This window comes from Plectropomus leopardus, chromosome 22 (assembly GCF_008729295.1).
Source record: "Plectropomus leopardus isolate mb chromosome 22, YSFRI_Pleo_2.0, whole genome shotgun sequence".
NCBI classification, from domain to species: domain Eukaryota; kingdom Metazoa; phylum Chordata; class Actinopteri; order Perciformes; family Serranidae; genus Plectropomus; species Plectropomus leopardus.
This window is the reverse complement of record NC_056484.1, coordinates 7,415,487-7,487,575: the sequence shown is the minus strand read 5'-3', so window position 1 is coordinate 7,487,575 and position 72,089 is coordinate 7,415,487. Positions and strand designations below refer to the sequence as shown.

The 72,089-nt window shown below is 39.2% G+C and overlaps 1 protein-coding gene across 1 annotated transcript; it reads left to right on the top strand.

Moving 5' to 3' along the window:
* The first annotated feature begins 35,615 nt into the window (after positions 1 to 35,615).
* dcn (decorin) lies at positions 35,616 to 70,705 on the top strand. The gene is made up of 9 exons (XM_042511406.1): positions 35,616 to 35,661; positions 45,426 to 45,747; positions 54,083 to 54,315; positions 60,617 to 60,729; positions 62,584 to 62,797; positions 64,740 to 64,853; positions 65,246 to 65,339; positions 67,176 to 67,314; positions 69,305 to 70,705. Exons 1-9 carry the CDS (start codon positions 35,631 to 35,633, stop codon positions 69,503 to 69,505), a joined length of 1,461 nt encoding a protein of 486 aa, XP_042367340.1. The 5' UTR covers positions 35,616 to 35,630; the 3' UTR covers positions 69,506 to 70,705.
* The last annotated feature ends 1,384 nt before the right edge of the window (positions 70,706 to 72,089 follow it).

Here is a 72,089-nt window from a genome sequence, read left to right as displayed (position 1 = left end):
TATTGATCCTTCAGATTCCTCTGACATTGAGGGTAAGTGTGAGAATCCTCTTCCAGATAAAGGCATTTGTGGAGTCATTACCTGCAGCTAACCCACAGTGTGTGTTTGTGTGTGTGTGAAACATCTCCATACAGAGAGGGGCACTGAAACATTAGTCATTTGTGTGGTTCAAAGGTTGCGGCCATTTGTTCTGGACTCTTTCGGTCCACACAAAGAGGCAGGTGTTGGGTCAACTGGATAGATGCAGGAACTCAGCTTTGACATATGAGGAGGCTGCATACATGGCAGGTAAGAAACACTCATAAATCAGTCTGAATAATGTATGTGGAACTTTTTTTTTATCCCGGGGTATAGCTTATGCTTTTGTTGGACATTGAATCTACTTTCCACAGATTCCACTGCTGTATGTTTAAAGATAATAATTGCAAATCAGTCTTTTTTTCCCCTTTAGAAAACCTTTGCCCTTGAAACAAATTGAGCTTTGAAGGTGACAAAATACAGATATAGAAATATAAACCAACAAAGCGCTGACATTACATCAAATTAGGATATTTCATGTTGTGTTTTTTGGGGTGAGTATGAACAAATACTCATTTTGTTTGCTAAGAAGTCATTCACAGAAAAAATAACTTTATTTGGTGTGAAGGGCATAGGTTTCATTTCAACACTTCCATATTTTGTCAAAATAAAGTATTTTGCTACTTAAATGTATCAAGTGGTGGGGACAAATGGACATATGCTAGATATTGAGGGTACTTCAGAATTCTGTACACAAAACACATGCATTTATGCTAAAACCTTATCATTTACACTAAACTAAAATTGAAACGTAACTAATGTTCTCTTCAAAGTCAGACTTTTTCTTCTTTTTTTTTTTGGCAAAAATGCATTGATAGTTGGCTGTTAAACACCATACCCTATCAAAACTCAGTGTTTACCGTTTTCCATGAAGGCATTCAAGAAAAAAACATTTCCTTCACAAATTCATTACTTATTCATCACAAATTCATCATTACTAACTGATACACATATGGCCATTTTGTAGTTATGTATTAATTTACATCGCCCTCTGATTTTTTCTTCATGTCTTTTAACAGATAAAATGGAAGTGCTCACTCTGCTGCTTGTGTTCCTCACAGTTTCTGGATATTCATATGTATTGCAACCCAGTAAGTATAACATTAGGCCTATTTAACATGTCAAACACCCAACAAAATGTGCTTTAGTGACAGTTTAGACTTAGAATGAAGATACAATCTCTTACTAATTATCACAGTGCTACAAACAACAGGTCATAACACTTCCCTGCTAATTATTTCATGAGCCTTTCAAAAGGAGTGCTAACTGTTGTCAGGCCATTATGTTACTCAAATGCAACTTGATTTGGGTTTTAGCATTGCAATTCTGCATTTTTGACCAATACTTAAATGAACTGTAAGTGTTTGCTCTTTGTTTGTACTGTAGGACTGACAGTTACCGAGGTAGCGGAACTGGACAGAGACCAATCTGATCAGCTGAAAGATCTTTCTATATCAGTAAAGGATAAAGAAAATGCTGGCAAGTCCACTGAAACAAGAAAAACAGAGGATGAGGAACACTGGAGTGAAGGACTGACTCCAGAGGCAAACCTGGAGAATGAGGAAAGGATGCGTCTTGAGACATTGTCTAAGATTTTAAGTAAAGAAACAAAAGGAGAAGAATTCCCTGAAGCTGTGATTAATTCGGATACCGATAAAGAAGTGGAGAGGAGAGAAGACGGACTCAATCTCTTCACAAAATCAGAGCCAGTAAGGGCAATCCTAGCTGGTAACACAAAAACACGGGAAAAAGGTCATCAACTAGATAAACTGGAACAAGAAATAATGGAAGAGGAAAGACAAAGCAAGCTGGTTGCAGGGATTCATCTTCACGAGGAGATTAGAGGAGAAACTGTAAATCCAGAAAATGTGGCAGAGGAAGGGGGACATGGAGAAAAGGAAGCTCACGTGGTAGTTAGCGATCTCACACCTTTAAGCACATCCTCTACTCAACTGAGAGAAGAATCAGTGATTCCTGCCATAACTCAAATTATCACTCAGCCTCAGAAACCTCCCAGTTCTCCTCCTCCTGTTCATTATCATAATGCCCCTTTATCATCCACACAAGTTCCCCTGGTCTCCTCTATGACTTCTTACCACAAAGTTAGTCCTCACCTTCTCCTCCCATCTGTCACTCCTCCTAGTCCCACAACAATCAATTTCATGTCAACAGTACTTCCTGGTGAGGTGAGGTCAATATTTCTGCTTGAAGGCCTCCTCACTGAGGTGTTACAGAATCCTATTCTCAAGCAGAATGATCTGGAAGTAAAGGCTAGCCCAAATTTAGAGGATGTGATGGTCAAAAATATATTTAAACCTGCACGAAAGGAGCCTCAAACCATTGTCGTTCAACCAAAAGAGGCTGAATTTATCACCGAGGTGCAAGTAGCAACGCCAAAAGCCAAAGCAGCAAAGTTTATAAGCAAAGTTGTAAAAGAATTTCAAGCCAAATCCTCTAAACCAAACATGACTCAGCCCACAGGAGAAACCAGAACAGTTAATTTGATGGAAAATGACACCAAACCTACAGAGACGCAAAATAAATCACCTCCTCCTCACCCACAAATGACCAAACCTGCAGCCAGGCCGCGACTGACAACTGCCAAAACACCTTCAACACGGCCAATGAAAAACAACAGAAGTAGTAAAAATAAGACAATTAAGAAGTCCAAAGAAAAGAAAAGGAAAAAGGACAATAAAACGCAAAAGCCATCAGAGAAGAAGAAGGTCATCACACCAACGCACTTTCCTTACTTTAAGGATAACTACTGTCCTCCTGAGTGTGCCTGCTATGGAAGGTAAGGTATTAATAGCACTGAATAATGTAATGTAAAACTTAATACTTCCAGACATAATAATCAACCTGTTCCTCTTCCTAGGGCATCGCAAAATGTCACTCAATTTAATACGAATCACCAAGAAAGACAAATTACTACAAAAAGACACGGAACGACAAAACTACTACAAGACAACAAAGAATTACCAAAAAAAGATGCATAAGTACAGCAAAGAGATGTAAAATCACCACTAAGTCTGTATGTCTTGCTCTCATGTAAAACATATCAGAGGCGAGGTGGTGAGGTTCTTTACATATTTGTGCCCAGGAGCTCATTGTCTCATAATACGCCCATTTCAGTGGCAACGACATAGTACAAAGAGTGAGAAAGTCCAAGTTTGGTTGCATGAAGGGGTGGTGGATGGATTAAACAAACATAGGACTTTCACCCAGGAGACCTGTGTTTGTGTCCTATGTGAAACATAAAGCTTTTTTAAACTACATTTGGCAATTAATGTCACTTTAGTTACGTCACATGACAGTCAATAACCTTCATGAATTACGAAACAAACATAGTAATTTTAATCCAAATCATGATCGTTTTTCTAAACTTAATAAAGTACAGTAGTTTTGTTACCTAAATCTTGTATAGTTTTGGTGTTGAAACCTATGTGTCTCTGTGAACGTGGAAGTTTATTTTGAAAACAGATGCATGTTACAAGAACGAATAGACATGCCATCCCTTAACGTCCAAAACTGACACTAGAGAGGTACCTATAGCATCTTACTTTGAAGTGTGGGGCTACCAACGAGTTGGGAGAGAGAATGTGTTTTAATAATAATTTAAACCTAATAAATTCCAATGTTTATATAATCAGCTATATTATTAAGTTTACTATGTTTTCCAGTTCTGAAATGAACAGTCAAATCATTACTCCGTCTAGACATCCACTGGTTTATATTTTCCCATCTGAGAATTTGCTACTGTTCTGATTTATATATTTTAAATGGAATATTTTGAGATTTAAGCTTGTTGGTCAGAGAAAACTAGCAACTTTCAGACTGCACCATAAGCTCTGGGATCTTACGAAGTGCATTTTTCACCACCTTCTGACATTTTAGAGACTAAACCATTCACCAATAATGAAAGAATCATTAATGGAGTAGTGCGCACTTAATTTTTTTTTTTTTTGCAAGTGTTAGATAAGAGACATTTGCAAAGTAAATATGAAGCTTGGTCAGCTGCTAGCTTTCTTAGCTAAGCACAAAAGACAGAAAACAGTAGTAAAAAAAAAAACAATCTGCCTGTCAGCAGTTCTGCAGCTCACTAAATACAATGTATGTGTTGTTTGTTGAGTCCATAAAATGATCAAAATGTGATGATTATTCATGGAGGCTTTCCAAAACTATTTGCTGGTGTGTGATTGGCATCATTTTAAAGATCAATGTACATGCTGACTCTCACTGTGTCTTGTTTTCCCAGAGTGGTCCAGTGCTCAGACAAAGGTGTGGACAAGGTTCCTTACGGTATTCCCTATAATGCTCGCTACATTCTTCTCATGAATAACCACATCGACATGATCCAGCTGGACCTGCTCAGTGAATATGTCTCCATGGAGTTCCTGGTGTTGAGCAACAATCTGCTCACAGATGGCACCATAGAGGGGGCCTTTGAGGGGATCCCAGCTCTAAAGCGCCTCTACCTGGACAGGAACCTCCTCAACAGCGTGCCAACTGATCTTCCACATTCTCTTGAGGAGCTTCGTTTGGACAATAACGGTGTGAGTGTGATGTCTGAGGCAGCCTGGGCCCGCTGCCCCGGCCTCTTGGTTTTAAGCCTGAGCAACAACAGCCTGGGAAACGGATCTGAATCTCTGCCTGATGCAGTTCTCACTCCACTGTCCAACCTGCGCACTCTGAACCTGGATCACAACCAGTTAACATCAGTTCCTCTGGGGTTACCACTGTCCATCAAGGAGCTCTACCTCAAAGGGAACCTCATTGAGCAATTTCGTAGCGGAGCCTTCAATGGCATATCAGAGCTTGTGGTGTTAGATCTGAGTGCAAACCGAATAACAAACAAAGGTCTTCTCAAGGAGTCTCTTCTTAACACAACCCACTTGGAAAGCCTCAACTTAGAGGGAAACCGACTAAAACAAGTGCCACGACATCTCCCCCGCTCACTTAAAACTCTAAATCTGGAGTCCAACCTCATATCTTCTATAAAGAAAGCAGCTTTCGGCACCTTGAAAAACCTGGAACACCTAGGTTTAGCAAGGAACAAAATCTTCAAAGTGGCACCAGGGGCATTCAAGACAATGCCTGTTCTGCACCAGTTAGACCTGTGCCACAACATCTTACGTCAGGTTCCCAGACAGCTGCCGGAGGCTCTGCACTTGGTCGCGCTCACCCACAACAAGATTCAATCAGTTCCTCGTGATTCTTTCTGCTGGGGCAATAAAAGCACACACCTCAGCGGGCTTGTACGAGTGCAGTTGGAGCAAAATTTAATCGATATGGGGAGGTTGGATGCACAGGCTTTCAGATGCTTACGGGGATTCCAGGTGGTACACTTCTACTGAAACTTCATGATACACTCATGGTGCTTGGACTATTTATGCACAAAATATATGCATTTTAAAGGTACTTACTCCCTTAGTTTGTGAGAACTGCCCATTTCAAATTTTGTGGACATTAGCATTATGATATTTTAACACGTTCTCATGCTAAGTTGTCACATATTGCCACTCTCTCATGGGACTTCCATGTCTATTTACTACACTATAGGCATCCTTCTGCATCAGCTGTTGCTGCTACCAGTGTTGGGATGTCAACAAAAGCACATAGCTGGATTAGTTTAGTTTTAGAAAGCACAAAAATCCCCCTCAATCAGAATAACAAAAGATAGCATTAAACTACCAGAAGAATGCCCTGAGTGTGCATGCAGAGGGAATGCACCAAGCTGCTCTCACTTCCTAATTAGGAGTCAGTTCTCACACCATGTTCAACAGGTGAGCTGAATAAACCTCCAATCAACTCCAGGAATTGTGAGATCCAGCTAAAATAAACTGAAAAAAGAGAAATGACAACAAGTACCAAATAATGGGGAACTGCTACAATCATTCAAGATGATGCTGGCTTGAGATGTTTGGAAGACATTCGACTTTGGTTGCATAACAACACAACTGCTGCACTTGCTGTGCTCATAATGTGTACAAACATCTAGTATGTGATGGAAGTGACAGTAACCCCAAGAGACAGGTGTTCTTAGTTTGAAAAAAAAAACATATAAAATACTAATATATCTTGCAACACAAGATATATTAGTATTTTATATGTTTTTTTAATCCTCCCCAAAATGTTTGCATTGTAGCCTATGCTTCTGTGAACCACTGATATGTTACATGTGTTCATTTTGTAGAAGATACATTGATTTTTTTTCTCATCAACACTGTGGTGAATGTGGGTGTAGTTAGGTTAAAGCATAAACAGGTCATAGGGTTTGGAAAAAGCAGGTTGGTGAAAATTTCCGTTGTGAAAAGCACCTGGTTTTCATGGCACTATCCCAGCAGGAAAATTTAGTGAATAAAAAACAACCATGTTCGATGGATAGAGTGCCATGGGAAAATGCTGCCAAGGGTTGATTAAAAACAAACAAAAAGGATGAGTGTGGGACACTGCTGGAAAACTAAAACGTATTGCATGGGCTGTGCATTTTTGGAGACACTGTACTTCAGAGCAAAGTACAGTGTTTGTTTTGAGGATAACAGGCTGACTTCAGTAAAAAAGGGCTTTCACTCCAATGGGATATTTTTCTGAGTAATGGGGCAACTGAACTATAGGATTTGGGAACAATGGCACGGCACCCATTTTGTAACCCTTTATCCAAGACCTGTGGTAAATGCAATTGCTATGCCAGAAACCAATAATGAAGCTGACCAACTGATTAAAAATTGTATTTATTATGTGTGAAATCCAATTTATTGTGTGTAACCCACCCAAGTTATTGTTTGGCTCATTTTACGACGTTCATTCTCTTCCCACAAACTGTTTTTTCGCCAAATGGAGAACAATGGATCATTGCACAATCCAACAGGAATAATCTAACCAAGATATCAGTCACGAAATGAATGTGTCCACCAAGCGTCATCTATTATGGACTTAACGGTTGGTTTTCTCATGACCTTTTTCCAAAGCAGGATCTTTAAAAATTTCCATGCAACATTCAATTTCCATTCATTGCACTGACATCTGTAGAGACCAGGATATCACAGACACATTTGTCATCCTTATTTTAGGTCTTTTATCCGTACCTAATGCCCAATAGAGTAGTCAGCTGCTGAAAAGCATTTGACAGAAAATTCAATCTTTCAATCAAATCTTTTTTTTCTTAAAATAGACATGGATTATGTGAAAAGGATGCAGGTTTGGTCTTTATGTTTTTCATGATGAGAATTTCAGATGGTTCAAGAGTTTTCTCTATAGTTCACACTAACAAAATATACAGTACAGGTTGATTGTGATGGATTGTCTCTTTTAAGCACATCTAAAGTGTCTGCAAGATGATTTTCAGGCCACAATAGATTAAATAACTCCCTGAAGAAGTTAGGAAAACCGAAAGCGTCCTATTATTGCATTCTTTGGAAAATTGTTTGCAGTTATATCAGTGAGCCACATTTATATTATTTTTTGGCTATTAAAGACACTTTCTCCTTTTTCATATTATTTCCCTGTGAGCTCATTGATCGTAATCACCCCATATATGTGACTTGACATTTGATTATTGGTGTAAATATATGAAAATATACATGCTGACTGTTATGGATCATCGCTTTCGGGCACATTTCAAATGGATGCAATATGATTTTCATGGAAGGATGGAAATCAATCTGAAAATTGCTTACAGTTATATAAATAGGTTTGCTTCTATGTGTGGTTTAACTTGTAGTTAATGATGTTAAGATTCTAAATTTGATGGGAATCAATGCAGGTTCCATATAACATACAGACATTTGCAAACAAACTCAGCTGTTTGTTGCAAAGTTGGACACTGTTGCTTGAAAAATACACTGTACTTTATTGCTTCTTATTTTGTCAAAGTTTCTAGGATGTGGGCTTGTGGATGTTGGGGCTTTTGGTGCTATTAAAGACCTTTTTATTGACAATATCTTCGTTTTTATTATTTTTCTGTGATCGCATTGATTGCATCAGCCCATATATTCCAACAGTACATTCATATGTGGCTTGATGTTTGGTTGTTGGTGTAAATATTGTGGAATAAAATAAAGATCCCTATAATAATTCATGCAGACACAAGCTCTGCTGTTTGCAAAAGCTGGACAACAGTCACCCATCTGAGTGGCATAATGACTGAATTCTGTGTCTCAGCAGATTGCCTGCTGTTTGGTTCAGAAGGGGTTTAGGGAAAAATCAAGAGGGGGTTTCCTTTATGTTGCTTTTAAAATATTAAAGGGACCACAGACTAAAATAAAAGTCTTGCCTGAAATAATTTGCCTAACATACCCTACAAAATTTTGAGTTTTCCTTTGTTTGTCCCATCTTACTTGGTTGATTTAAAAAATGTGGGAAGAAAAACTATGAGCAATTAGATGCAAAAATGTAAAGCCCCGTAGTCAGTTTTCTCATGCTGATAAATGGACACTGGTCCAAAATGTTCCACTGCAGAGCGTTTTCATAATATTTCCATAAACAAATCAGTCATGGTGGTTGTTGTTTTTACACCGTGTTTGTGTAGCTATGATTCCCCAGGGGGGTTCACATCAGGACAGGAACAACATTAACTTGTCAGGATTTGTGCAATGTCAAATAAAGGATATGATTAATGGCAGTTTGGAACAAACAATATCAGATAAATACTGACATTATGATACACATGAGACTGAAAAGCACCTAAAATATCCAGTCAGTGTTGCAAGTTATGCAACTCTTTATGAATCTAGTCCACAGGATAAAATGCTGTTTACATTCCATGATAAAGAGCCATAACAAATTTAAAATCATGATTTCATGAATAAACAAGAAAAATAAGATGTGCCAAGAATATGTATATTTGCTAGTGCAACGTATACCTCCCTTTGTTTTCTCTAACAGAGCTCACATGCAATTACACAGGACAAATGAGCAGAAAATACAGACCTATCCAAAGTCAGATATGTTTGTATATGTCAGAGATGCGGACAAATCCACAAGAATACACATTGCATCTTTGGGGGATCCTATCTTGACATATCTCTGTATAAACAGACAAAATTGGACCCTGAAAAATCCAGAACCGGACACCCATCCATGAAATATTCATAAAATATCCTACAGTGTAATCTGCTTTAGATTTATGTGTTAGATCTTTTCATATATTACCAGCATCTTTGACGTATCCTGTTTCAGATATCTGATATACCCGACGGATATGATTCCATATATTTAACGCATCTCTGATATTAAATATGCATACAATATCCTGAATTAAAATCTGCTAAAGATCTTTGTCGCATGTTTCATATTTTAACTGCATGTTTGACATATCCTCTATATAGAAGCAAGTATAGAAAGCATAAGACAGTCATGGCACGGCAGCCATACAAGATCATTACAAGAGATAAGTCAGCATGACGGCCGACCAAAAACACATGACGGATTTTAAGTAAAATAAAACACTTTATATATTGTGTGAGAGGCAAGAGAGATGAGCCAGAGATGAAGATAAATAGAGATATAGTTGGAATGATGAGGGAAAGACTTTGTAGGGTGATAAATGGAACGATAGTTATTGCACAGCGGCCGTTAAAGATAACCAAACAGACATGTCAGCACGGCGGCCATGACAGATAATCAAACAGATTGCTCGGCACGGCAGCCAGCCAAAAACACAACACAAACATGAAAAATAAAAATGGCACTTACTTTTTGTAGACCTTGCTGGGCGGCAATAGCTCAGTCTGCAGGGACTTGACCAGAAACTGGAGGATGGTGCCCTTGAGCAAGGCACTGAAGCTCAAACTGCTTGGAGCTCTGTTAGCTCCATCAGTCTAGCATCTCTCTACAACTAATGCATGTCTATAGGCCCTGTGTGTGCATGTGTGCATGTGTGTGTGTGTAATAAATAATAATAACAGAGTGTAATTTTCAATTTTGACAATTATAGTATCATATAGATCTAAACTAATAGATCCAAGCAGATAGACATGGCACGGCGGCCATAACAGATAATCAAACCAACCAAAAATAACACAAACCGCCACCTCAGCATTATATCTGACTTTTTAGTCAAAGTTATTATTCTTATTCTGTGACAACTTAATATTAGGTGAAGTGTTTCATAAAAATTATATTTATTTTTGGACTTTTTATTTAGAAAACAAAAACTGTTCTTATAATTTTTGCAGTTATGAATGCAAAACTTAATATCTTAATATCTCAAAACTGCAATAATATCTCAAAACTGCTCAGAATGCAGATTAAAAACTCATAATTCTAAGGTGGCAAAATGTAGATGACACTTATGTCTCACGGCAGATAGAGAGAGAGAGGAGATATAGAGAGATAGTCAGGGCATGGCAGCCATAAATAGAAAAAAGGATGAGGAATACAGAGAGATAGGGAGGTAAAAGCAGAAATAAGGGATAGTTACAGAGAAGAGAGATGGATAGTCATGGCACGGCGGCCACAATCATAATCAAACAGATTGGTCGGCACAGCAGCCAACCAAAAACACAACACAGACTTAAAGAAAATAAAAACAGCTCTTACTATTCGTAGATCTAGTATGGCAGCAGTAGGTCAGTCTGGTGTGGGAACCAAAGGGTGCTGGGTTGGAGTCCAGAAGTCCAGCATGGACCATGTTGCGGGGTGTGGACTGGTAGAAAGACAAAGAATAAAGAGATATAGAAGGATAGTCATAGCACAGCGTCCAAAAACACAAAATAGACATAAGGCCCATTCACACAGGACTATTATTACTAAGGAACCTCATGTTATGTCGAAATTACTCCCGCTACATATGTGTTTCATGGAGGGCATTCACACAAGATAAGCAATGGCTGTGTTTTGCCTAAATTTACTGACAAAATAGTACTAAATTAGCAACACAGTAAATGTAAAATCATAAATTCATGTTTGATAATGAGGTTGATTTTTTTTCTCAAAATAAGACAACAGATAAAGAAGTACTTATAAAACATTTATTGATATAACAAACAAAATGTGTCTAGTTAAAACTATGTACAATAAAAAAAGTTATGTATCCCCCCCTATCAAATCAGCTGAACACAAAAACAAAAAAGGGGAATATCAACTAAATAAATATCTAAAAATGTATTAATTAATTAAAAAAAAAACATCCCATTACTTATTTTTTGGGTAGTAGCCTCCACTGCCAGGCCACCGTTACAGGTTACAGGTGAGCTGCCACTGTATGGGAAAGATTTATTTAAGAGATTTTAATAACAATTAATGCCTTATTTTTAGATTTATTAATCGAATACCTTTCAAGACTTTTCTTTCCTGGTGTGCCATGTTATATAGCCTCCTGAATATTTTTTTTTCTTCTTCTTCTTTTTTTTAAGGCAGAATTTATGCAGTGCTTTTGTTTTATTTGATAGCATTAGATTGGGGTCACAATTCGATTCGATTGTTGTAGAACCTTTCTCCCAAGTGTTGGGAATCAGAAATTGAAAAAAATAAACATTGTAGTTATTATAGTTAAAAATGGGCACACTTTTCCAACAAAAGATCCATCATTTTTTGGGGGGTTTTGCAGTTGTTTGTGTATCCCATTATCTGTGGCATTCTGCAAAGCAACTCCTATCTGTGATAATGCAGAGGGCCACATCACACTCCTGACACTTCAGAGAGGGGCCTGATTCCCCTGCCTGCTCTGTCTGCAGTGAACTCAGTTTACAGCCATATGAGGCCCTACTGCTTGTTAGACTGTCTCCTAATTTACCTTTGTGTCATTCCAAATATTATAGGGGCTACCAAAGTTTATTCTAATGCACAAGGCGCTACCAATAACACAGAGCGATAGATACAGTAGGATTAGGCCAGTCCATGGATGTATTAGACCAGCCACAGTGCAGTTTGCTCCAGATGACGTGTGGCATACGTATGCGGATACAAAGCGTCGGACCGTCCTCCGATTGGTGGACAAGACCAAAACAAACCTCTGACCTCTCTCCACAGGAACCATGGGAAACCAACATGGCGTTTAGCATCGACGCTAATGTACTTTTATCATCGAAATGTGGATAAAATATGGACGGAAGACACCCAAGACCTATCATTATGGATTTATTGAACAAAGTCCCGTAAAATCATCCGAATTCCCAGGCTGGATACTGCGGCTTCTAAAAGAGCATCGGAGACATCCATCTGAACGGCACAGCCGGCAGCTTTCACTTGCGAAAAAAGTAAGGCGATTCTATATTATACAAATTTTAGAGGGTTAAGAATAGACTACATTTAGTAAATATATTCTATTAACGATGTTTAGGATTTTTAATCGATTCTGAATCGTTAAAAACGAGAATCCAGATTCTTATGTGAATCCATTTTTCCCCCACCCCGTGATGTGATATGAGTGATTGTTTGTTTGCTTCTGTCAGTGTCAATCACTTTTTTATTTTTAATTTTAAAACTTATATGGATGTATGGATATATATTGTTGATATTATGACTATTCATGTTTTCCTCAGCCTTCTTGCTCACCAAAATAACCTCCATTAGCTAATATTATTGAGTTAGCTAGTAGTATTAAGTTCACAAACAACGAAACCCCAGTTTTTTGTTCCACCATTCCCCGAAGCTCGTTAGCTAGCTATCTACCGTTAGCTTAACCATGATGCAGCACCGAAGCACGCTCATGTCAGTGGTAAAGTTACTAAAAAAACAGTTGCAAGTTTTCCGAAATATACCAGGTTTCTAAAAGCAGAGAAACAATTTTCATCACAAAATATCATAGTTTCAAATACATAAGTAATACAACTAAAAGAGAAATAAAAAATAGCCCACTGTAGCAATAATGACGCCGATAATGTTCTGAAATACTCACCAAATGAGAAAAAATCCTTTAGAATGTTAACAGTCCAGAAAGTTCCACGAAGTTAAGGGTCCACCTGGCTAACGTCCAGAAAGTTAAGGGTCCACCTGGCTAACGTGCAGAAAGTTAAGGGTCCACCTGGCTAACGTGCAGAAAGTTAAGGGTCCACCTGGCTAACGTGCAGAAAGTTAAGGGTCCGCCGAGTTAAGGGTCCAGAAAATTCCAGAACTTTAACGACCAGAACCTGGCGGTCCATAGCATGCGCGTGACGCTATCCCTCTCTCGCTGACATGCGCAGTAGGCGGGGTCAGTCTGAATTACTGGGCTGGTTACATTTGTCCCATTAAAAACACGCACAGACACATTTGGATAAAAATGTATAACATTGTAATTGACCTAAAAGGAGCTATAGTGGTCATCCAAAGAACGTCCATAAGCAGTTAGCAGTGTTTCCCATTAACTCATTGAGTGCCATTGACGTATATATGCCATTTAAAAGCCAACGCTTGACTGCCATTGACGTATATATACGTCAAAGTGTGTTTTCGGCGGCTGGCAGAAGGGGGCGCTCTCACGCCCCCTGTGTGTAATTTGGGGGCTGCTGGGATTGGTAGTTGTAGTACAAAAGACGGTAGATCAAAGCGTGAAATGGAGTAGCCGGATTCAGAGAGCAGAGTGATCTGCACGGAGGTGATTCGAAACTACAGAAGCGAAGCTACATCAATTCAATATCGGCATAAAATGTCTCCCAAAAAACCGGGTCAAGTGGCCAGTTTTGCCAGCGGACGCTGGAAGAAACTCTCATGGATCTCGGTCCCCCTCCCCCCATGCTCTTGACTGAGAGTCCGGCGGGGTCCGAGGCGTTTACTTTGAAAAATATAGTGTTCAAAGCAGAATACTGCAGGTAGGAATAATGGAATAGGACTCCGGTTCTATTTTGTGGGTTTTCTCTCTCTGAACTGGGGCCATTATTTCTTGCATTGTGCTGTACTTTGCATATTTACACATTTGACGTTGAAGCTAGCCTTCTTCTTCTTCTTGTTTCTTCTTTCATTTGAGCTATTCGGCGTTTTCAGAGTCTGTACAAAATATTCTGTGGGTCTTGAAAGATGACTCAAAATGGCCAGAAAAGCTGGCACAAGACACTTTCCATTATATATTAGGGCTTGGACTAAATGAGCTAATAATAAAGACTGGCGGTTGCCATTGAATTGGACTGTTAATTAAGAGCCCTATTAAAACAGCCTTTGGTTATTTATAGCAAAGTAGAGTCTGAGGCGCAGCTGAGCGTCAGACGTATTAAAAGTGAAACGAAACCGTTCATTTTGCTGGGCCTAAAACTCTCTTTCACTTACAGAACTGTGCAAATACCTCCTCTAATCCATCGATCTGATCAGCTGTAAACGTATCAACAGATCAATTATCCAACTCACCTAGTGAGGTGACACAGCCCCGCCCCCCCGCCATAGATACACTGGGAAACACTGGTGAGTATATTTATATTGTATATTAAAGTATTTAAACAGCAATCAAAATGTTCAGAAAACGTCCACATTTGCTGTATGAGACTGAATTTTCATTGTGTTATCTAAATGAGGACAAAAACAGAAATTCTAAACACAGCCCAATTTTTAACAGCTATTTTTGGGCTACACAAGGACCAAGACCATCTAAACATAGACCAATTTTCAGCTTCTTTTTAGGGGCTAAATTATGACCAAGTATCAATGTATTGTAACTTATTAATTTACTTGTAATTTATTGTATTCCCTTCTGTGAGGCATTTCTAGAAACGCAGTTGACTTTCTGACTTAGTTATGGTACGTAAATGTGTAAGTAATGAGATATCCACTAGATGGCGAGAATGTATAAGAAAATGGTGCTGATGTATGCCACCTCTGTTTTTGAGCTGTAAAATGAGATACAGGAGCTCAAGTTTGGCTCTAAACCCGTTTGCCAAATCAGAATTTGTGGCAATTAAAATGCATATGCTTCAGGAAGTTTATCTTATGGAGGAAAAAGTGGTATATTTAAACACTTGCACCAGACTGGAAAGTCCAGCAATGCAATCACACTCACACATCTGCACACACAGGCATGAGTCATAAGATTTTCAGGGAGAAGTTTTTGCAATAATGTGAGAGTATTTGACTTGACCGCGAGCCTGGAAAACAACATACATAACAAAGGAGAAGTGAAGAATTTTGAAGAAAAGCGGAGAAAATGCATTAGCCCACGTGGAGGTGCTTCTTTTCCCTCTCTCTAATAAGTTCTCTCAGCAACGTGGCACTGCACCCATAGGGCCTGGGAAAGAGGAGCAGGAGGAGGGGGATGAGAGGGAGGGCTGGGAAAAGGCAGGAGGAGGAGGAGGGGGAGTGAAGAAGGGAGAGTGAAGGGGAGGATGGATCCAGGCTCCACTGGCTTAGCGCTTGTCCAGAAGGGAAGAGCTGCGGCAGGGCAGGGAGCTCACCAGCACCTCCCTACGGTCCAGCAGGACCCTGACCCCGTATCACAACACCACATGTCTACCTGGATCCACTAGAAACCCTCCTCCCTTCTTTATGTCTCCTTTTTCTCTTTTTTTTCCCCCACTTGCACATTTTCTGCTTTTCACTCAATCACAGTCTGTGTCTCTACCTGTGCACACACAGTCGTCTGGTGCTTGTGCGTAGGAGTCACATACGTAATGATCATGTGGACTGCTCCCTCGACAGAGTCTGAACTCGTTTAAGTAGTTTGGCAGATGGTGAACTTATTTGTGTACCTCTGTATCCTGTGCTGGATGCAGTCTGATATTTAAGCTTATCCTAACAGGAGGTTTGCAGGATTAGTCGTAGTAAGGGCGCTTGCACACTGCAACCCTCTCTCTGAGTCTGTGTTGGTTACACTCTTATGTAAACTTTATTCTCTCTGGGAATTTCATTTTCTGCCTCAAATAAAAAAGAGAAGGCTTTTTTTTTAAATTTCTTTTTCACTCACATGTGACTTACAAGGCTTTGCCATCAGATATATAATGCTCGAGCCAAAACCACAACACCGTTAACCAGCCATCACTCTTCTTCTTGGAAGGAGACAACACTGCTCTTTCGAGTGCATGAAGTGGTAATCCTTGAGCATCTTCTCTTTCTGTTTGACTTGCAGAAAGAGTCTTGCAGTTTTTTAATTGCTTTTCAAACATATTAAAAAGTAAAGCAACAGTTTTTATTCATATATATATATATACAACCCCTCCAATATCCCAATTAATATATTGATAAAATATTTAACATAAGGGCTATGTTACAAAAGGCAACCATGCCATGCCTACTGAGATAATCCTTTGCAAATGTAATAATAAATAAATCTATCAAATTGCCATTATAATAAGTAAATGAAGTGTATATGCAAGTTCTCAAAATCAAACTCATACATCCCTGACATACTTACAAATATATAGGAATATTCCAAACAAAGTCTGATATATTGGGATGCTTTTATCTTCTTTCTTTGTTTTTTCATTGTTTTACAAGTGTGTATATGGCTGTGTGAAAAGTGATTTTTGGAGTATTTTGCAACTGGCGAATATTCTCACTTTACAGCTGTGCTAACAGTTATGCTAATTCATTGGGGACGGCAGCTAATGGTTAGTTTGGTCTGAAGTTGAAGTACAAATGATAGCTTAAATAACGTGATACAAACACAAAAGCTCAGAGCAACTCTAAAAGTTCACAGTTCATAAATACATATTTCTAGAATTTAGCTGGTAGACCTGTGGCTTCGCTCACAAATCTCCTTGCCCTCTCCTATTTAGATTAGTCTCTGTACTCACGTTGAGTGTTGGCGCTCTAGATGCACACAGACAGACACATTGTTTGTCCATCTCAGTAATGTCATAAGATTTCAACTCGATCTCAACATTAACAGGCTTTGGCAATAAAGCACCGCACGAATTTCCTGCTCAAATTAATAAATTTCCATTTGCGTGGGGCATATTTGCATGTATTAAGCAGCAACCTAAAAAATGAAGCCAAGGCATAGAGCCAAAAACTGCAGTTCATCAAGTGGCCACTTGAGGCTGGCTCTGAAACAGTAAATCTTCATAGACCCCCATGTTAAAATCCCCAACTTTACAGCAGAAATTAACATGTTAACAGCTTAGTACAAAAACGATTTTAAACTCCACAGCTCCAGCCTCTTGCTCAAATATGGTTACTTCTGGCTCCCAAAAAAAACCCCAAATGGCGACAGCAGTCCATAATAGTACAATGGTAGCTTTGTCCCATTATTTTATACAATTTATGGTCTATTGTGTTATTGCACCAATTTGAAAATGTTGCATTGTGTTCTGTGTGAGCATACATCTTCATCAATAGAATTTTTAAAATAAAAAACAGAGGCCATGTAATGCTAAACATACCTTTTGTGTAACAGTACTTAAATAATCCAGCATTTTTATTTAAAATCCTTTAAAATGGTCAGTTCAGCATTTAAGTTTCTAAAATGTATCCCCCTCCAGGGTTGGGTCGCAAAAGGCATACAGAGAAAACCCACTCCCTCTTTAATGTTAAATGAATGATTACAGCCCTGATTTCCCTGTAAAATGAAGTATTCACTCATAAATTTTATTTGTAGTACTGTAGCTGAAAATACCTAATTTTGAGCCCTTTTTGTGATTCTTTTGTTCTGGTGCTGACCACATTCAGTTATTACTGGAATCAGACGAAGCAAAAAGAGAAAAGGAAGGCAGAAAAGAACAGAGGGAACAGGATATTAAACCACACCCTACATGTGAGCCAGCCAGACAAACAGACAGAGCTGTGATGCTATTCAGCTGTCGTTCCACCTCACATATTTATTAAAATCGGAGGCCTCTTTCCCATGATGCATCAGTAGCTGGAAATTTGGTCAATATTTCTCTTTAAAATTGCTAAAAGTTTCACGAGCAGCAGCAAGAATTTTATAGAAAACATATAAATGGGAAGTGGATATGTTTCAATGGTGTTTGTGATTGACAGCATATCATTTGTGGCTGTTCTTTTTCACATACAGTAATTGAAAACAGTTGTAAGAGGCACACAAATGCAATTTTGCTGTGATTTGCTGTTCTGTGTCTCTTTTGCACTTTCACACACTCTTACTGTACTTTGACAACCTCCCATTGACTACTCTCAGCTCAACCCAAAGTTTAAACCCAGCTATCTCATCCAATTTAACCCTTAAACCCCAAATCAAAGCCAGCCTAGTCTTAACTCTAAGCCTGAACTCCAAATTTATGATTGACCACAATGACCTCACTCTCCTCTGAAACTCAAACTTGATCTCAGAAAAGATATAAAAGTCCTTGTGAAGGGTTAAAATGGCTGCTTCAGACCCAGAGCAGAGTGCTATTGCATGTGCGAGAGGGAGGTGGCGCTTGAGTTAGCCGAGAGACGGAGGTGAAGCAGAAGGGAGAGAAGGAACAGAGGGAGGGGAGAATGAGAGGGAGGAGGGGATAGAGAGAGAAACCATGGGAGCCAGAGGGACCTCAAGACACACACACACATATATACAGCCCATCATCTGTTCCTGGTCTGGCCCTGCACCGACAACACACACACACACATACACACACATGCAGGACAAATGCAGATTTTTCACTAGGTCACGCACATGCATAAATGGTATTCTGGGTATCATCAAATTGTACAGTTTTGCACACACAAATCCACACAAACACACATTTGGAGAAGATATCCAGTGAAGTCTCTCCACTGCCAGTACACACATGTATGCACACACTGTACACATATGCACTCTGATATTCAGGGGCTCCACAAGGGGGCCTCCAGTATGAGTGTTCCTCTCTTCCAGAAAAGCAGCACATCTTGCTCTAAAGAACCAAACAGAGCACATTAGTCTTAGTAGCTTCTCATTAGAATCCTAAAAACACGTGATTCAGCCATAAAAAGAAAAATACATATATAAATATAATAACTGTTACTGTTGCCCTTATAAAAACACAGTGTTATTCAGTTTTTGGAATGCACTATAGAAAATAAATACAGAAATATTTGGCTATGGTGATCTCATAGGGGAATTAAAAGTGATACTATAGTGTTTCTTTTAAATATTTTTTTTATATGGAATGGCTATGGTGTTTCCTCAATAGTATTTCTATGTCTTTTAAGGCACTTTAGGAAATTACTATGGTTATACTATAGAGTTATATACAGCGTCACTTTAGCGTTAAAAATGTGTTTGTGTATTAGGTTGTCAGATGTTGTATATGTGTAAATTGTTACATGTTGATTATTGTTTTTGTAGCATTTATGATTTTATCCACCTGTGGAACTGCAAGACATAGTCCAGAACAGATTTATGGACATTGAAACATGGGGACATTTAATGCATATCATCTTATATATGCTCCATTAGTTTTAAAAGATTTCATTAGTTTTTGGGGCTATATACTTTTTGACTCCACATTTATTTGCAAAAGAAAGGATAAAGGGCACGATTCTTCATGTTTATAAAGTTATTTGTGGAATGATAATATGATAATAGCTTGAGGAGCTGTTTATCAGACCAACAGTTTGTGAAGGTGGGGACAAAAGACCTGAATCCCTGCCTGCTAGGTGTACCACAGGAATCCATTTTGGTCCCTGTGCCGTTTATCATTTACAGTACAAGATGCAAGACTTGTAAAGTGCATCTTTATGCAGATGATACTGCCGTATATTTTGTTGCATGTTTTTTGTTATTTTTCCAGTTAGGACATTATATCTCTCTTCTTGTAATGCACTGCAAGTCACTCTTGATAACATTACGCAAGGTGAAAGGCATAAAAGAAATCAACCTGTTCACACTGTGGAAGGTTTTAAAAATGAGAGGACTACAGAATTAATTAAATCTGATATTGATACTGAATGATACACTCAATCACATACTTGATTCGAAATTAATGCTTTACCTGAACCATTTGGTCATCCCAGACTGGATACAGTAAAATACTGAAAATAGTAAAATAAATTTACATGTAATCAACAGTGAAATATTTTCATTTAAATTGATCTATCTGAAATTATGTAGTCTAAATTCCTCTCTTTAAAAGTTTCAGTTTTCAAGTTGTGCTTGTTTCCATATGTAGGCTAACCCTTAGTGGTTATTCATTCATCAACAAATGAGATCTGAAAATTGCCATATTACATCTGCTCTGGAACTCTGCTCCATACCTAACTACTTAGAGCTCATATATTATCTTTATCTGTAAGGATTTGTCACTTATTTCAAAGAATTGGTGTCTACATTTGAATTCAGCTGTTTGTGTGATTAAATATGCTGAATGTGGAGATCTCGAGCTGCTGTGGTTATATGTAGTCTGTGGTTCTGAGGCCAGTTGGATGTACAGCCAAATTCACAGAAATGTCATTGGGAATGGCTTATGTTATTGAAATGAACATTCAGTTCATATGCAACAGCTCTGGAGGACATTCCTGCAGTCAGCAAGCCAATGGATTGCTTTCTCATAACTTGTGACATCTGTGGAGTTGTGCTGTGATCACGTCGCACATTTTAGAGTGGGCTTTTTTTGCGACTGTCCCAGGGCACACCTGTTTACTAACGACGTAGTTGAATCAGCATCTTCACATGCAACACCTGTCAGGTGCACGAATTATCTTGGAGTGTGTTGCCAAAATTTGAGAAACTTATCTAGTGCATGAAAAGCCTTAGATCTTAAACTTTACCTGTGAAATATGGGAGAGAAAAAAACGTATTGTTTAAATTTTTGTTCAGAATAGTTCAGCTCACCAATCTTAGTATAAAAAAAAAATCCACCTGAAATGTCTGTCAAGTCTGAATAGACTTCATCTTCTGCTTTTGATTTGGTCGCCTGATCTGTCTGTCAAAGGTTAATCTTTGCTATTGACATCCAGAAAACTCCTGGCTTTACACTTGCAGCCCAGTGAGACTTGAAAACCCCTCAAGCCTTCAGGTGTCCTCCAAACATGAACAAAACCACAGACAGGCTTTATAAGCATTCCACTTGGTGCTTGTAATGCATTTTATAGGGTTCATTAATGGACCAACTTTTAGTAACTCCTATTTAGGAAGAGCATTTTGTTTTCAGAATCCAATAAAGTGTCGTTACTTCTATTTGGGACATTTGAATGAGCCACTTTGTGTTGATCAATTGTTGCTTTGCAAGGCGGTGGTGACTCAGGTGGTCTTGCCCAGCTTGCATTTTTGTCCTCAACCATCTGTCTGCCCCAGGCACAGGACACTCTAAAAACTATAAACCAGGTCACTGCAGGAAGCACTTCCCCTCGGTTCTTCTGCTTCCTGTGTTGGCTATTACCATGGTAACACCTTTAATCAAAGTCTAGACAGGTTAGTATGAGGCAAACCAGGTCAGTTAAAGCAAAACATTGTTCGAAGAGCCTAAAATAGTGGAATAAAGACACAGTAAAGCAGGATTAGTTTTTTCTTGTGCTTGTCTCCTGAGGATGAGGACCTGAACAAAGGGTTTTCCATGCTAAGCAGCAGACATTACCTAAGCAATCACTCCGCGACTCCCATTTTTACCGATGTCTGTTATGAATGTCAATGAGCAGAAAGTACGGCAGACAAAGCCAGCGGAGTCATTAAAGGGGATGTAGGGAAAGAACTACTAAGAACTCTCCAAGACCACTTGATTATTCTGGACCTCGCTTGCTGCACCACATTACATGACCCAAATTCATTACAGTAGTCAACAAATCACCTGACACCACACATCATTTTCTGTCACCACCAGGCACTGAAACATCTGACATGAGCGCAACTTCCTGTTTTGCCTCTAATTTAACTGCCATAAAGTGAATTAGTAGCACTGGCAACAACAAATTAGAGGTGATTTCTTTCTCTGATCCCAGTGGGTATTACACAGCTTTATTGGGAGCAGAAAGGAAGGGATGTGACGCAGGCGAGAGAAGGTTGGCGAAATAGAGGCGCTCGGGTGGCTGGATGCTTTGAAGAGGCAAGTCTAGACATATGGAGATGCCATACAAAGTGGAGTGGTGTGTATGAGCACACTCTACTGGGAGATTGTCCAGAAGATTGTCATTGCTAATTTATTTCCATCAGTAACTTTAGTGGGACTGACAAAGTTGGCGTTGTGTAAACAAAGACATGACTGACCTGCGAGATCATCCGAATATTAGTTTGACAGCAAAATTAGTCAGCTGCTCTCTTTTGATGAAAAAGTTAATCACACATGAAAAACACTCAAGTCAAAACAGTGACTGGGGGACATAATGCAATAATTATCTGTATGAATAAATTCATATAACCTGAAGGTAAAAGCTTCACCCATTGCTACATGCTTATGCTAACAAGAACAAGAGTCCCAAGGGTCTACAGCCATGCTGGCACCTCAAAATAGCTTTAAGCTAAATGCAAATGCGAGCATACTAACATGAACATAGATGAGAGAAGCACATCCAGGTACTTTGCCCTTGTATCATGAACCCACTGCTATTTGGGTGAAAATAAATTTGATTTCATTAAATTCAAATTTGGACGTTTTTAATAATTTAATTGAAAAAGAAGAGCCCTAATCCTATGGCAAATCAGTCAAATGATTATGTCGTTGTCGATCAATGTTTGGCGTCATTATATGAAAAATGTTTAAGAAATAAGAGTTGATTTGACAAATACAACCCACCCAAAGGCAGGGTGCTCATATCATGACATACAACTACCTTATTGAATCTCCAGGTAATGTATTTTCATTTTTTTCTGATAGCAAGACTTCATTTTGCTTTTTTGGTAATTCATTTAATGTGGGGTTACTGTAAACACATGACATCGCTAACATTAAAATGCTTAAAGGTCCAGTGTGTAGGATTTATTGGAATCTAGTGGTGAGGTAGCAGAACTGTTTGGTTGTTCCATTAAGACTACAACTTGGTAAACTCCATTGAAGAGGACCTACTCTGTATGTAGATATGGGTTATTCTAGGGTTCATGTGATTATAATATAATGAAAACATCATTACAGGGTCCCAGTATCTCACCTAGTAGAGCAAGCACCCCATGAACAGAGGCTGTGTCCTCATTGCCGCGGCCACAGGTTCAATTCTGACCTCGGCCCTTTGCTGTATGTCATTTGCCCTTCACACTAGAGCTGTCCTATCTGAATAAATGTAAAAAGTCCAAAAAATCTTGAACAAAAAATAAAGCAAAGTTAGGAAATTAATATACAATCCCTGAAAACAGATGCCACTTAATCCTACACATTCCCTAAGCCTCCTATTTCAGTCTAATTTATTTTACATTTTGGTTATAATACAAAACATTAGCACCTTCAACATATAATTAATGGTTGTTATTTCCAGTGTCCTGTTTGATAGCCAAGTTCTTTGTTTTCTTCTTAACATTGTAACCTTAGTTGCACAAATTCACTCAAGGTCACAGCAACTTTGATCCCTTTTCAAAGATTCACTGCTCTTGCTGCATCAGCAGGGACTGAAGCAACTCTTGGCAACAACATAATGCACTTAACTCTTCATCAAGCAGAAAAGTTTCCAGAAAGAAGGAGATGGGAGACAGAAAACAGATGTGTCAAAGTTGTGACATGTAGCTTTTACTGACACAAGGCCAGGCCAGTGAGTAATGACCTCAAATGAAACATAGTCATCTACTCGAACAAGTCAACTTTATTTGGTAGAAAGTCGTATTTTATCACATTTTTTCCATTAAAAGGACCAAGAATGTGTGTGACTCAAACTTTTGAGGGCTACCTTTATTTTTAGCATGTTTTCATAATATCACGTTTATAGAAATACCAGAAAATAAAGACATTGAAAACAAGCGGACTTACTGCATCTCACTTCAGTCATTCGCTTGTGTTAGGTTTAGAAATACCATAGATTAACAACAAAAAAACCACACACACTTTCAGGCATTTATTCCATCAAAAAGGTAATAGACTAACAGTTTTACACCACAAGAGGATTACATCGAAGACACGTAATTAGAATAAAGGCAGTAATTTTACACTGAAATGTCGTGAGAGCGCTTGTGTGGAGGTCAAAGTGACCGATTGTTTTTCTTCTTTAATAACGTCATTAAGTTTAATTCTAACCAATGTGGTTTGAGGTACCAAACTCTAATTGTAACCTTGACCAAAGCTGCTTTATCCCCCTATAAGCTTGGCTGCCAGTTACCCCATTTTATATGACGAACACATAAACATTTGGTGTGGAATCTGTGCTGCTGTCAAATAATCCTTTCATTGTGGCGGAACATAATTTTCTCATTACTCATGTCCACAAATCTGCAACCCAGAGTCAGTGAAGCTCTGGGCCATGAGTCGCTGCTGGTACAAGTGTTCGCTGGACGTTCAAGAGACTTCATTAATCTCTTGCATGGGTCTGGATATGTTTGGTGGGCATTTTTCTTTCTTTCCATTTCAGTCTGTTTCTGATTTACTGGGCGGAGGTGAGCAGCCAAGCAGCTCCCTTGTCTGCCAAAAAAGCGAACGCGACCCTCCCATTTGGGTTGAAAACAACAGGGACGATATGTTAGCTGCCAAAAATTTAAACGAATAGAGCTTTGAGATCTACATATCTTCATTTACCCTCAATCTCATAATTAGATGTCATGAAAACTAAACAATGTATAGTTAACACTGTTGATGATGTACCTGCCAAATGCTACACGCTAGTATGTCCATGTGACGGTTTTATAGTGCGTCACTGCCAAGATCATTATTAACAACACATGAGAGTGGAAAATCTATATGCATCCAAGCCTATAGGGCTTTGGAAAAGTTTTATATTGCATATTCATGAGGCACAACAACACTCCGCTGATTCCTTACAGGTCTGTGGTGGAAATGAATCTCTGACTGCAGCATTATATGCTTGGGATACATTTCAGTTTGTGGTCCTCTACTGTTACCTAACATCAGACACATGTTTTGTAATTGTACCTTCAGTGTTGAGTAAGCTGTTGAATTCGCAAACCATCAAAGGCAGTTTTAACAAGCTACTGTGTGATCAACCTTTATAACAGCTCATTCTCTTACAAAATATTACAAATGAGAAATTGGTTTCAAATTCTTTTTCAGCTGTGAGGAATCAGTTTTCTTTGCGTTATAACGTTCCCTATGTTAACCCTTTGAGACATGAGCAAACCGGACAGATTTTTCAAAAACATAAGAAGTGACCCATGAATTTGGAAGAATTTAGTTAAAAGTACAAGAAAATCACCTGAAAATTAGCAACAGAATTATGCAGATTTTGGAAGCAGCACGCGAAAAGTGACGTCAATCCAGGTTTTATAGCTAAAGCTATCTTGACATTTTGGCTTCTGTGGGTCTGATTTCTAAGATCCACTGTAGATTCTTCTAGAGGTGGAAAAAACCAAAAGCCTATTAAAAAGTAATGCAAATAACCTGAAACCCACTGTGGTTTACTAATTACTGTTGTGGCTCTCCAGTTTTCTTATAAAACCAAATTGTAGTGGAAGAGATAAAAAGTGGAGAAACAGACTAGTTGGAGGAGATTTTTTAAGTATTAGTTTGAAATTCGTACACTAAATATCTACAGCCAACTTAGTTTAACTTGTGTTCGCACAAACACTAGAAGCAGTGCAGCCTGGCTGGCTCTGCCCAAAAGTAATAAAATATATCAATCAGCACATCCCAAAGTTGACTAATACACATGTTATACTTTGTTGTTTAAAGAGGTGTTTTACTGCTGGACAGATGGTCTTTTAACTGGGTTGTCTGTGCAACAGATAGATGCAAATACTTTTTTAATGTTGTGCTACATTATCAGAGCAAAAGCACTGTGGCATTCACTTTTGCTGAAGTAGAAAACCTACAACTACCAGAATGCACTGCGCCATACTGGAGTAATAAACGCTCCTTCACAATAAGGTTTCAAACAATATGTAGTATTAGTTAACAATAAATCCAGCAGTTGTTTACATGTCGTAATCATCAGACTGTTGGATTTCTAAGTTAATCTCGCTCTGCCCTACCATGATAAAATCCACCAATCAGCACCTCTGCAGTTTTTCTTATTAGTATCTCTGTATTATATTGTATCGTTCTTGTTACCTATGCTATGTATCAAAACCAAAGAGATGCCAAGACTCCAATGAGTTAACTAGCTGAGCTAACTGGCCACTAGTGGTAGCTTAATATTTACTGTGAGGGTGGTGTCAATGTTTTAATTTTTAAAAAAAGAAAAAAAATCTAGGTTAGAAAGCAAATAAACATCATAAATTTGCAGCTTTGTGAGTTTCTATTTGTTGAAAACAATCTGCAACTTGAGCCAAACAATGTTTCTAATATCTTCAACATTTGGTTTATGCAATGGAAATGATGAGATAGAGACTAAGTTGCTGGCTTGAGGGGAATACTGTTATTTTCCATTTGTATTATAATTTTTTGTTTACGGCTGTTCTGATGATGTTTTCCTCCACCAGCCTCCCGCTGCGTTCGGTACAGCCCCCTTTCCAAATGGATAATAGACAGCAGTTACATGCTGTTGTTCGGATTCAGGAACATTTTGGTCTTGTCTTGATGACGGCTTGTTTATAACCCATTTCCTACGGCCGGTACTACATTTTAGGAAATGCTGAATTTGTGCTGTGATGAGAAATACTGAAGATATTTCACATTTTAAGAAACAACTAGTGCTTCACACAAACATCTGCACTGGCCAGACAGAACTTATCTCTGTTTGAACATTAGGTATTGCTTAATATAACATGTGTCTGTGTGTGTGTGTATGTGTGTGATGTCAACACCTGTTTATCTAGTTATTTGGCAGGTGTGTTTTCACCACAGAAAAAGAGCTCCAAATGGATACTGCCTCATAACATTCAACTGTAATTTCATATTCTGTGAGCAGAAAGGATGTTTTAAAAAAAACTTGGTGACTTCATTCACTCTCTCTTGCCACTTACCAGTATTTTACATACTCTCTCTCCCTAATATCATCACCACATTAGCACTCTTTGCGTCCATAAACACTCACTCAGATGTCCACAGTGGACAAAATCGGACATAACCCAGTCCTTGTTAGGGACGAGTGTCTCTGCTGAGCCGATGATGCCATAGTAGGGTTTGGCTGGTAATGTCTTTCCCAGTCAGACACATTCTGCCTCGGGATGGCCAAATGACACCCGAGAGCTTTGGATCGCCTGGTGAAGACATCACCCGTTTTACAGCCTGAACAGTCTGAATGTTTCCACTCTTATATTCTCACCATATTGTAGAAGAACGTACATCTGCATTGAGTCTAAATAAAACCTGCATTCAAAACATCGCGGTTACATGGGAATATTTCTAAACATATGAAACTCAATAACTCCCTCAATTGTTGGCGAACAGCTGACAATAATTTTATTTGAGGTTTGAGGACATGGAGACTTATACAGATTGGCATTTTCCTATTTAATTCCTACTCCTGTGCCACAGAGAACAAGTTTAATTTTAAATCATCAATCAATCTGTTTCATCTCAGACTTGCTGTCTTTTGATATGTAACCCTGACTCAAGCCAAGCTTTTCAGAATAAATGCCATTCAAGCACTTACAGCATCAACATTCCTTTCAGTCATATCACATATTTGCTCAGCCCATTGCATGATAGCTGTTAAAGCTGAAATGCTGAGACAGATTCATCTGGACTTCAAAACTAATGGGAACATTTGAATAAATGGTGCAGAAATACTGGACACTCCCTTTAGTTAGACTTTGATGGACATAAAATGTGCTGTTACGAAAGAAGTTGCAAAAGAACGTTTGTTTTAGGTGTTTACTGTGACATGAAGCATGTTTTAAAAGTCAAAGGGGTAAAAAAAATATAATCTAACAGTAAAAGTTATAAAATGACAGTATTTAGGGGTTGTACATGAATGACAGTGATTTCCTCTGGCTTGTGATCTGTATCATAACTGGTCATGAATGAAATTCACACACAGCAACCACATCATATCTCACTGGCGCTTATTTAAAGACCAGTATGCTCATCTTTACCATATGTGCCTTTTTTATTGGCTCTGCAAAAGCCTCTGCATCATGTTTGTTTCTCGTGCTCGTCTGCTGCTGAGTTGCTGCAGCACGTCAAAGTCTTTATTTTTGATATGTGACCTGAGTGATTCTGACAGAATCTGTCCTGTTTAGGTGGATTCCCCACCCTCACAAAATGCTGACTTTGGTGCTTCCTTGTCTTATTGTACATGGTCTGTCATGATGGATTAATGCAACTTCTCAATGGGGTACCATAATTTTAGTCTGGACTATTAGCTATCATGTCCACTGTGCTGACACTTGGGAAAATGCATGTTTGAAGAGACAGAGGAAATACACCTAATAACTTCATGTAAGAGAATTTATGAGTTGCATTAGAGATATACAAATGTGGACAGGATGTTCTGTATTTTTTCCTGAGTTGGGATTACACTCAATACATTAAATAAGCACAAAAAAATGGCCCCAACCAGACAGAGCATGTTTTGTAGATTGTAAAACATGAAGTGCACCGCATTGCCTTTTTTGTTGAGGTCTGCCTCGATCAGACAGCGCTCTTTTTTCAGCTTTGGCCTTCTTCTTTTTTTTTCTTTTTAACTGTTTACAGAATCACTGGTTAATGAAATTAGAGATTTGTACCCTAACAAGTTTTTAAACCTTTGACCTCTGAACAAAGTGGTTTGAGGCAATGAGTAACTTGTCAAGAAAATTCTATGCAAATTGCAAGAAATTAGTAGATTTAGAAAATTATTGGGAATTATTAGGTGGAAGCACTCAAAAGTTTTTTCCATTTTTTTTTATTTCCCAATTTTGTATTTATTTGTTGTTGTTTTTTGGGCGCTAATTCTCATGTAATTTTCTTGTACTTGTTTTGTTTTTATTTCTCGCTTATTTTCAGTTCTTGAGTTGCTCATTGCCTTTTTCCAGTGTTCAAAAAAAAACAGGCCAATGTACCCAGGTTTCAAAGGGTTAAAATCCGCCACACATTCAGGAGTTTTATGATGCCTTTAGTTTATTTGACCTTAACTCTGCTGTTTCAGTGGGATCATGAAGTTGGTTTTCTGTGTGTGTGTGTGTGTGTGTGTGTGCCATGTCTGAGTGTTCCTGCCTGGGTTGTACTGATTTTATCACTAACTTGGCAACGCTTTTGCTACATTCGGCTAAAGTCTCAGCAGATCCACTGGAAAATTGTTACCAAACATCTTGAACCATTATACATGGACAGTCAAGCATGTCTTGATCTATTCATAGATCTCCTTCTCGAGAAGCAGGGCACAGTTGCAGTAGCAGAGTAAAAGTAAAAAATTAGCAGATATCATTAAAATATGGAGAAAATGTACTATTTTCTAACTGTTGCTCCCAAAGTCTAAAACAATATCTAAAGTTTTCAAACTTCACTTGAGCCTTTTTCTCCCTCTTGTTCAGACATATCCATACCGAAACAGTTAGATGTGGTATCTGGCCTGCATAGTCCCTCATGAGCCATCACGGTGTCCACACCCTGCACTGGCAGCATGTGTCAGGGCTTTTTGGTGAATAGAAGGTCAACCATCTTTCTTCACCGTGAATCCGAGCCAGATGACTCTTACAAACGCCAGCTTTGATCGAAATTGAACAGAGAGTGCCGGGTAACTCTCTTCAACAGACAAAACACTTCCTTTGTATACATACTACTTTGTATTCCTTTGTATGGAGTCTGATTCCAGACAGACTGACACTAAGACAGACAGATGGCACTGTTTGTGTCCTGAGAAAGGTTCATCCACATTTATCATCATGCTTGCCAGAGGAGTCGCAGTCCAGCTTCCCTTTTTAGCTTTTAAGTTTATTTCTTCAGAGTGTGTGGTAGGAACCTGCAGACTCGTTACTGGACAGTTTGTGAATCTGGAGGAAGAAAGTGAGCAAAAAACACATACAGGAGACACTTGTCTTTGTTATTTGCTCCTTCTGTGAATAAAATGAATATTCTGTGGTTCATTCTTCACAGCACCAGCGACAGAGTGAAATGATGTTTGTGTATTTTGGCTGAGGAGAGGAATCTTCATTTCCTGTGTTTTTTATTCAATATGCATGCTTACTTTTCACTCCCAACTCCTCAGTGACATCATGGCATAACTATGAAGCCATATCCAAACTCACAGAGGAGGAATAAGTCATTGTTTTACAAGATACAAGTAAGTCTCAAGTTTTGTTCTCAAGTCCCAAGTCAAGTCTTAAGTCCTAAACTTTGAGTTTTGAGTCCTAAACAAGTCATAATGTCACTAAATGAAATGTCATCTTAACATCAGAGAAATAAACATGATTATCCAGCCCATTCTCATTGTAATGTAATCAAATACCGCCACTTTGTCAGTGAATTTGGCGTAGGATACCAACGCCAAAAGCAACCTTTTGTGACAGTATGATACAGTGCTGGGCAGCATCAGTTTATAACACAGCCAAACAAAATCTTTCTTAGTGTTATGATACGGCGCTGGTCAGGCATATTGCACAGTTGTATGATTCGCGGACAGGTGGCGCCAGTTGATAATGCAGTCAGACAGAACGTGTCACGTCAATGTGATACACTGCTGGACGGCGTCATATAACTAGTGTGAGAGTCATTTTATGGTGATCAGAAGTGGAGGTGGATGGGTTCAACAAACCCTGAACTTTCAATCGGGAGCCCAGTGTTTGCTTCCCAGATGAATATGGAGCCAAACCATGATGTTTATTCCTAACATAACCACATACCTCTGTTGCCCTAACCTAACCACCCATGCCTTTGAAGCCTAATCATAACCATTGGCTTTTGTTGACATCCCAGAAATTGTTGCAGCATCCTGGAACATCAACAGCAGTTGCAAGTGGATACCTAGAGCATAACATAAAGTCAACTGACAAAGCAGAGATACATGATGATTAAGGATGAGAATGTTCTGGATGACTATCATTGCTTTTTGTACATTCTTATTTATTTGTTAGAGTTACTCAGCTGTTCAGTTAACATTAGCTAAGCATTAGCTTGCTAACTCTGTTCATATTAGTCTCGACTCACCCTTCTTTGTGCAACTTGAAACCAAATTATCTTTGGTATAGTTTTTCCAACTGGGGCTCAGTAACATAATGTTACAACTTCATGGTTCTGCCCTGCAGTTTGACTGGATGCTGTCAAATTGGCAAAGTGAATAACAAAGTGAGTCTGGGGAATTAAGGTGTCAGCTTGCTGGGAATGAATAGCATTAATGTCAGTCGTTAAATCTCAGTTAACACTTTTAAATCTTTGGTCTTGGAGGAAGGTGTGACATATTTTCAAGTGAAAAGTCAAGTTCAAGTGAAGTCATGGATCACTGGTGTTAAAGTCCAAGTCCGAGTTGCAAGTCTTTTTAGATTTTGTTAAGTCTAGTCATTACATTTGTGATTTGAGTCTGACTCGGATGGGAGTCATCTGACTCAAGTCCATACCTCTGTAATCTCTCATACTGCTACTCATGCATCGACGCTCCATGAATTCCACAACTCATGAGGGTAAGAAATGGGAACTGGTGGGAGCCCTCGATATTCCATGTAAATGTATCTCAGGTGGTAAGAACAGTTTGTACAGTGACACAAGGGAACACTCACCAGAAGATGGAAAGAGCTTTTAAGTGCTTGTAATGTACAAGACACATGTTAAGGTCAACAAAACAGGGATGGATACGGCACCAATTTTTTTGGTGCAGAGGAGAAAGTAAAGCTGCTGTTTGAGGAAGAACAAGGCAAAACAGGAGAGGAAAACAGCAGATGAAGAGAGTGTTGGTGGAGCCAATTAGGTGTTGGCCACATCTGTTCTCTCCCAGACTCTTGATAATTTATCTGTGGTCAATGGCAGACCAGCTTTGCATGGAACGGATGAGATGTGGTCAGACTTTTCTTCAGTGTTCTCATGAAGCTTTCCAAAACGCCGCAGACACTCCAAAACTTTTAAAAAGTCCATGTGTGCTTCAGTGTGAGATGAAATTAAATATTCTTGGAGCAGCCATTCTTCGACCAACTCACTGGCGTTGCAGCAGCCAAGGTATGGCAGAGAATCAGAGGGTCGCAAGCCAATGACTAAGTCTAGGATTTTACTCATTGGGGCAGAGAATTTCGGATCCAGACCTTCTGCCTGACTGGTTGAATCTGGATATTTTAGCATTTAAAAGACCAGCAGGCCAGAGGATCATTCAGTTGCTTTTGGATCGGTCGAAGTTTACTCTAGAGTCTGCCCCCATTCTTTCCACATACTTCACATTTTCACATCCAAGTTTGCGTGGCTTTGCAGGGTCTGTCCTCTTTATAGTCTACTACTGATGGGAAAGATGACCACACAAAAGCAAAGGTGTGGTCATAATGTTTCCAATGAATTGTCTGTATCCACAACCCAGACAGGATTCACTAAAAATGCAGATGGAGGTGTTTATACTTCCTCTACCGAGCAGTAAAAACACGTCTGCAATGCAAAAAATACACTAATGCATGAAGGTTTTTTTCCTCAATTAAATATTTTTGTTTTGCTCTACCATTTTGCAGCCACCCTGTTTCAGATGTCTGCATTATGAGAGGCCTTGAAGAAGTTGAGGTAATGGACGGCAGTGGAGCTGAGTCACAACATCATGTTCTGATTAAAATTCAAGGAAATCCGGAAAGGTGCAAAAGGTGCTTACACCAAAAATGGATTCAGATGCTGCAGGTGTGACAGCATTGAAGTGAAAGATGAAATGAAGGACATAGACACACACTTACTCTTAGCCTAAAAAGCTAAGATATCATCAAGATCCCCAGGAGCAAAGTGTTGTGAATCTTTATCCTGTAATATTATCCTGTAATTTACATGCATGAAAAAAACACAAACTCCTAAAACTTCATAAATCAATACATTTTATATTAATAAAAAGGTTTTCTCTGAACAATGAGCTCATTTTAGGGTCCATGATTTAGTCTCAAGGCTCTCATGAACAGCCTTGTTTCCAGCAGCAGCAGATGGCTGTTTTGGTAAAAACTTTCAGATAAAACCGCAGAATGCTATCAGCTGCTGAACGCTACAGAGTAATGCACTTCAGGTGTGAACAGCCAGAATGAGACATTAGACATTGCGAGCGTCCTCATTGTGGACAAACCGAGAAATGTGACAAGACAAACCATGTTAATTGAGATTGGTCTTGTTCAGAAAATTTTAACTCCTTGAGAGATAGAACATTCATATTTATACCAATATTGCAAAGTGTAAAGGTAGAAGAAAGATTTTTGCAGCTGTGAAAACAAGCTCTTTGGCAAGAGAAATTGCATCACCAGCACTAACTGACGCAAACCAGATAATTTGTGTGTTTGGACACCAGTGTTGTGGTTCACCCCAAATGATTTTTGTCAGCATCACAGCAAAAGTTACAACAACAGCAAAATTTTAATGAAAGTCCCCAAAGTGTAGTTCTTCTCCCACAGATGTGAACTGGGAAAAACAGAACGTACAAACTATAAATATTTGAGCACAAATGAAAATCATAGTCAAGAAAACAAAATGATCCACTGGCGTGAGATGTAAGACATCCAGGTCACCCACTGGGGTGTTTTCCAAAAAATCCTTATATAACATTCCTTCGCTAAAGACAAAAATAGGCATATGTTAAACTTGGCTATAGCATTTTAACACAACATATGGATGAAATATCTGATTTAAATAACATTTAGTATCTGTGAACTGATGAACTGCTGTAAAGTGTTGGAAACTGGTCACCATTTCTCAGTACCTGGCACAAACAGCTGTCCATAAAACCAAGTCAATGCTTGCTAGTTTTTATGGTGGTTGGCTGTTATGCTTTGTAGGCGCAATTGGAAAAGTTCATAAATCAGGCATTTTGCTTTCACCTCGATAAGTGTCTCAGTGCCATGAGATAACAATTGTTCTGTCCTATAATAAAATTTCAAAAATGCTACTGACTCTGTTAGACTTTTCCAATGTTTACTGCAGTTGCATGTCAAATGTTCACATGCACTGATCCTCGTTCACCAGCAATGTACTCAGGCAGTTTTGCCCTCATTGGAGAAATACTCTCAAAAATCAGAAAATAAACATCACTGACAAATAAAATTCTTTCAGTCAAAGTGGAAAATGGCCTTCACTGCTGCACACTTACTGAACTGTAGGAGACGCAGAGTGGGTTATTCCAGGTCCACATTTTTACAGGCGCACTGCCTGCAAAAATGGCTCTGATTACAAAATGTCTTTTCTGTGACTAAAGCCAGTGTTGCTGTCTGCAAGTATTCCAATCATTCTGGTGGAGACATTTTAAAAGTATCATGGAACCGTGATCCAACACCGGAGACGCTTCTCATCACATCAGACAAAAGCAAACATTTCAAGAGATGTGGGTTTAGTCATTAATGGATTTCATCCATTACGACTAGTTCATGCCCATATCAATTTAACAAGATGTGATTTGCTTAATTGGTTGATTCAAAGGAAGAATGCATTCCATTCTGGTCGTGTTGATAAGACTGCATGTGTGGATTGAAGTTCCAGCCCAGCCTTGCAGCGTATTTAGAAGGCACGGATTGTACACCCACTCATTCCCTGCAGCTAAAATTCAAAACGGTTTGAACTAGCACAAAAGTAAGCTGCTAAGACCAGCGAATAACCCAAATAAAAGAGTGAGGTTTGGCCGAATATCGTAAAAGATCCACATAATGATGAGGCAGTTAAAATTCATTTGTTCAAAAGGTTCCTTTTTAAAATTTCTGCTTTAGCAAATATTCCATTCCACATCGCAAAGCTGCTCTTGTTGTTCACAAACCTAATCCCACTTCCACATTTTAAAACTATGCAATCACATTAAACCAGGACTCTAATGCCATAATATTCAGCTGCCATGCAGCTGTGTTTGACTAGGTATTTATAATGAGACTATGTAAAAGATTTTATTAAGTGAAGGCTGCACTGATCAGACATACTGCCTCAGGACTGCACATTAACCCTTATTTGTTCTGATTTTCTCCTTTCTTTCTACGGACTAGGTTTGCAAATCCTCATTTTCTAACCCTTTGAAACCTAGGCGAATTGGCTTGAATTCTTTCAAAACCACAGAAAGAAGTTAAGTTATGAGTTTAAAAAATTACCTGCTGCTTACAAAAAATTAAAGTAAAAGGTATGAAAAAAAGGAAAGTGAGAAACAAAAAAAAGGGGAGACAGATAGATACATAAATAGAGAACGTAATCAATTACAACTACAATAATAATGTTAGGTTTTTTGTCATTTATTATTATTATTATTATTTACTTCTAATAATTTCTCAATCTTTCTCTCTTTTTAAACTAGTTTAAGGTCATTTTCTTGTCACTTTTTCCTAATTTATTTCTATTTATGGGTCATCTCTTGCCAAATGGCTCGTTGCCATGTTTTCAAAGAGAAATCAAATCAAACTGCTCATGTTTCAGTGGTTTAAATGTATGTGAAAGGTGTCTAAGCAAAGCACAAGAAATCTGATGTCATTCCAGGCTTTAAAGGGTTAACAACCCATACCCTATCCGCTCAATTTCAAACCATGCAATCACAATTAATCAATGTTTTAATTCTACGAGTCTCACCATCCAGGCAGCTGTGTGTGCCGATTTCGACATATCCTTCTCCTTTATTACAGGGTGTGATGTAAACTTGGCTGGTTGGGAAGTGTTCCCTCTTTCACTGCTTTCCGCCGAGCAGGAGTCTGTCACCATGGAGACAAAAAGTCCTGCCGCTCCTGAATGGCCACGTTTATACCAAAACACCACTTGAGTGAGTATTTCCGTCGCCTGTGTGTCTTTTTTTTTTTTTCTTTCTAGAGCCATGTGGGGCCAACGGGTGAGTGGGGAGGAATAGCGAATGATGGAGTTGCCTCCCTGAAAAGGCTTTCTCTGTGTCGGTTATTATGATAATAGGTGATGAACGTTTCCTGGGCTTTACAGTCTTGCTATTCAACTTTCTTGTCATCCACATTCGCAATCAGTCACTGGGACTAATTCAGAGTAAAGCATAATGGAACAAAGAGTCAGATTTGTATCATAGCAGCGTGTCTTCCAAACTATCTCCTGATTATTCACTGTTTTAAAGGAGCAGTGTGTAAGTTTTAGTGGCATCTAGTGGTCATACCTGCAGATTGCAATTAGCTGAAACCTCTCCTGGTTAGAATTCCTGAAGTGTTCATTGTTCGGTTTTTACCATCAGCTGAATTATCCACAGAGGTCTCTTCTTTTTCAAACAAACCAGGTTTACACCAGTAAAAACACTCAGTAAAGCAGTTTCATGTTAAAAATCATTGTTCTTCTGACAAAAAACACAAATGGACCTAAACAGTGTTTGGTTTGTCCACTCAGGGCTACTTTAGAGACATGGCAGTGCAGATATAAATCGCTCATTCTGAGGTTATTATAGGTGATTATACACTAAAGAAAACATATTTATTCGATTATATCCACCTACCCTGCACACCGGACCTTTAAGTCTTTTTTCGGTATCCATTTCAGTGCAGAAATGGATACCAAGGGTCAAGTATCGCATGATTTTATGGCTGCTGATGGGAACAGTGTGGCCTTCGATACTTTGGCTCTCCAGTTAAAAAATTTAACTAGGCCACTAATGGCAGAGGGGCTGGATTTTATTCTGCAGTAATGGTTTATCAGACTGGCAGCCGGGCACTCATCTCACCTCAAACATGAAAAATACCCATTAAAGCTGGCATCCAACCTGCCAAACTCTGTCTGTGTGTGTGTGTGTGTGTGTGTGTGTGTGTGTGTGTGTGTGTGGCCCCTCGTGACTTTAAGGAAAGGCTGTAAACAGTGAACCAAACTGACGGGATTCCTCAGTGTGATTATCATATGAATAAGCATCGACACACAGCCTCACTTTGATTGGTCCAAATAAGGTCATTTCCCACAGTACCACTGGCCCAGAACCCAATTGTCGGCTTGTCACTGCCATCATTGGTGCCTCTGCTCTGCATTTGTGTGTATAGTGTGTGTGTGTAGGGTCTGTTTTGTCCATCACGGCTGAGACACTGCAGTCAGAGATGGGAATGACAGAGCTCCACTGATGGTAAATTACTTAGTGAGTCTGGGACGGGATTTCTGTGTACAGTCCTGCACTGAGTGCTTTAAAGGCTTCCGTTGGTTTGTCATTGAGAATGACAAGCATATGACAGACTAACAAAACTTTCTTTGCAGAGGAATGTTCCCTATGTGCAGATTTACTATAGAATAATATGTAGGAAACATGTGGTGCAGGTATTTTAATATTTACACAGAAGATTTCTTTTTAAATATAATTTTAAGCATGCTAAATGTTCCTTTTTTTGCATTTTTCCATGAAATGCAACTTAATGAACCCTACTTGGTAACTGGGGACACTATGTTCCATTTGGCTTTACGGTTTCACACATGCAGCAATCCAGAGTCCATCACGTCCCCCTTCACTGGTAAATGGAGCCACATCAAGGCTCCCTTTGCACCGACTCTCTAAATGAAACATCATTTTAGCTCGTTACGCTGAAGTGGGGTTAGCTGACCACAAACGACATGCTGGGTCATTCTCAGTATATGAGAACATGACGAGGATTTTTTCCCACAGTTGGTGACGCTGCGGGTTTCACGGCTGTCTTGTTTCAGTACATTAAAGGGATATTTAACTCCAAAAATCTAGATTGATTTAGAATGAGTTGCCAAATGTTGGAGATATTGGCTGTTAAGATGTCTGCCTTCTCTCTGGCATAATGGAGCTAGTTCTACCTTTTCCTGATTGAATTCAATTCAACACTTTTCTCTCTTACTCTTACAAACAACAAAAAAACAACAGATTTTAACTGATTTATTAATTGATATTATGATTATTTATTATTTTTATTTATTGTGGTCTGTGTAGAATGTCAGTTATCTGTGCTATCATTGACGTATTTTGTACATGTTTTTGTCAAATAGAGCTGTGAAAAAACATCCGGAGACACCAAGTAAAACAACAATAAAAGTGATCTGTTAACCAAAAAAGTAATCAAAACAAATCTGCAGAGTAAGTAGTGTGGGGAGTGAGTGAGTAAAAATGTGCCTTATGGCTGTCGTGCAGTAAAAACAAGGAAAAAAGAAACAAAAGACACAAAACAAAGAGGCTGCTATGTAATATTTGGGCACCTGGCCCAGGTGTGTCCAATGCTGCTGATTGCACTAATCAAGGTCTGCAGCCCTGCAGGGAAACAGCACAGACACAGAAATAAGAACCACAACAAATTCAGAATATAGTCATAGTCTGAATTATAATGAAATATTAGCACGCACACAAACGTAGCCAGTGAATATATGCAGATTTCCTGCAGTGCGGTGATGCAGCTGGTGTATTTCGGTAGAAATAAAATGTTTCCTACATGAAACTGTTAAAAACGAAGTCTGTGCATTATCTTGAGTAACTGGGTCATTATATTTGGAAAGTGACATGGTTGTTGAGGGTTTTTTTTGAGCACCACAAACTGAGGGCCATCTAGTTCCATAATATTTGAGAGAAGGCAGACATTTCTACAGCCAATATTTTCACCACTAGACCACTTACACTTAAACAATCTAGGTTGATAAATAACACTACATGTGAGAAAATAAATATGTCTTTTTGATTATGGGATGAGTTGATATAATATTGGAAGAACATGTCATTAGCCTTCCCTTCAAGTAGTAGCTGCTATAAAAGTACCTTTGAGCAAGGCAATGAGGCTGCACACAGTGCTCGTTAGAATATGTGTAATTATCTCTGTCCAACTCCTCACAAAAGTCGTTGCGGTAAGAGTATACTCAGTAAAATCTATCATTTCAAAACGTTTTATGAATGCGGAAAGAAATCTTTATCAAACTCTATTTTTTCTACTCATTTTCAGCATTTGAGCAGCTGAAACACTCAAATGGGGCAAGGTGTTTAAACAAGCTGTTTATCGAGACGTCCCCCGAGGCTACATCTTTTATTTGAACCACACCCGTCGCCATGCCTCCATCCATCAAACCTGTCAAGACCTAAAGATATGACCCATAATAGCTTTTTTTACATCAGTATAAGCGTTTTGTCATTAACATTCTCATACATCATTTCACTTTAGGGCATCAATGACTGACTTTAATGACCCTAAAATGATTTTATTTCTGCCCAAACATTTGTAATACACCAGTAGAGACCGTGTTGGTGTGGGAATGCTCCTGTAGTGTCGCGTAAGGTTTAAGTGAGACAGAATGAAAAACGTTACCTTTTTACAGAGAAGAGGTTGTATGAATGGTGGGCAGAGCGCCAGATAATGGAGTGATACAGAGGATGTATAGAGGTGAATCAGAGCGTAGATATAGCCTCAGGCTCTTTTCAGAAAAGTTAGTATGAGTGTGTGTGTTTGCATGTTGAGTGAGGTGCAGGTTAGTCGCCTTACAAAGCATGTCGGCACAGGCAAACCAGCCTGCAGAAGTCCCCTCCATATGTCTGTAGTTTCTGTGTGAAGCAGTGACATATAATCAGCCTTTATGTCTTTAATAGAAGCTGAAACTAATATGTAAGGAAATCAGAATAAAGATACTTTTCATTCAGTTTCATTTATCAGAAGAATGATGAATGGCTTATGCCACCGACATTCGTTATCCCTGACAAATGGCAAGAAACACTTCATAAAATTGTCCATAATATTCATGTCACCCAAAAAGATGCATACTTTTTGTTGATACGAAAAACATGACTTCTGAAAAAGAAAGGGAAAAAACCTACATTTATTGTATGAATATTAGTACACATCAGAATTCTATTCTAATTGCAGCAAACTGCATAAATCCAAAAAGCCAATTTCTCAAAATGTTGTCCATCATTTGTTCAGTATTGATTTTGGGATGTACATCCAAACTATAGACAATTAGAAATGTGTGCTCTCATAGTAAGTATGCTACAGGATTATTATTATTATTATTATTTATTATTATTATTATTATTATTATTATTCATTTTCATTTGTCAATTTCATCATTGTATAATATTCATTAATTAAAAATATTTATTTTCAGGTTATTGGTATTATTAGATTTCTATTTTATTTTTATTGGTAGTATTATTATTATGTTATGTTATATTATTTATTGATTTATTTATTACTACTTCACATGCGCCTCATATCCTCGGACATGTTGAATGAATAGTCCTATAAAGAGTGGAATCATGCCTGTGAGGTTATCCTCGTTATATTTTCTGTCTCAATGGATCATCCTGTAAGTGATTCTTTATACTCTGACAGCCTCTCTGCCAGGTTCCTGTGCTTGTGCTGATTGTATTTTCTCAGACTTAACAAGTGTAATCAGCATCAGTGGACACACCTGGGCCCAGTGTGCTCCATGCACACATAACAGCAGCAGTCAGTCTGAGCGAGCAGAGCTTGTAACCACACCTTTGTGTTGTGTCTTTTGGTTCTTCTTTCTTTGTTTTTACAGCACAGCACCCCTGCAGTATATTTTCTCTCATCCACCCCCTGCTCTACAGATTCCTCCTACTTATATGTGCAACTTGATAGTGTTATTTTGATTATTTTTAGATAATAAATCATTTTATTGGTTAATTTACCCATGAGTCTCTCTCTTTATGTCCAGCTTAAGAGCCAGGCTGAGGCAATGCAATGAAAAAATTGTCTCGCATTTACTTAAATACTATATTTCTGATATGAAGTACAGTGAGTCTTCTTCAAGGCAAGCTCAAACATCAAAGCATTTTTGTGTCCAGAAAACCACAGCTGTCGGCATTTGATCACTGCGTTGCCCTTTTTGTTTTTGACAAATCCTCTGAGGTCTCCAGCAAATCGATGAGATGCTGAGGTCATAACTTCATATGGAGCCTTTGACCTCTTTCTGAAAAACTCTTTCCTTCTAAGCACGGGTAATAATACCTGCAAACCATTGCACATTTTTTCATTCTCTCTTCCAGACACACACATTAAACTTAAGGCTACCTGAAATCCCACTTTCTAAAAAAGTAAACCCACCCTGCTCCCTTTTTCAAGCTTGATCCCATCATACCTTTCACTGTCCTTCTGAAACTTTTGTCTCTGTGTTCTTTTGTTCTGCAGTGAGATATTAATACCTGAGAACAAAGGTAGCAGGGTAGCTTTAATTAATGTGTTTTGCAATGTGACACTCATGAAGGTGTAATACTTTTATCTGCCTGATAAAGGTCAGACATCAGTATCAGTTACAAAGACTTCTGCAGGTTAGATCTCCACTATAACTTTCACTAATTTTACCATTTCGGCAGCTAAAAACAAGAATTAGACAAATGCAGAGACAGGAAAAGATAAATATAGATGAACACCAAAGTCCTGTTTCTTAGGTGTTTTTGTAGATGAAACGCAGTGAAGGCATAGACTTCGTTTCAACACTGGAGGGGCAAATAGAAAACAGGGGTTTATTGCTTATTATGTCCATATCTTTCCTCTTGTAATATTGTATTAGCCAACACATTTATCACCCCCACTATGCCGCCCTTTCTTCTTCAGCAACAGTATGTTGTTACATTTTGTAGCTTCAGACAGCCATCCTCCTAACTGTATTATGAAGTAAAAAAATGTATCCACTTTTGACGTTAATTACTTGCAAATTTGTTTATAAAAGTGTCCATGAGACTGAAAGCATGCCTACATTTTTCAACCCCGTCTTACTCCCAGAGTGGTCAGTGACCTTTGGTATGCATTTCATTTTTACATTGTTATGTAGCCCATATGGTCAGTCTTCAACAACGCTCTGCTTAGCATATGATTAGGTAGGAACAACCGCTTTCATGACACTATCCTGGCCAGAAAATTACCAATGTTTGGGCAAAAAAACAACCACTTGTAATGCCTAAAAAGCTGCTCAAAATACAGTGACGAATCCCTAAAAAACACCCCACTAGTAACTAGAAAATTGCTGAAAAAAGAGCCCCGGATTGCAAAAAAAAAAAAGAAAAATCCATGTTTGGCGTCTAAAAATCACAGAAAATACAGCAATGACTGATTTTGATATGTATCGGTATTGAACAGTGGTCTGCAGCTGGCGGGGGTCTTGCCTAAGTGGCACACCATCAACCGCCATGTATGAAACATGTAAATGTAATGTATTCAGGGTTTGCAGAAATGTAAAATGCAGACTTTTTTTGCGGTAGGCTGGTGTTAAGCCTTTTAACTTTGGCCTTGCATATTCTGTTATTTTTTTGTTCTTTTTTATTTGTTGTCTTAAATATATTAAACAGAATCAAGTACACTAGACATCTATGCGTCTCCACAACAGCCACGTGTCATAAGCCGCTTCCTCACTCTTTCTTATGGGGCCTGTTTTTAGTATCTGCCAAATATCGAAGGATGCAGACTTTTTTTCTCCTCTCGATCACATATTTGTAAAATATGCCAGGTGTGATCTCATGGTTTGTGTTAGACACCTGCTTTTATCCAGTGCTTCACATCATGCTGTAATCCTCCTGGCCTCTGACCTCTTTCCATGCTAGTATTTTCCTTCCATCTGTGGACTCAATTTGAGCTTCTCTAACTCTTTTAGGGATTACTTGAACCTCAGGCGACAAAATGCACGTTAGCGAAAGTCGCTGTGTTGTACAAAACCCTGAAAAAGTGCTAAAAGCGCTTATCCATCCAAAAGAAGAGTCTTCTTTAGACCAAGATGGACCATTTCGACCCACTCAGGGCCGCCACTTGTGTGGTCTGCCCTTTGCCTTCTGCTGGGAAAGACAGTCATCTTGAGAGAGGAAAAGCAAGGCAGGATGAAACCTGCTCTTGTGCTATCTGATCCCTTTCAGTCTTGAAAATGGAGCAAAAGACAAAGAGAAAGAGCAGCTGAGTTTCTTTCTTTCCTGCTAAAACTGTCATTTTGATCCAAACTGTGATCAAAATCAAGAGTTGAAGAAGAAAGTGCTGAAACACTGATTCTTTTCTGATATTTTAGGATCAAATATGATTTAGAAAGATGTCATTCAAATGTGTCACCATCAGTTGCTTCAGTTTGTGACATAAATCCATGAGTGCTGACTGGATGGAATTTCAGATCCAATTCGGGACATTAAAGAGGAACTAGTCTGGATTTACACAAGAATAGAGATTACTAATACAAAGGTTTTATCCATGTATCATAATTTCCATTCGAAGTTCAATGGCTGGTTTAATGACCCAGAGGGAACTACAATAAGAAAGCAGATAGAGGCCGAGACCTCGCCAACTCGACACATGGCTGCTGATGGAGACTTTGGCTTATGCAGAAGTTAAACTTGTGACCTTCCTGCAACAGCACGACACAGTCAAAACACTTGGCCACCCCCGATATCTTCCAGTCATTATGATAAGGTGAGGGCTGGGTTCGCTTTAGGTTAAAAAACAAACCCCATATAACCCCACATTTGTCCTGTTTTGATCCAGCTTTGGGAGCTCTAGTTCAGTAAGGCCAGATTCAAAGCAACTTTGTTTTTTAGAGTGTGAAAACAGATGTAGCATATTTTCAAAAAGCAGCCAATTATCCCAAGGAATTAATCCATACTGGTCAATTCTGTACCTCCTTACTTACTCTCAGTGTCAATGCAGGAAGTACTGCCCTATGATTTTTATCTATCGCCACCAGCGGGTCAAAATTTTCAGTTCTCTAATGAAATATCTTAACATCAACTACATCAATTTACTGAAAGATTGCTGAAGATATCGTTTCAAAAGGATGAATCCCAATAACTTTTCATCTACCATGAGGTTTACATTTATGATTTTGAGAGAAATGCCTCAACAATTATTGCGTGGACTCCAATGACCTAATTTAGACATTCATGTCCCCTTCAGGATGACTTGTAATAACTTCTGTGATTCTCTGACATTTCGTTTAATGACATCAAATAAATTTGTCCATTTGTGCAATACTTTGGTTTATGGCGAAATAGTTGCAAAATAATGGCATTCCATCAACCACAGATTATTTTAACTGCTAAATAGCAGATCACCAACAAAGGGCCTTTGCACATGAAGTCACTATTTTTCACATGAAAATGTGGCCCTTTAAAAACAAACTTTACACACTGACTCCGAAACTGTTGTCTGTCATTAAATTGTATGGAACAGGTTCAATAATCTGCCATATTTTGTATCCAACCAACCAAAGAGTTTGAACAAAAAGCGGTGAATAAAATGTGGCATAAACTGCAAGACACATACATCTGCAACAAGAGAGAAGAATAGGGCACACGGCATCTTTTTAAAATTCTAAGATAGTAATATTTATGTGGTTAATGGTGGCAAAAAAGGGAGAAAGCTCAGCCTTTTCAGGTAGCCTTGGTGCTAAATGCAAAGAAAAGAAATGGGAGATAGCTCCAGTCAAGACTAAGGCAAGGGAGGAAGTATGTTGCAAAATTTTGTCTTGTACTGCGAATTTTCACTACAAACTGAAAAATAAAATGCATCGGACTTAATGTGCAAAGTTTCTGTAGCTAACAACAGATTAAAAGATTAATAACATATGTAAAATATAGACTTGGTGTATAAAGGCCTTTAGATGATGAACATGTCAAACATTATACCCTCTAAACATTCGACGACTCTTTTCTCTGTGCGAGACATCCTTCACAACTCTGACATTTTTATATAGCCAAGTTAATGCACTAGCGACCAAAATTTTTAATTCACCTGACCCTTTTTAAAAATGGCAACCTGGACACTACATTGTACAAACGTCAAAGTGCCAGCTCTTCTGTTGGGTTGCCAATGAAAGAATTCAGTAAGTGTCACGATCAAGATGATGTCATGGCAGTTTTACGAAGCAGTGCTGTGGTGATACGCTGAAAATCCCACCTGTACTAAGGTGCACTGTGGATGGAAAACAAAGAATAGAAAAGGACCTGATACCAAAAGTGAGTTTTGTGAAATCAAGTGGAACCATGCAGTGGAGATGCGGTATTAGTGTTATAAACCGTAACGTCCTTTCCCTAACTTTAACAATACGGTAGCTGTCACACGAAGTGTCCAATTGCGACATTGTTTTCTAGTGATAGGGTTAGAAAAAAAGACCAAATGGACTACCTCCCACATAGTCCCCAAGATGCCTTCTCTTCTAATTTAGACCAATAAACCCAATGCTCCATTAAGACAACTTAAACCCAGTCAAGATTTAGGGAATGGGGTTAAAACAGAGACGGAGGTTTACTGAGAGGAGGTGCCAATCTGAATAGATTAGACAAAAGTGTGAGTGTGTGTGTGGTGTTTTTGTTTTTCCTGGGCTTAGTCAGTAAAGAGGCTGAATGAGGATGAATGACAGAGAGAGTGTGAAAGAGGGAGAAAGGGAGTTTGTGTGCAGCGTTCTCTGCTGAGCTCTGCACAGGACCTATCATTACCAGATGTCACAGTGAGGGTGGCTGCCAGCCGAATCACTGCTTATTGCTTTAACTCTCTGCCTCTTTCTCCTCTTCTCCTGCCTTCTTTCTTCTTTTCGCTCTCCCCTGTCTCTCTTCTCTTGCTCTCTCTCTCTCTCTCTCCTTTTTTTTCTTCCTCCCTTCTCCATTTCCAGCTGTTTTTGGAGCACGCAGCAAGAACGGGGGAAGTTCTCCACCAATTGTTTCAGTCCTGAGAGGAGCGCGGCGGTCGGACCCTCCCTCCTCCTATCTCTCTCCCCTCTCTCTCCTCTGTCTCTCTTCCTCTCTCGCCCTCTCTCTCTCCTCCCCTTGTTGTGACAGAGCACACCTGCTTGATCTTGGCTGCACGCGCTCCGAGTCCAATTACCCCATAGGCCCTCGCAGCCACTTCACAGTCTCATCCCCCCACTCGACTGGATTTTTGGGAGTCAAGCTCATCTCGCACACTTCTACTCTCTTCGCTTCTACTGAGAACAGGTAGGTTAATCCTTTGACTCTGGGAGAGGAGAAAAGAGGGAAATAATGGGTGGTTAGGGATAAAGAGTAAGGTGTCACTATGGACTTCTTTTTAATGAGATGGATAATACTCTTGAGAGAATTGCTTGCATTTTGCTGGATTGTCACTTTTTGCATGACAGAAGTCGTGATTTAAAAGTCACATTATTTGCCGATGATGTTATATTATTAACATATGATAACTGCACATCCTTTTTTTTTTGCAGTTGCATTTGTTAAACTGGATTTGAGCATGTCTGACTCACTTCTTCATACATTTATTTATGCTGTGTATATTCCACATATGTTGCCAAGTCTTGTTCCCACAGCTGTCTTTGGCTTTGTGATGAGAGACCTTTTAATCATTTCCAGTCCAATCTGCATACAGCTCAGTGAAAAGAGCAGCAAGCTAGGGAAGGGGGTGTGGTAGCGCAGTTGATGCTGGTACCTCACTCCACTGCCAAGAAGACTTATTCTCCTGGCCCGTCGTTAATCTCCTAGGTATCTGCTGCTGAGTGCCATGTGATGTTTTCAGCTCTTTGTCAGATTACAATTTCTTTTTACAGTTTTGTAATGTGCTGCTATTTGTGATAACTGACCAAGTGTTTGGACACTTGTTTGTTGATTGTTTGGATGTAACCCATATGGAGGTGCATTCCCCAAGTTTTGTGGCAAGGGACTCAGATTTGTAATGCTTACATAAAGAAAAGATTTTCTTCTTAAGCTGTTTGCTTCTCCTGGACAGCATTTGCTAACGTCAGTGGAAAATGCATTAATTTGTTCCTTTTCTCTCTTTGTTTAGTTTTCTTTTCCTCCTTTTTCCCTGTGGCTTTTAGGCAGTCTACAAACAAATGAGGGGGAAAAAAAGCTGAAACAACAATGAGGATTTCTTTGTGTTGGTTCAGGCCATTAATGCTTGTCAAGACTTTGATTTGGAAGAGTTGTTTCTGCTGCTTCTCACACTTTTCCATTTCAGCAGATCCTTCGAGACTGCCACCAGACCGTTTTAACCCCAATCTCTTATCTGTCTGCTCTGCGGGGCCTGTTTCTTCTCAACTTGAAGCTTCTCTGCCCACTGTGGCGTTTGCTGCTGTGTTTTCACAGGAGCAGAACAAGAACCCAAATTGCTAGGGGCAACTTAAAGTGAGAGGCTTTGAAGAGGAGATGAAAAAAAAGGCCGTACCTGGCAATGCACAGTGCCATTAATCCCGTAATGGTACAGCTTCCTCTATCAAAGAGAGGTCTGAAGGCTTCCCGGCAAGCCACCACACAACTCTTAGCTAACTCATTACATCCTTTTTGCCAGAAGGGAAAAAACCTAATAAGGCTCAGCTGCTCTGAATTGCACTGAGTGGACTGGAGTGAAACTGAATACTGAAAACGAGGACAAACAAAACAGAAAGAAAAGTGGGACTCAGAATAGAATGGAGGCTAAAAGAGGCAGAAACATTGTGCTAAAATACACTCAGAGCAATCAAAGTACTTCACCAGTTCATACTTTTGAGTCGAGCTGAGCAGATGTTTAACATTTGAACCAGGAATGAGTGAACGGGAGGTTAGGAGGAGACAAGGCCCAGATTTGCACTCAGGGGCTGCATTTTTTCCATCTGGACTTCAACTCTCAGGGTCAAAAGGAGCAAAAGAACAATTGAATAGACATCAGCTATGAAGACTCTTCCCCCCTTTTGCTCACTTGAATACCAGAAAGTTCCACATGACAGTCTTTCAAGCCAAAGTTTTAAGGGTCAGACAGAGAAAGAAAATACCATAGGCTATGGGAGAAAAGCCGGGGAAGGAAGGAAAAGAGCACAAAAAGGGAGGAGGAGATGGAAAGAGAAGAAAGGGAGAGAAGGTTGGGCAGTTCATCCACGTCTGTGCAGCACAGACTGTTGATAATGGGACTGAGGTTGATGGCAGGCCGACAGCTCTTCTCATGGAACAGCTGAAATGTGGTTGAAACCACTCGCTGGCTTTCTCGTGCCATGACTCCAAACAGCATGCTTTAAAGACCCTAAAATGATCTTTCAGTAATAGTTATGGCTCTGACACGTATTCCCTTTTGCTGCATAAAGAAATTGCATTAATTGTGGTGGTCAAAAGAGCGTCTTGGGCATTCTTGGAGCCAAAAAAACATCCGATGCAGACAAACATGGTAGCATGGATGGCTATTTTTCAAATAAGACTAATTTCGTCCTAATACAAGAACGTTTTGGCTCTAAAATTGTTTGTTGGCCATGTCTTTGCATATTTGCAGATACACATGTTCTTACTCCCAAAATCCCCCGATATATCAGAAATTTGTTGGACATAACGACCACTGACTCCTCACACGACTGCCAAAGGACAAGCTAACAAAATCAGTCGTGTTTTTACATTTCTGCGCTATTATCAATCGTGTTTGTGTGTGCAACTGTGTGGGAGGGGAGCACACATTCATTTGCTGATGGGTTAAAAGGGCCACACGTGTTTTAAACGTCCTGTGGCCTTGTAAATACCTTCCAGTGATTCATTGCTGACAGACGCTCTGCAGAGGCAGACGCAGGCCTGTGGAGAGTTAGGTGGGAGGGGGGGTTTGCGGACAGAGGTGGAGGGTGGGATGGTAGTTGGTGTCTGCTTCATATTGTTCTCCTCATTGCAACATGGTTTGATTTCCTCAAATCAGGTCGCTATGGTTCCTTTCATGCTGCAGGAGTTCGGGTGAAAGATTTGTTGATATGGTAATCACTCTACGGGTATCTCATTGATTTTCTGAGCTCGAACGTGTCAGTGAAAGGCAGTGACAAAGAGGAGAAAGTGACAAAGCAAAGGAGGGAAAATTACTTTACTCCCTCATGCGAGCTCTGCTTCCTGTCTGGGAATCATTAGTAATGCTGGGGCCAGACTTAGGGGGAAGGGAGGGAAGAGAGAGGGATGAGACAAAAGAGGGACACGGGAGGATTGACAAGGATGCCGCTGCCACAGGAAATGTCAACCTCCACCCCTTTTTTCTTGGTCTTGACATGGGATGATGAATCGCAGGTTTGGGAAACACGAAAGGAGATAGAGATGGTTCGTGTGCCATTTCCCACACGTCCTTTTCTGGGATGTGGTAGATTGTAAATCTCTTTGAAGATACAGACTAAACTTTCTCACAGCTGCTTGTGCTTCTTTATTTTTTGATACATTTCTTCTATATCAGCTTTAGTTTTGTGAGCAGTGCTTCAACCAGGCCCCCAGGAAGTGTGCCGGGCATTGAAGCTATTTTTTGTAGAGGCCAAACAATGGAATTACAACTTTTAGGTCCATCACATGATTCCATTCGGCCAAAAAAAAGCATTACCTATAGACTTATTGTGAAAGACATTCAGACATTCAGTGCATTCAGGTTAGCAGTCCGGTGAATCGGAAATTAGCCATTTTGTTGGCAAAAGTATTTAGTGCACTTTCTTTATGATGCAGAAGATCCAGGTAATTTTATACATGAGAGGTCAATGTTTTTTAGCTTAAACCACTGAGCAACATTCATATATGACCAGGACCCCACCTTGACTGCTGTATCCTGTTCTTTTTATACATCCATGGCTTCAGGCATTTGCTGACCACCCAAAGCCTTGTCATACTGTTTGGAAGTCCTTGAACAATTATTTCAGCTATTTTTTCCCCCTGGTTCACCAATGATACCAATTTTCCAAAAAATTTGGTTCCCCGGGATACTTTGTTTTTTCGTTTTTTTACCTAAGCTGTGAACCATGACAACATCGGAAGGCGTCTCTAATTCCACAAGTTGGAAAGACACTTGCACATAAAAGTCTTCTTTGTCTGCTTTTTAAAACAAATATCTAAAGTAAAAGAACAAATCTTGCTATTGCAGTTTACTTAGATTGTACACTGTGCAATGCCCTCAGTTGATTACACATCTTTGATTAAAATGGTTTTAATCAAAACTGGTGGCTGCTTCGCTAGATAGCTCCAAGGTTCAAAGAGTGCTGAATGGAACCAGATCAAGAACCAGAGCTTATTTGGTGGAAATTTAGTATGATTGAAGTTCAAAATGTGATAACTTACATTACAGATCAGCTCAGTAGTTCATAATCATCCTCAAATGTCATAAAAGTCGCCATATGCTCAAAAATGGCTAAATTCTTCAGATGAATCATTTTGTATGGTTCATAAAAGTCCACTAATGTGAAGGTAGATTGTGTATCAATTCCCTCCACATTTGCACTGATTAGTGTCAGTCCACTTCTTGTGAATAAAGGTTGTCCCATTTTCATCTTGTAATCTGGCATACAGCCGTAACACGGGGTGAAGCTGGCCATGTTCCCCCAGTGACGCCACACTGATCTGATACATAATGAAACAAACTTTGGAGAGATTGTTAAACCCAATAATCAAATATTTAAACCACTTTTTTCAAAGGAATGCCATTAGTAATTTAATAATTGAACCTGGTTTGTCTATAGTGATTATTTAAAATACTTGTAGATACAAACAAAAAATAGGCTGCAGAGTTCCACCTCAGCAATACATTAATTTTTGGAGGCAGATCGTGTTTCCTGAGCTCCAGGGCAGTAAATAAAACCTTTTGCAACATCAAAACTTTGATTTCAAGCTTGGTTTGATGAGTACAACTCCTCTGTGGGTCAAATGATAAGGCAAATATCTTTTATCCCATGACAGAAATCTTCTTTAAGGGGATTAGAGATGCTGATACTGGCGAGATGTTAAGTTTGCGTGGTCAAGTCATGTTCCAGCATGCTCTGTTGGCAGCCCTCTGGGTTTAGCGCACACACACACACACACACACACACACACACACACGTGTCTTTAAAGAACTTGTGTTGTGAGTTCAGTAGATTCTTCAGGTGTCTGTATGGAGGTGGGGGCATCTTTTTAGAGCAGGGCCGTCTTGCAGGGCCGGTGGACACATCAGAGCACACTGGTAATGAAAGAATCGATGCCTGGGGCACAGCAGGTTGCCTCATGCATCATCCTCAGAGGCTCATACCTGCTGTGAAAGGCACTGAATTTAAACTTTAAAAAAAAAAAAGTTGCATTTTGACCACAATTCCTTGTTCTGTTTTGAATTTAGGGTGACCCAGAGAGGCCTTGGTTGCCCACTATGTTGACACAGAGCAATAAATCTCTACCAAGTACAGCCCTCCATCTCCAAATCCAGGATCCCCTAACTTAATAATAACAATACAACTTAAAGTTGATGCAGCTGTGGTTACAAATTGTTAGTTAATGTCCCTAAGAATAATCCCTGAAAATCCTTTAAAGTCCTTTTTCCTGGTGTTGTTTCAAAATCTTGCTTTAGTCTCATCATCAACAACTCCTGCGCCTGATTATGACTCACAAAATAACAGTAATTCTTGTCTTAGCCATAATTCTATGGCCCATAGAGCTTATTTTAAAATCACTCGTTTCTTCTTCTTTTTTCCTGTCTGGCTCACATTAAAGCCACTGAAGCATTTATGGACAAAGGTTGATGGATTGATGGCAGGACACATGGAGGCCCGTCTGAAATCCTGCACCAATGCACATGTGCATGTATATCTGTTAATGTGCAAGTGGTCATGGGTCAAAGAAGGGAGATAAGGCTCAGTAATCGGCAGTGAAACGTGTTATTCTGTGTGCATTGGTGTTCCTTTTAAACAGAGCTGGTACATTTTGCTTTGAAGATAAATCTGAATGTTCCAGCCTGCAAAGTGTGCCAGATGTAAGGAGTTCACAACACTAGTACCTCCTGTGAAACGTGATAAACCGACTCTCAAATACTTTCCAGTATTGGCGATTAATGTATCATACTACGAGACGAACGCATCTGGCATCCAAGCAGTATAAAACGCACCATCAAAGGCATCTACAAGCACTTTTTAACCCAAGAGTCCCTAAATCCAAAATGACGGCGAAACTGTGCTGCCAAGTCTGCAGACAAGGTTTTTGTTGGATTGAGCTTTCAGTAACGCTTAGATAAGAGAGCTTGACACAGCCAAGATTACTCAGTCTGTCGAAGACTGGAACAACGTGTACTCTCGATCTACTGTATGTTCAGACCGGAGCTCTTTGTTTCAACGCCTCCCACTACTCCATGTTTCCGAGCAAGACAAAATGGCAAAAGTTTAACACGGAAAACTGCATCTACACATCAAACATTATGTGACACGATTCCAGGCTCCAAGTGCCGACTTATGAATCACCCTTTTGGATGTTTTTCAGGTTTTTCTGCATCGTAGCAACAGAACAAGAGTGAAAAAGAAACATTAAAAAAGGCAGTGCTATCCCATCCAATACAATTCCTTTCTGAATGGAAGTGATCTCAAGCTTGGTCGTACTGTATGCAAGCACTGTAACCACTGGACTGGAGCTGTACAGTGTGTCAAAGTGGTGGCTGTTTTGTGGACAGGCACTATAATTACTGCTTATGTTGAGAGTCCCTGTGAGCCGTGATCCCGTGACCTGACGTAACCCTAACCTGGATTTACACTACATCAGCACATCTCTTTCTCCTGCATTCTCTCACTTTTTTGAAATGTAAAGCTTTTTACTAATAACTTTTAATCACACTTCCAGTTTGTACACATTTAAAGAGGCACATACAACTTGTGAACTTGCTTTAATGCATCTAAAAACACAAACTACTGTTTCATTCACACCTTAAAATATGCAAATATTTACTCAAATGACAGAAAGTAAGCAAATATGCATCTCGTAAGCATCATGCACATGCACAAAGACCATATAAAAGAGCCCAGAATCACTTTCAACTTGGGCCAACTTGGGCCAACTGGTTTTGGGTCAGTTTCATCATCCTGGTCATGATGTTCAGGTCAAGGTCTGCTACAGACCAGCTACTCCCAAATCATTTGTTAGCAGCTGCGGCTAAAATCCGCCCTTCAATTATTGTGGCACCAAGAGGGAAGGAGCAACTTTTTGGCTATACACATGACAAGCAGATTGCTGGGTCTTTGAGACTGTGTATGTGTGTGTATGTATGTGTGCTGCTGTGTTAAAGGTCAGGGAGTTTTGTGGATCTCCACTGTTTGAGTATGAAAGAGTGTGTGGATGTGTCAACTGGTTTGTGGTTGTGTTTAGAAATAGAATACAGCAAAGGGAAGCAGGATTCTCCCAGTGACTCCACGAGTACAGTTGATGCATGCTCCTCAAAGTATGTTAATGGAAAATAAATGATTACTGTGATTGATTACTTTTCAATTGTAAATGTAGCACAGTGGTGCAAAGTGGCAGCTGTGAAATTTCCCATGATGCATCCCATGTGTTTTCTTGCAAAAGCTAGTGCAGATGTTATGCAGCAGTCAATGTTTACATCTTATAATACAGTGATTTTTAGTCAGGGGCACCTCACCGGCTGCAGGGGGTAGGAGAAAAAGTTGTGGAGTAGTAGAACTTAGTTAAAAAAAAACAAAAAAATTATTTGATTAAAAACTATATCCACAGTCACCCGTAAAAAGCAAAAACAGCTAATGCCAATGCTAAAATTGTTTATAGCTGTTTTACTACAATTAAATGATAAATGGCTAAACTAGTAAGCTAAAAGTAATGATAAATGATTAAAACACAGCAATGCTAAATATGTAAAAGTAGCCCAATGGACAAATGGTTAATGCCTAAAATAAAAAATTTAAATTGTTAACTAAAAGTAATGATAAGTGGTTGGAACATCCAGCTCTTGTATCCTAATGTGATTGTAATAATAGCCTAATGTTAATAACGCAAACTGACCATGAGAATTTTATAACTTCTATTATAACATTATTGCAACAATGTATGCTTTTATATAATCAACAATGTTAAATTCCACCTGCAAACCACAGTTACAGTAGATATTGCGTACCTTAGTATTAGTACTTTAGGAATTGGTCTTTTTTTTTTGTTTGCTGTCTTTTCATTACCCTTAAACATTTGGTACACCTAAAACTTGTCTCTTCTGACAAAGCATCATTGTGTCATTTTCACATTTTTGCTTGCGCTGACCCCTGCTCTATCACCTTTCACCCTCTGCCTAAAACTGACTCAGTTAAATAGCTTATTTGACCAACCTCACTAAATTGTTACACCTAAGCGTTTAACCCTCTAGCCTCTAGCCCTCCACCTCTCACCTCTGCCCTTTGCTTCTCTGGACTTCAGTGTCTTATTTCTGTCTTTCTCTCACTGTGGCGTTCTTTCTATCCAGTGAAAATCAACCTACTTTCCTTCTGACTATCACAGTGAAGGAGAAACAAACAGTAAAGCAGAGTTTCAACACTAATCATAGACAGACTATTTTGAAAGTGTATCCACCCAAACCTTTGAACTGTGTCCTCTCGTCCTCCAGGCTCCCTGCTAGCAGTACCATGAGGTCAGCCTGTCTCTCTTTGCTCCTGGTCACGGCCTGCTGGGCTCTGCCCTTCCGCCAGTCTGGCTTCCTTGATTTCATGATGGAGGATGAGGCGGGATCAGGTCTGCCTGACACGACTCCAGATTTAGGCTTTCCTGCACCGCCTGCAGGACCCAAATGCCCCTTCAGATGCCAGTGCCATCTGCGAGTGATCCAGTGCTCTGACCTCGGTAAGAGAAGACACCTCCCACTGATGGCTTTGCATATTTCAACATGTTCTCACTCCCAACACATTATATTTGGCAGTTTGGCCAGTGGCCCTATGCTTTAAGCTATGACGCTCTGGGTACTCCTGCAGCGTCAGTTTTAGATGCTCAGGGGCTACAGGTCACAAACTGGTGACTCCTGGGTGAAAGTCCTTTTTTGTTTGACCATCACATAAGTGACATCAGTGCTCTGGGCCGTATGTGAATCCTTAATATAATGGTACAAAGTGGCGACTTTTGGTTTCCCAGGGGACATAGGTACATAAGTTATGCAACATTAAACCAACATTTACTTTTGGCCTCATAAGGGACATAAACTGCAGTCTGCTGAGCAAATGTCATATTTGTTTAACCTGTAATGATTGACACTAAGAAAAGCGGAGACTTTTGGTTTCAAACTGGACAGGTACCTAAGCGATATAACATTACATTAAACCAATATTGAGTTGTGGTGTCAAATAGGACACAAACAGCAGTTTCCTGGGAGAAAGTCCATTTTTCTTTGACCAATCTATCACCCCTCCTTTCTACACTAATGTAATCACGCACCAACGGCCACTGACCAAGCTATTTGATGCCCTGGGAATGAGAACAAGCAGTATAATAATCATCAGTCATCTTGCTCTACTGCACTGATGCTATATGTATCCCCAAATCACTAAAATTAGCTCAAACTAAATGTAACAAGCTTTATGTTCAAATCCATTTTCTTCATCCACTTCATTTAGTGCCTGGCCTGAATTTTACACAAATGAGCTCACTCTGTTGGATGGGATGAGGTCAGATGGGTGTCTGCAGTAGTTTTACTGTACTTTTATTGCACTGAGTGACATTACTGAGTTTTTAAGAGCAGTAAAAAGTCCCTGACTTTACAAACAGTCTCCGCCGTCCACCCAAAACTCTGGGTCATTTCAGGAGTATGTTATGTTACGCATTACAATGAAGTCCTCCAGAGAACATGAGACCAGTCACCTGACACCCTAAATGCTCACAGATGCTGTGAGCTTTCACTTCCTGTAACAATTACATGAGTTGCCCTTTCTGGCCAAACTGTTTTTCAAACAGTGGTGGAGATTAAAGGTTAGATTAATCACAGGAAAGTCCCAAACAAAACTTGTTTCTCAATGTATAGCTTACTCACAAGGGTCAAAAGACTACAATGACTTTATCTGCTTTTAAATTCAGCACAGTCACAACAGTTTACTTGATTGTTTGGAGCATATCCACTCTGTTTGTCTAATCTGATGTATAGCGTATACAATAGCTTGAGTCATCTCACAAACTTTGTCACAGAAAAGTCCCTGACCTCATTTGTTCCTCCATATTACGTAAAACTGCTTCACCGCGCAGTTGGGTTTGATCATTTTTTGGCTCTGCTTTTATTTGGAAAGGATGGGGCACAAACTTCAAGGAGGCAGATGAAGGAGAGAGGGGAGTGACACAGACAGACAAACTGGGAGGATAAAAAGAAAAAGAGGAGCAGACAGACATAAGCGGTTCATAACCACTTTGGTTTTAGTGAGCCAAAGAGGGCCAGGGTTGAGACGGTAAAATTAAATAGCATTTTGCAGATTCAGGATATACCAGAGGATGCAGACAGACGGGCAACACTTAGGCAGGTGGCTCAACAGTCAGAGCGACAGACAGTTGGAGAGAGTGATGTTCAGGGAAAAGACCGGTTCCATTACATCAGTCCTTCAGCCGGGGCCCCAGTCGGCAGCGGCGCTTTCCCCTGAGACGCAGCTCCGTGGCTAGATTTTCAACTCCTGCATCAGCACTGTTGGCCCCGCGCCTCCATCTGTTCTCCAGACCTGCTGGCCTGCACGCAAACACACACACTCACACATTGAGACACACACAGAATTAATACTTTTATATGTATATATTTGGGCACAGGCCCGGGCAAGAAAGAAGAATCTGCTCACCATCCAAAAGCACCCTTTTTCTTTTTTCGATGGGGATTATTCTTTGGAAGTTTGCAGCTGGCAGAATGACATCTTAAATATTCAGGAGAGAAATTTTAGCCTTGGGTTCAAATGAGTCGTAACTATATTTGCCAACAAGGTTTCGCTTATCCATCGACTGGCACAACAGCCTTTTGTTCTTCCAAGTATTAAGATTAATGGCACAATCAGCAGCTTCTCTGATTAAAACATCATCTGTCATAGACAGTGATTGTGCAAGGTGTGTAATTGGTGGGCATGCACATCAAATCTACCCGCATTTTCTAATGACTAACCAAAAAACCCAAGCTTACTCATATCCCATGAGGCAATCGGGCCTTTGATGTTGCAGCCAGATCAACTTCGTGCTCATCCACAGCGCCAAACAACGAGAGGATATTACATAAACACTGTCATTAAAGCTTGGAAGTGCTCAGAATGAGTCCAGTCCACTCCAACACAATCATACGCTTCATATCCCAATCACTTTGCTTTAAAAAGGAGTGATTAATAGTGACTGTAATAGTTTGGGGGGGGTTGAGACTTGAGGTCTTATTTTACTCATTCACTCCCTGCCAGTGGCTTTCAGCTGAAAAGTGAGATGCTGACCGAAACATGACATCCGAGTCATTTATTTGCACTACTCAGTTTGTGTTATTGTCATCTTTGTGCTGATTTCAGCACTAATTGCTTTGTCTTATGTGACCCACCAAAACATGACTTTTTTTGCACAGAAATCATGTGTTTATACCAGGCGGGTTTTATTCTCTGTCTTTAATTTTAGTCTGTCTAGTGTCTGAAAGATATAAGATTTTTGAGACCAATACCAAGTTTAGAGGGAAAAAAATCACTGATAACCGATATGGTGGCCAACATAGTGAGTTTTTGAGCTGGAATTAAAAGAACTTCTATATGTAGGTTGTGCACTGTTATAATTATGCAAACGTACTCAGAGGGCTTCTTTTCAAAAATGACTTTTTTAAAGGTATAAAGTAGCTATGCTGTTAGGTAATTAGCCAATGTAGCAAACAAGTATGATAATATTGTTACAGAGAGTTAAAGATGGGGATATTTAGCTTACTTTCCAGCTTATCGCATCAACAGAGTGCACCAGGGATGAGTCCTAAAACCTGTAAATGAGTTTTCATTTTTGCTAACATTGCAAACAGATGTGATAAAGGCAGTAACATGCTGATTGTCAGGGACAGAGCTAACATTATATCACTGAAAAGGGAAAGTGATGGAGTCATAGTCATATGTATTTCATAATGTAGTTGGTAACCTACCTTACCATGAAGACGCCGCTTGACTCCACACCATCGACATCTGCTCAGCTGTGAAGCACTTATGTTCAGCACAGTGCTGAGAGAATTGAAAATGATAGACCTGAGCACACTGTGCTGGGAAAACTGTGCAAGGACACCCTTTCTAAACCACCCCGAGCATCTGCATTATGTGTTCTGTTAAAAAAAAAAAAGTTTTCATACCCTAGCATAGTGGAAAACAGAAGGACCTATGTCGATACCAATATATATCTGTACCGACAGATAAATTTGTCAGGCTCTCGTACAATCAACAGCTCATTTGTGTTTCCTGCTCATTTTTCTTCGCATTTTCTAATACTGGAAGCAATTTTCAAGCTGTGTTTGTCACAAGCTAATTTAGTTTAATGTAAATTGTTTGGAAGAGCGTCTTCCAGCAGGAAATACAACAAACTTGATGTGCAAGGAGATAAAATCTTGTTGGGAGGGGGGTGAATTATTTTAAAGCATAAACATTCTGAGTGTGAAAATCTGTAAAACTGAAACAATTACCCTTAAACTTCTCATGAAGTTACACACATACAAAAACTATTGAACTGTTTATAATAGATGGAAAAAGGGCATTGAGCATTTACTTTTGCATTTCCAAAAGTCCGGGTGCTTGCAATATACAGATTTCTAAAGAGTATTAAATGTGTTGAATAGTCTGACTTTTAAGAGAAGGACAATAAAACAAGAATGTGTGTGCAGAGGTATACAGCGTGGTGCAGCAATGATGGTGGTGACCACAAACAGCTGTGATGGTTTGTGGGTCATTTACTGCTGAGTTGGAAAAGCTGACACAAAAGATGCCTAACTGAAAGTAATGTTTGGGTGAGCTGAACAGAAGTCGTCACCAAGCTTTTAGGACAGAATGTGTCTAGACGTATGTATGTGGACTGGAGATGCAGAATGTAAGCTTCTTTTGTTAAACAGTTTATTCTACGCCTCTTCCCCTGAAATGTAAACTGCCCATTATGAATCTCAGTGTATTCTTTGGGTTACCACGGATGCAGAAGAGCGTATACACTGACTCCCAGCTGTCTTTGCTCATGTTTTTTAAAAGCAAGTCCACTCAACTAAACAGTCTTTCACTTCAGATGCCATTTTCTGTGTCACATTAGCCATGACGTGCCATGATAAAGTCCAAGCAAAGCGATTCAGTGTGAGCTCAGTGTCCAGGTATGCGGGCGCTTTCTTACTCCAAAGGAAATTTGTTTTAAGGTCCATTTCCACCATGTGTGCTCCGGAGCACTTCAAACACTCATTTGGTCCCTTTGGAATGTCACTATAAACCCATTCTGCTTTAAGTCCCTATCATTGAGACTTTATGTAGCATGCAGCGTTGACAAAGAAGACTTTGTTATTTCAGAGTGTCGCTACTGTAAACTCTGTAACTCTTTCCTGTTTATTCGGGTTTGACTTTCTGTCATAATAGTTCTCAAGAGCTTAAAGCCCCTGAAAACTTGCTATCAAACCTACAGTACTTCTCTAAAGCATAAATATTCAGAGCTAAATAGGCAACAACAAAGTCTAAGTCCAGAAAAAAACATCCTCAGTAAATATTCAGTTAGATCTGACTGATAGTGCTAGCAGCATAAACAAACATCCGTCATCATATTTGGACTCAGATGTTGCTAAACTCTGATTAGTTCAAAGAAATATGTGACATCATCTTTTTCCAGCTGAGCACTGCCATCTTCAAACTAAGCCCCCAGGAACACTGCTGGACTTTGAAACCAGTTTGACATATTGGCGAAAAATTGTGTAATTATAACCTCCTGGTCCATCACATCATGTAGCCCGCAAATGACTATCTCCAAATGGTCCAAAAAAAAAAAGCCAGCTGTTGTGGGTTTTTTTATTTCGTTAATGGGAAAGTTTTCAATTGGCGTTCACTGCTGGGTCAAGTGTCTCTGCAGAATTCACAGGTATTCATTGGCGCCATCTCCAATCCGCTTCAATTGACAGTGATGGAAAAATAACATTGATTGGACATGCTAATTTTAGTCCCTTTACTGCCAAAAAATACCGTCCATTTCTGTTCAAGCAGCACTGATTGTTCAAAACTTTGTCAGCAGTGAATAAGAAAGATATAAAAAAACCCATAATGATTGTGACATTTCCACTGGGCTCCATACTGCTTTCTACAGTTTAATACTCGTTTTTCCTGCCTGTTCATGATGTCAATATTGACACATCCAAAAAGAAAAAGAAAAACTAATAGAAAGGCATTCTTCATCTACTGCAGAGACGTGTGCACAGCCCTGGTCTACTGGTTAAATGAGTCCATACATACTGCAAAAGAGACACTTGTAAGTCTGTAATAGCAGAATCCAGAAAAAGATGTGAACAAGCCTGAGACCAAGCAGCTGGGAGATGGGGTTAATGAAAACACAAGTGTGTTTCCTCTTTGGACCCATGGATATGGAAATTCGGGTAATTTTATGCCCAGAAATAAAATGCTTCTGGCGCTATCTGCCACTGAGCAACTTCCATATGAATGAATGCCAGCCAGCGTCCAGTGCTGTATCCAATTCTCTTTATACATCCATGCTTTGAACTAATGACAAAAGTGAGAAATTCAAATCCTTTTTAGCACTGAATCACACATTTGATGATGTGACATAGTTGTTAATGAAAAGTAAATAAACAGAATCTCCAAATGTGTTCTAATTTTGGCCCAAGTTTATTACTTGATTAAAGAAACTTAATGAGAGAAAACTGATTTTCAGGGCCTTTAAAATACAATAAACCAGATTAACAGCTCCTCAGTATAGTTTAAACTCTACAGTTGATGGGAACTGACCATCAAACACTCACCATGGTCATGCAGATGAGTAGGTAACTATTTTGTATCCATTTCCTGTTGAGGTCAGAGTCTGGTTAACCAAGACTATCATCACCTCACCTCAAACTCAGTTTCCCATCATCAATCATTCTGATTTACTGTATTTGCATGCTTCTTACACTCATACCCGACATCTGATGAAACAATGTCTCCTAAAATTTGCCCATCAGGTCTGAAGGCTGTTCCTGAGGACATCCCAGACGACACCACCCTGCTGGACCTGCAGAACAACAAGATCACTGAAATCAAGGAGAATGACTTCAAGAACCTCAAAGGCCTTCATGTAAGAGACTTTTCACCTCCATCTGCAGAGCTTTGTGTCTGTTTATTATTCCTAATGTTATATAATCTGTTGTTATGGAACTGTAACACAAATTGCAACCCTTCGTCAACAAAAACCTTGGGAAACATCTTGATTCTCATTGATGTATTAATTGTTAGGTTGTTTCATGTTCGTTCCCTGCTTGTTTCTATTCAACTAACCATCCCCAAAGCAACTGCTCATTCTGAAACATGTACACAACATGGACTCCCACCTCAAAACTGTCTTCATCCTCTTCCATACATCCTCCACTCCCCCAATCACCAGGTGCATGGAAACTATTCACCCGTAGGCCCTACACCCTCATGCCTTAAAAATCCTTTAGCTTTCTTGCTTGCAATAAATACCACCGTCTGACGGCCAGAGTTTTTTTCCACTTTAATGCAACCGGCCTCTCAAGGGAGTGGACCACATACTTCACATTGCCTAATGTCTGCTTTACATGAGTAGAACAGCAGGAGTGAGAGTCCTCTGAAAATGCATTAGGGATATCTCCACAGTGGACTTGAACTTGACCCTCCCACTTGACAGCACAGGCACCTGCATGGCTGGAACAGCTGCCGAGCTCAAAATGTCTTATTTTTGTAGAATCTCATCTGGAAAGTACGAATGTTTAACTGTCCCATGGTGCATTTGGAGCAGGAAATGTTTCTGTTTGGGGAAAAAAACAGTTTGGAGAAAAGGTCAAATTCCCTAACAGCATAATTTTTAAACACTGATGTGAACTTAAACAAGAGCAGACAGAAAAATTGCTTTAAACATGCCAGATTGAATTCATCTTTGACTCAGTGTTTTCACTACCTCAAAGTTATTTGAGCATTTTGTTAAAAGCTCTACTACAACATGCATCAAGAATTTTAAAAAATATATATTTAAAGGTCCGGTGTGTAGGATTTAGTGGCATCTAGTGGTAAGGATTGCATATTGCAGCCAGCTAAACGTCTCCAGGTTCGAATTTCTTCAGTGTTTATTGTTCAGGACGTTTTTACAAGGAGCTGAACTATCAAAAGAGGTCTCTTACTCTCCAAAACAAACAGATGAGGTGATAAAAAAAAAACATGGTAAAAACACTAAATAAAGCAGTTTAAAGTTTAAAGTGTGTTTCTCCAACGCTCGTGTACGACGATGGCTTTCGTCAAAACGCAAGGCCCTATCTAGAGCCAGTGTTTGGGTTGTCCATTCAGGGTTACTGTAGAAACTTGTCGGGGAAAAAGTCTGTATGCATAGGGCAGGAGTAGTGCTGGACAGGTCAAACAAACTCCGGACTTTCACCCAGGAGCCCATTTTCACTTCCTGCATGACTTTTAGCCAAACCATGATTTTTTAACTAAACCTAACCATGTGCTTTTGTAAACCGAAGGAAAGCTAAAAGATAAGTGTTTTACCTCAGTTGTAAGTTTATTTCGAAAAGAGTATGTAACAAGCAAAAACTGTGCATTTCCTGGAACAACAGAAGTGTATTTTGAAAAGACACAACACATAAAACAAGCGGAAATTGACCCGCCATCCGAAGGCATCTGAAACCAACACGAGTGTACCAGCAAATGATATCTGGAAATGTAGGTCTCCTTACAGAGCGGTGACATTTGATAAGTTGGGATGAGAACATGTTGAACCTCTGTAGACAAGGACCAGCTCCCTATGTAGGCTCATTCTAAGGTAACAAAAACACAACAATTCGTATTTTCAGGTGATTAAACACTAAGAAAAACCTATTCAGCCTATCGGTTCCATTTCTGCCAATATATTCCCTTAAAGCCTTCACACTGGACCTTAAACACTCATATGTAATCTATCTGGTATTCTCTTTTATAGGCTCTGATCCTGGTGAACAACAAAATCACCATCATCCACGCAAAGGCCCTCAGCCCTCTGACCAAGCTGCAGCGTCTCTACCTGTCTAAGAACATGCTGAAGGACGTGCCCGCCAACATGCCCAAGAGCCTGCAGGAGCTGCGCATCCATGAGAATGAGATCACCAAGATCAAGAAGGCCTCCTTCCAGGGCATGGGCCACATCATCGTCATGGGTATGAAAATAAAAACACTCTCTGATTCCTTCAGAAATGCAGATGTTTATTTAGATAGCACCAGCAGTCTGAAAAAGGTATGAGGTATTTTTTTCAGCGGCAGTTCACATCTGCGGGGGTGTGTCCTTGATTTTGTGGATGGCTGCAGTTTCACAGGACTGATGAAAATATTTACCCCGAGTGAAACTGGTGTAAAAATGTAATGTTTCCACAGTCTGTGCCCAGTTTTCTAGTAATATCATGAAAAACAAGATCCTTTTTTTATCCTCTGTTCACTGTTGATCAAAGTACTGCTGACAAAAGATGAGGATTGTTTGAAAACTTATTGAAAGAATCACCTCAGGTATCTACAGTCAGTGGTGGTACAGTCACACTTGATTTTTAAGCTGCAGACCTTGCATACTGCCATTTCCTTCTTACTACCGTGATCAACAGCTTAATCCTGGAATCTAAATGTAGCTAATTTTTAACTCGATATCCTGAAAAATGTACATACTTAATGAAGAAAAAAAATCAATTCCATTATAGTAATCGGTCTCAAGTCAAGTCTGAAGTCATGAATACTGTCTGATCTCATAGAAATACATGAAATGACTACGACATCTGAACACCACATTACATCATTGGCACATTTCGTGTTGCAATAACATGCCGGAAGCCTGAACAAGGTGCCCATGAAAGTCTATTAGGATCCGTATTGTGGTGAACACACAAATCGCTGGTTCAACAACATCACGCAATTGGCAATGGTTAATATTCAGGCCCCTAGAGGGAGTGTGAAGAGCGCGTAAATCCACATAGGGAGGTTCTGGGTGGTGGATGGTTCAACAAACCCCAAACTTTTGGCCGGGAGACCACTGTTAGTGTCCGTTGTTAAACTAAAAGCCAACGTTGACTTCTTTAAACTAAACGTATTACATCCTTTTCGTAGTTGCATTACTTTACAATGTATTTTAGTCCTGTGTGTGTCAAGCGTAGTTATTCTAAACAAAAACACAATCTTTTTCTAAATCTAACCACATAGTTTTGGTGCTTAAACCAAACCAAACGCAATATGTGCCACTACCATGTAATGGGGTACTCAGACATTTTAGTTTTGCATATTTCTTTGAGATAACTTTACATGAACACCAAGGCAAAGTCAAGTTGAGTCTTTTTAATATTGTTACTGAAGCAAGTCTCAAGTCTTAAGATTTGCCGCACGATTCAAGTTGTGTGACACCATTTTCCATGACAAACAGTGGGCCCTCACAAAGGGTGAAAGAAAGTGTTCGTAAATGCACAACCTGCCTCGGGTCACAGTAGTACCCTTCAACAGCTGTGAAAGATTAAAACATTATTCATTCATCATTTTATTCAGTAATTTGTTTATTTTTTAATGGGTATACATGGGAATGATAAATTTGATTGATTCCGATTTGGAAAGACCAGACGGAAAGTTTGCCTCGTGACGTTTCACTGTTGAAAAAAAGATGTTCACATCATTGTTGGGAAGTGATGAGACGAGCATTTTAATAATGAATGATTACAAGCATATCTTTTTCACAAAAGAATCACAGATTATTTGTCCTTCATCCTTTTTGTCCTATCTTTTTGCTCCACATGTCCTTTTGACATCTCATCACTAACTTGTTAAACTTCCCACTTCACAAATTAAAAGCGTCATATTGTCCTTGCTCAACTGAAGCTCAAAGATTGGATTTAATAACTTAAAATGTAATAATATGAGAATGATGATCCCTGAAAAATCAGGGAATCTGGCGTGGAGAAATACTGCGTTGCAAACACAAGCTATTCTCTTGCCCAAGACTTTGTTTACCCATGACTCAGCTCTCTGTTCCCGTAACACACCAGGAGGGAAATTAACTTCATAGACGTGATCTGTTACTGCTGTTCTCTCTCTCTTCCTCGTCTGTGCTCACAATTCACTCATTTTTTTCAGAGCTCGGGTCCAACCCTCTGAAGAGCGCAGGAATCGAGGCCAGCGCTTTTGCTGACCTGAAAAGGGTCTCTTACATTCGCATTGCAGACACCAACATCACAGACATCCCCAAAGGTAAAACTCTGATATGTATTTCCACTAATAATTTGGCTTAATCCAAGTTTTATTCAGTCACGTTCAGCCAAAAACAACCTTCTCCTATCAAAAGAATGCACGCTTGGATTTAACAGCTAAACAATGGGCTCAGTGTGAGGAAACACAAACTGCACAGCGTGTAATTCAAACTAGTCCATTTCAGGGTGGGAACATGTCTGGTGTATTTAGTAAAGTGATACATGGAATAATCCTTTGGATTTGATAGATTTGGAAACAGCCACTCCTTGATAATTGAATAAAATCTGCATTTATACATAAAAGTGGCTTAAAGTGTCATAAGCTACAAAGCTAAATGTTACTGAAGTGATCTCCTTGTGCGTGGTGGTAATCCTTGTCTCGTGGGTTGTCAGGTCTGCCCAGCTCTCTGTCTGAGCTCCACCTGGATGGAAACAAGATCACCAAGGTGACGGCTGCCAGCCTCCAGGGCCTGAAGAACCTGGCCAAGTAATACAAATTATGATTCTCCTTTTACATTAACCCATATTAACCTTACCACTTCTTTTTTAACTGAGCTTTATAAACAGATTATGTAACTATCGTTGAACAGCAGCCACTGTGGCCACAAATGGTAATTCAGCAGTGTCATTGAGTTTCCCTTAATTAAATACGATTCTCTTGAGTCATGTCTCCTGGTGAAGTACACTCAGCCCCATAGGAAGTACTCTGGGCTCTGAGGTCAATTTTTTGTTTGTGGCCAAAGTGTGTAATTACACTGTCATGTTTTCCCCTTTTGGCCAAAAGGACTTTTTCCCATTGACTTACATTGGGAAAAAGATGTCTGTAAATCAGTGGATATGCTTTTTTGAGCATCACAACCTCCATAAAATGGCTCATTTCATTATCAGGATTTGATCCATTCAGCCTGATACCACTTCGAAAGCCTAGGAGAGCTGCACGATTAAATGTTTTCATTCCCATTCACGTTAGCAGAACTGTAAACAAGTTAGCCATTTGGCCACTACAAATCTCTAGTGCACTTGCTCTATGGACCGCACAGTGTTGAAATAGTGCCAGCCATCCCCAGACCATCCAGTTAATTTTACATGCAACAACTGAACCATTTTGACTCATTTGCCACAGAGCAGCTCTCATATAAATGAACGGGTCACCACATTCAATGCTGTATCCAGTTGTCTTAATACGTACAAAGCTAAATTGGAAGCAGTGCTGATCATCCGGGTAACTTCATTTGCAGCACTTTAATTTTTTTTGGCTTCATGCACACTGAGCAATTTTTATAAAAATGAGCACCACCTCCCAAGCTGCATCCAGTTCTCTTTATACATTCATGCACAACTTATACTGCATTAATTTCTTGTTTTATTTAGGGTATAAGACCATTGAAATGTTCATCAATGTGACTGAATACATGATTGTTTACATCAGTAAAACAGTTGCATTCATCTAAACTTTACTAACATTAGCTGCCATAAGCTACTTGTACCAGCCTAAGAAAGGTTTTAGCGAGAAGAGTCCTGAGTGTACTGAATTTCGCAGGGTGTGATTTTTCAGCTTTAAAAGAGGATGTCTGTGATATTTCAACTTTAAAAATGTCAGCTCTATCAGTATAAGTTTGCTAACGTTGGCATTAACCACCAGAAGCTACTGGTCATATTAGACTAAGTTTGTTGTGGGAAAATCCCTGAGTGTATTTAGCAAATTCATTGCTAATAAATTCTGGTTATCATTTGTGATAGAAAGACTGCCTTATTTTATCTTTCAAAAATGACAGTATCTTTCATTTGGAAACATAGGTTGCCCTTCTTATCCTGTTTAGTTTTTCATGCTGTCTCATGTTTTCATTCTGGTCTGACTTGTATTAGCTTGACTCTGGTATTACCCTTGAAGGGATTGGCTGATTTTAAAATACTAAGACCTAAACAGTAGTTTTTAGATAATCAAAATAACTGGTTTGCTTATAAAATGTTGACACACTGTGTTTTTAAGATTAGTGCTCCGATTGTGCCAAAGATGGCATACCAAACCAGAACAAAGAGGGCTTTGATACATCATGAGTGGAGTATGTTGGAGAGGATGTGAGCAAAGGATGGTTTTTATTTTCCACCCACTCCTAATTAAGAAATACTGGGAAAGTAATGGCCTTAACTTCAGGTGTGGATTCTTTCCTGTATCCTCATTTCCTGAAATCATTTTTTAGTGCTACATTATTGATTATTTGCATTTGCATTCTTCCACTCATGCAATTTGTTCCTTTGTGATCCTTGTTCTTCTCTAAATTTGCATATTTCCATGTCTCACGCTTGCTGATTTTTCCTGCAGGCTGGGTCTGAGCTACAATGAGATCAGCTCTGTGGAAAATGGCACTCTGGCTAACGTCCCCCACCTGCGAGAGCTTCACCTCGACAACAACGCTCTGACCAGTGTTCCTGCTGGCCTGCCCGACCACAAGTACATCCAGGTACATACTGGTTTCATTACATTATAATTACAGTACTCTTATATCTCGTTGTTATTTATACAAGTTTTAATCCCCAACATGATCACAGGAATTATTGCAACCATTTAGTTCCAGCAAATTAACTCTGCTTGAGCGTTATATGTTGTGTGTCTCATTTTCTTATAGTGTCATCACAAATAGCTCATTTTCTTTAATCCAAACCATACTGGAAAAGTTTACTTTGTCGCATTTTTTGCATGTAGTTTGTTTAGGTTCACGCTGCCCGATTACAAGTCAACTGGGGCTTCCATAACAAAAGTCACCTGGATTCATTTAGTTTGTTTATGGAGTAGAGTGTTGGTAGCCTGTCAAACTATAATGGTACAGATTTTTGCAGCAGTGGGAGTGTAAACAGACCTGATTCAAGACCCTTTAACTTTCGTCTAGCCTGAGTCTATTCGTTGTTTCATGAGGCCTCTAAGTCCCCATGAAACCTTTTAGGGGTAATTTGTTGTCGTTGGTTGGGATTGTATGTACACTCCAAGAGAACCGCAGCGCTGTACACCTGTCAGCCATCTTTTTACTCCAACCACATTTTAATAGCAATGGGCCTCATTCACCAACCGTTTTTAACAAGAAATTTCACCTTAAACCAAATTCATCCCAAAGATTCTTACATTCACAATGTTTTTTAATTTGGGATTTATAGGTGATGCATGAATCCATGCACACTAAAGAACACACTTACATACATTTTTCAATGAGATGTTTGTTCAAAATAATTATTTGTTTTTTACACATTTTTTTGTAATTACTTTATTAATCTTACAAAAGCATTATGCTCCTTTAAACACTGCACTAAAACTTAAACTTACATCACTTATGTAAATGGGAACCATGAAATCTACTAATTCATGAATGATTATGCCAAGTAAACATTGTGTGAAATAGTCCACCTTCCACTTTCTCTCCTCATTTCTGTCACTCCGTCAAACACACGCTCAACTTCATCTCAAAATGCTCAAATGCTTATCTTACGAGGATAATGGGATTCGTCATTATTATTAGAACATAGTTACCAACAGTTCTGCGGTTTAAGAAGCCATCATGAGTCTGACCTAGACTTTTCATAGTACCTTAACTAGGAACAAATTTAAGAAAAAACTCCCAACAGGCTTATGTGCAGTTTGTGCTAAACTGATATTTCTTCCACAAGACTGAGTCACTGCAGTAATAGTAATGAGATATACCAAAAGACAGAGAGAATATTTGAAAATAACAACAGAGTTTGGGATGTTTTTGATGAATACAAAAGAAAACAAAACTTTAGAAATAAACTGTAACATCACAATTAAAACTGTAAAGAGTCAAGCCACCTCTAAGAGAATTCAGTATGCTATAAAGGGATTCATCATAGAAACCACATACCACAGGGATTTAATTTGATGCTTTTTTCACAAATTTTACATAATTTTGCTCTGTGTCTTCTGTCCTTTCATGTTCCATTGTACATGATGGTACATGAAGTTTGTTAAGACTTGTATAGTTTAGTGTCATTTAGTGGCTTTTGAATCTGTAATTAGCATTATTGTCTGTCGCAGCGAGTTTGTGGAGCTTCCCTCCTTTTGTTCTTGTTTCTAGGAGTGCTGCATTGCTTAGTTGCATGGTTGTTTTTTGCCATATGTTCATAGCAATATGTGTTTCTATTTTTTATATGCCTCTAGAGTCATACTTGTCCCTAAATACCAACCAGCATACACTTGTAGTCATTTTTAAGTATAGGAAGTCCTCTTCCGTACTGTTTTTAGTTATGATCCTAAAGGAAGTCCCTGCTGTTTTTAGCTAAACATCCTGAAGAAGAAAAAAACAGTTCGACTTTCTAGAGCTGTTATTATTCATTTGGTGACCTATGATTATCTTCTTTATCTGCTTTATTTTGAAATTCTAAATTATTGCCATGTACATCCCACTCAGTGACCAAAGGTTGTCATTATTTAAATCCCTTCTCTAGGTGGTCTACCTCCATGCCAACAAGATTGCTGCTGTGGGAACAGGGGACTTCTGTCCTCCTGGCCTCAACCACAAGAAGGCCATGTACTCTGGCATCAGCCTGTTCAGCAACCCTGTGCCTTACTGGGAAGTCCAGCCCATCACCTTCCGCTGCGTCTTCGACCGCTCCGCCATCCAGCTCGGCAACTACAGGAAGAAGTAGAGCGTCCCACGCGCCTCTGCCAGGAAGTGTGTGTTTGTAAATGAGTGTGTGAAAGTTTTCTAAGTGTGCGTGTTTGCCCTACAACACTGACCCCCCCACCAACACTGCCTCCCCTTCCCCACGAATAATGGTGTAATTAATCCACGCGCTCATTTTCAAAATAGCAGACATGGACCTCAGCGTATAATTTTTTCATTATTTAGCTTCAAAGTTGGTGCAACAGTAGTAGCTTACAGCAAACACCAGCACACAGCACATCATTTCATACACACAAAGCATTAACATTGCAAATATGCATTTTCATTCAGTGGACAAATTGGAATTTAGAGGTGATTCCTAAACAAAAAGATGCGACACCTCAAACAGCGGAAAATCTCACTATTTGAAAAGCATCCCCAACCTTTAGCCATTGTATGAATTATAAAAACGCTGGCCTGTAGAGCAGGCAGCAAGGGGTTAACTTGTGTTTTACCTTTAACAACTGGTATAACTAGAATGTACTAGATATTACCTGTGTACTAGGATTCAGAGTGTAACATTACCACGCTGCACTCCTTGAAACAACTCCGAGTTTCTATTTGTATTGTATTCAATTCAAGTAGAGATAAAAAGCAACCGTGACTTCTCTCACATTGTGATTTCTTGTGCTTACTTCAGTGTTGATTTAGTTCTGGGTATTTTCACTTTCACTTCATCACATTTCCTCTCCTAGTGTATGTTGTTCCATTGAAAAAAACAAAAAAAAACAAGGTGAAAATAGCTTATTAAAAATGTAGAATAAACCATATATGTTTTAAACAGAAGCCATTCCCAAAGATTTATATGCATGCTCTTTTTTTTCCTTTCAACTTGAACCTGGTGCTTTCTGGAATCTCTTGTTAATGCGTGTATGTATTTTTCTCCATGTTTCCCTGCCCTTTCTTTCTTTTTTTGTTTTTTTTTTAAGAGTCAAGAAAAATTGGACGGTGTATGTGGACCGGCATGCCCACTGCAACCATGTTGGTGTGAATGTTGTATGTATAGACGCTGTATATAAATGCTGTATAAAAAAAAAATCTCTCATTTGCTTAAAGGCACAAGCACTTACCATAGCTCAGACTTAATATATCAGCAACAAAAGGTGTTCCTCTTTTTTTTTCCCGGAGCAGGGGCTCCAGCTAAGGTGTCCTGAACAAAATAAAAATACTAATGGAAAAAGTAGCTGTTTTTGATGGATGTAATGAACAGAAGTTGATTTATGATCAATAATGTGGATGGGGATTTGGGGCTCCTGGTCACTGGATGGCGCTGCAGTAGCTACAGCATAAATGTAAAGAAGGCAGTGGCTTCCTGGTGAACAAGGTCAAGAGGAGCACAGGTAAAAACAGGTGAGGCACCATCGCTCTACATATATTAGGTGAAAAGCATCAGTCACATATTAAGGAAAGAAAACCTTAACATAGACTTATCTAATAAGTTTGACAAAGATATTTAGATGTTTAGAAAACTTGCCATTTTTGTTGGATAGTTGTGTATATTAATGTCTTTAATGCACCAACATAACATCCATACAGTAGATTTGCTGCCATATTTCAAAGATATTTAGATATTTAAGGTGTTTTCCCAGCTGATGACTGCACTTTAAAATAAAATAAAAATACACTTCAAAAGAATACTGGCTCTACACGTTCAACAGATTGTCTCAAGTATAAGAACCTATTTTTTAAAATCTTGTGTGCAGTTATTTTGAGAACAAAATAAAGACAAAGATATTCAGAAGTTTGAAAAAAAAAACAAGCTATATTTATGTAATATGTTAATATGTTAAGGCAAGGACTTGTTAAATGCACCCAAACAATATCCATACAGTAGATTGCCACATTTTAATAGATATTTCATAAGGTGTCTGCCCAGCTGGGGCTGGCTTTACACATTCTGCAGAGCCCCTAAAGGAGATTTTTTTTTAATGAAATAAAATTTGTTCTAAAATAATACTAGGAAAATAATAGTTTACTTGTTCCCACAAGATAATTAACTGTGCATAAAAATTTTTAAAAATCTCTTCTCGGGACTTTATGGCCTCCATGTATTATTTCTGCCTCATGAGCACATTCAAAAGTTATCAATCATTTTCACAGATGACAAGCAGTGGTTTCTTGTCATCTGGTAACAATAAGTCCCATCACAGATGTTACACCACACTTTCAAGACTTCTGTCAAAGGATAAATATGGGTCTGGTTAAAGCGGTAACCTCCAAGGATGAAAAATGAAACCAATGCAAAAGTGCAAAAAACTGCAGTTCCTGCAATGGCCACTTGAGGCTGGCTCTGTATAGACCTCCCTGTTAAAATGCCCAACTTCACAGAAGAAATAAACATGTTTACAGCTCGGTACAACATTTTGTCTGTATAGCTAATTTCAACAATCATGATAACTGTAGGGGGTGAATTATATATATATAACTCACCCATTTACATTTTATTAATTCTTAAAGTTACACATATTTAAGGATGGGCCACTCTGAGTGACAGGCTGTCAGATGGTAATGGTTAAAATGCAGAACTTGAGGTTTTAAAACAGGAGTGCATGATAGCTAAATCCATT

Coding starts and splice junctions, on each gene's coding strand:
- dcn (XM_042511406.1), top strand. CDS start 35,631: ATGGCCACGTTTATACCAAAACACCACTTGA. Junction 62,798..64,739: donor GGGCCACATCATCGTCATGG/GTATGAAAATAA, acceptor CATTTTTTTCAG/AGCTCGGGTCCAACCCTCTG. Junction 64,854..65,245: donor CATCACAGACATCCCCAAAG/GTAAAACTCTGA, acceptor GTGGGTTGTCAG/GTCTGCCCAGCTCTCTGTCT.